At 34.9% G+C, this 62,590-nt stretch overlaps 2 protein-coding genes across 2 annotated transcripts; both read right to left on the reverse strand.

The window, feature by feature from the left end:
- Nucleotides 1-2,823: 2,823 nt before the first annotated feature.
- On the reverse strand, nt 2,824-3,285 carry LOC132039337 (uncharacterized). Its single transcript, XM_059429836.1, has one exon. The coding sequence runs from the start codon at nt 3,283-3,285 to the stop codon at nt 2,824-2,826; it is 462 nt and encodes a 153-aa protein (XP_059285819.1).
- Nucleotides 3,286-42,447: 39,162 nt separating this feature from the next.
- LOC132039976 (probable xyloglucan glycosyltransferase 12) lies at nt 42,448-47,355 on the reverse strand. Its single transcript, XM_059430548.1, has 5 exons — nt 45,542-47,355; nt 44,696-45,004; nt 43,902-44,192; nt 43,706-43,819; nt 42,448-43,619 (listed from the first exon to the last, which is right to left on the reverse strand). The coding sequence occupies exons 1-5, from the start codon at nt 46,259-46,261 to the stop codon at nt 42,990-42,992; spliced, it is 2,064 nt and encodes a 687-aa protein (XP_059286531.1). The 5' UTR covers nt 46,262-47,355; the 3' UTR covers nt 42,448-42,989.
- Between the last annotated feature and the right edge of the window lie 15,235 nt (nt 47,356-62,590).

Here is a 62,590-nt window from a genome sequence, read left to right on the forward strand (position 1 = left end):
CAGTTATTTTTAATAATCATGATAAATAATTTAATCGGAGACGGAGAGAGTACGTTACTAATAAAACCAAAAGAGACTAACATCAAAATATGTCATTGTATAATTACTTCAAAGTGGAGGGCATGTGATTAGCGCTTAGAAATATTCCTAGACGAAAAACGACATCAGAATAATCTAATTTTTTCATTTTGATGTCACACACATGATGGAATAGTTTTCCTATTTTTTCATTGATAAGGCCAGATAAAGCAAAAATAATCAGGACTCAAGTAATCCAAAGTATATTATGAGAAAATCTTTAATTTTTGATGGATGTTTCATTGGAATTTAGCATATTGGTAAGGAATTTCCGTCAGAATCTATAAGAAATATTGCTGATTCCGATAGATTCTGGAAATTAGCAATTATTTAGTAATGACAGAGAAGGTCTAATCTCAGAATCACCCACTCCTATATACCTGAACACACCACTCAACTTTTGTAAATAATTAGTTCCACAAGTAAATCATATTTTGTACCATAAAAATCACTTAACTTTCCTCTAGTATTACAAAAAGGAACTAAACTATTTTTTACGAATTTTTTTAACTTTGCCTAAGAATTATAGCAAGCCACTAGACAATTTTTTTATAACCAAAAATGTCATTCAACTTTACCGGCCTAAATATCATATAAAAAAAAGTTGAGAAAATTAGTTAAAAGGGGTCTTTAAAAAAATAAGCTTTTTTTTTTTTTGCACGGATTGCCCTTCATTTGGGGCGGTCTTTAAGTTTTGTCCTTCAAATTGGTAGTCTTTAATGTTTACCCTTCGCTAGGGACTCGGTCACGGGTTCGAACCCCCGCTCAATGAAAATTTAATTTTTTTTTTTTTTTTTTTGCAAGAAGTTGTAAAAAAATGGAGGCGTAATTGCATGGGGTAGAATTTGCAAATTATGCCTTAAGGCATAAATGGGTAGAATTTGCAATTTTACGTCCTTTCTGTCTTAAGGCAGATTTATAGAGTTATAACTCTGCCTTTTTTCTGAATTTATGCCTTGCGATTTTTTTTTTAATTTTCGCACAGGGGTTTGAACCCGTAACCAAGCAATCCCTAGCGAAGGCCAACCTTTAAAGACCACCATTTTGAAGGGCAAAACTTAAAGACCACCCCATAATAAGGGCATTCCTGCTACTGTCCAAAAATAAATAGAGGTAAATGACCCTTATATGACCCTCTGTGTACATGGGCGATTCTGACATAACATAGAGGCGATCTGTTATTTTGTAGAGGGTCATTTAATCCATCCAGCTATTACTATATTTCGATTAAAGTTATTAAATATATATTTGTAACAACAAATTTATTTAATTTATCTAGGTAACACAAAAATTACTAAATTATTTTTCTTTTAACAAAATAATCAATCAAGTATCACAAAAAGTCATTATGAGAAAAGAATTTAAACTAGTACTCACTCGACTCGGGTGAATTGATGATAACCCTCAATAAAATCAACCCCTTAAAGTACCTACTCCTTTGAAAACATCACTTTTATATTCCTCTAATACATCATAGCAACTAAACCATCAGGTGATGTTTTGTTCAAAAATTAAAGCAAAATGATAAACGCAACAAATAGTAGAAAAACCTCACACCAGCTGAAGAAAAGCTGCGGAAAAATGTCTATAACAAGTGTAATGTTTTGATTGAATTATCACTTCACTAATTACTAAAATAAATTCATAAAAAAGTACTTCCTCCTTTTCAATTTAAGTGTCTTAGTTTAATTGGGCACATAATTTAAAAAATAAAAAGATATTTTTGAATTTTGTGATCCTAATTAAGGATGTTTGTAATGTCCTTGAATTTTGTGGTTTTAAATTTGCCAAGTAGGATGTTTGAATTGTCAACTTATTAAATATAGAAAGAGACACTCTTTTGGGACAAACGACAGAGGAAGTACTATATTACAACTACTATTAATTCAATCAACAAGTTTGAGAAACGGCTACCTAATAATAAAGATAAAACTAGAAAAAAAATTACTCCATTCTTTCTTGCTTTGTTAAAGTTGGCAAGCAACATGAAAAATTTATTGTTAGTATACTGAACAAGTAAAAGGAAAGGGAGGAAATATATATTGCGACTAATAGTACTTTTCATGTAGTTTCTAAATATGAAAACTTCTTAAAAAACATGAGAAATTTATGTCCGAATTCACAATGGAAATTAAGTAATTTGACTTTTGTATGCCGAATCCCGGCGCATAAAAAGGAGGGAGTAAGATTTTAAAGTGTTGAAAGAAAGGCAGGCCAACTTTCCGAGTTCCAAAGATGAGGGAGGTCGAAAAAGGAGTTCAACTGTTCCCAAAATATAGAGTCAATGACTTTAAAGGGTTCTTCCTAGATCTAGTGAACGGTGAATCACTAAGATCAATGAATGAGCAACCATCAGGTTTAATGATTTGGTGCCTGCCTGACTATGAGATCAACTAGTTGCACGTAAACGAAAGTCGGCCATAGTGATACGGAATCTCGTGTGGAAGGCCTTTTAAACACAGATCAAAGGTATCTTAGGGGGATAACAGGTTGGTAACTCGCAAAAACTCTTATCAACGGAGTCATTTGATACCTCAATGTCGACAAATTTATACTGCTAAAGAAGCTTTTGGAAGATTGTCAAGACACAAATGTAAATATGCAATTATCTAACTTATAATTCAAAAATACAATAAGTTCAGTATACTAAAAACCTTAAACTTGAACCCATCCAAGTTTGAATTTTCGATCCACCTCATGTTCCAACACATGCTCCAATTTTAACTTAACCAAGAACCATTGAACTCAAAAGACACCATTATTTTTCTTCATAATCCCATAACTTCTACTTCTTGGATACTTCAAATCTTTCTTCAACATAGCATCTTCTTCACCCTCTCCTAAAACACAAGAATTTTCTTCATCAATTCTTGCCATTCCCACACTACAACTCCTTGTCACTAATTTCCTCGATGGCATTTGTTGCCTTATATGTTGTTGCACAAGAAAATTCAAGTCAAAATTATTATCCCTCATGCTTCTTGCAGATGCTGCTCTAACTAACTCTCTGAAATCTTCACTGTCATTATTAATAGACCTCGATAAGCTGCTAACACTTCTATTATAACTCTTTGGCAACGTTCGAGGATTCACCATTGCGTAAGTTGTCATTTTGTTCACGTAACAATCTCTTGCTTTTGTTAAAGCTTTCCATGGTAATGCAAGAATTCGCATGAATATGTTCTGTTTACTCACTTTGCTCTTCATTTTTCACCTTTTATGTGTTCTTTTTTCCCTTAGCACTAGCTAGCTAAGGACTTGAATATATTTGAGGAAGAGCAAGATTGTGAAAAATTCAAAATTTCAATGGTTTGGATAATTGGAATGTTCGAAAAAACTAAGGTGGAAAAATTGGAGGATATGATTTGTTTGTTTGCAATGATGTGAGGGATTTTTGTAGTAGAAACTTTCTACTAGAAAGTGTGAATAAATACAAATGTACAAGGACGGTGGCGTTGGTGGACTTATTCCATGGTACTCCAGATATAAGAATAAATATAGAGAGGGGATATGTGTATTATTGAAAAGGATAAGAAGGCAATTAGGATTAGTTGGGCAGCACATTTGTCGGCCAAAATTAAATATTTCTTTTGTCTCATTTTACGTGGAATCATTGGAAATTTTGAAAATCAAACTTTTAATTTGATAGTGAATTTGAATATAGAATTTTCAAGTCTTTTAAGTAAAATTTGCATATTTGAAACCTACGTAATAGGTACTATAAATCACGATAGTTGACAACTCAAAACAGTTAAAAGCCATATAAAAAATTTGCTGTAAAAAAAAAAAAAAAATCATTTGACTTTCGAAATATGAATGATGATATATAATAAGGTCAAAGAGAGTAATAATTAAGAAAATACAAAAAATGTGATGTTGACAGCAGAGATCTTTTTATTATTAAGTACTACTTCATTTTAATTAGTATTTGATTCCAAAATATAGTGATCCGCGTAATCTAAATTCATCTCGAATATGTAGTTTCATTAAGCGGAGACGTTTTCTACTGGAAGATTTTTCCATTCATAGGGTTGAAAGATTCTAAGTTCTAACAATCTCATGGCAATCTTTTAGAATAATGTCAAGTATTGACTTTCTGTGAGTCCAATTAAGTCTTGTTGTCAGTTCAACCATAATTCCCATCAATTTGAGAATTCAAATTGGTTCCAACTATCAACTGTTTTCTACTTTTTAAGAACTATTAAATGTTTGATAAAGTACTGTAACATACTAAGATAGTAATTGTATCCTATATATGCTTCAAAGTGTGGCCAATTAATGCAACACACTTTTGAAACCTAGTCATTTCTTAACTACTCCCTCCGTCCCATATTAGTTGGATCCGAACCCTATACATTTATTATCTCCATTTTTTCGAGTTAAAACTTGGATTAGGGACACATGACATACGTTAGAATTAATGACTAAAATTTAATTGACTAAAGCAAGACCCTAACTATGATTTAGATAATTAATAACTTGACCATAAATATATTAAAATCTATTCGTTCCCTTCCTAAAGATTTTTTCCCTACGCAGTAAAAATCTTTCAAACAATTGATTTAACCTTTTAACTGTATTTTTTCTTTGGATCTCAGTGTCCATCTTTCAAATAATTAAGTTAATCTTTTTCCATGTTGAGTAATCTTTTAATTGTATTTTGTCTTTGGATCTTTTTCTTTAAAATTAGCTATTCCAATTAATTTAACTACTTTTTCCTGTCCAAATAATAGAAAATTAATTTCTCCAGTATTTATCTTTTGCTTTAGTTAATTATTTCAATTTATTATATCTGAAAATCTCTACACTACTGATGTGTGAAGTAGTTAGGTTGTGTAAATGACCAATTCTATTTGTCAAATGTTAATAGTATGAATTGCCATGAGAATTTTTTAGAACTGAACGACTTCTATATTGAAATTGTTTATTTGCATTTAAATATTTATTTTTAAAATCATCCTTTTTTTAAATAAAATTTTGGGCTTTTTATTATCTAAATAATGGTTAGGGCTTGTTTTAGTCAATTAAATCTTAGCCATTAATTCTAACCTATGCCATGTGTCCCTAATCCAAGCTAGAACTTGGGAAAAATAGAGAGAAGAGAAATGGAGAGGAGCCAGATCCATATTAGTTGTCACATTTTCTTTGTTCACACTCCTTTAAAAAATCATAAACAAAAGGTACATTTTTACTGTCTTACTTTTATCTCTCTTCAATAAATTGCACTAAAATGGGATATAATAATTAATTTCATCTTGATTTTGTGAAATAACAAGTATTTTAGGACAAATATTTTTAATAACCTTAACAACTAATATGGGACGTAGGAAGTACAATATATTATCGCATGAAATAGTAGTTCGTTTAATATGTTTTTTCTCTTTTAGTTTATCAATCTCCACTTATTCTTCATTAGCAAGAATATGATTGACATTCTGTTGTCATGTCTTTAAACCACATATCATTCTCCACCTATTATCCTTAATCCTATAGATTTTTCAAAGTGCAGCCACGTGTTGTCTTGTTACACGACTATGAACAACACGATAAACAAATATTTTAAGTGGAGAATCACAATTACCCTCATAGGCTCACTCCCTTTGGACTGGTTAATATAAGATAGTCTTTTTTCATTAATCACCAAAGCAGAGTCATTCATCTATCTAGTAAAGGCGGGGCCTTCTACACAATAACTAACAAATATATTACATTATAAATAAATATTTTTATGTATAATTTTTTTTTAAAACTTGTATACATGTTATGTCGGGTTGGTTCAGCTTGATTTGACCTTTTTTAGTTAAAACCAAACAAAACCAATTATAATCGGATTTTATTTTTCAATACGAAACCAATAATCAGGTTTTTCTCGGTTTGACTCGAATTATCGGTCCTTTTGTACACCCCTACTGGCAGGGATGATGAGCAACTAGCCCACTAGGCTTGGACACCAAAAATCACTGTCTCAATTTATGTTGTGGTGTTCGCATTTCACGAGTCAGACGAGTTTGTTTATTGCGATTTTTCATATGCCTTTTAAATATTTTGAATTATTGACTTATAGTACTTCCTACGTACATAGTTTTTAAATATGTGATTTTATTTGAAAGAACGTAAAAATTCTATGTTCGAATTCCCGATCAAATTAAGAAATTTGAATCTTAAAATTCAAATTACGACACATAAAGTAATTGGAACAGAGGGGGTATGATATATTCTGTCAGTCGTAATTTTAATGTAAAGTAATACTCCCTCTATTCCAATTTATGTGACATTTTTCGCTTCCCGAGATTCAAACTGAATGAACTTTGACCAACATTTTAAGTAGTATATTTCACCAAATTGATATGAGAAAAGTTGCAACTTATACTACTTTTCATGTAGTTTCGAAATATATAAATTTTAATGTTAAAATATTGAGTTAATCTAATCCAATTTACTTTCAAAGTTTAATGAAATTGACTCTTGAAAATCGAAAAATGCCACATAAATTCGGACGGAGGGAGTAAAACATAGTAATAGTACTATTATTTAGAATACACCAAAAAGCAATTAAAAAAGGACATTTTAAAAGATCACAAGAGTATTATTTTAGATAGAAACTAATATAACTAGTAGAGTGTTGATTGAAAATGTTGGATAAGCGCAGCCGTTTGGCAGCCACTTGAAACAAAATTAAGCTATTTAGGGTGTGTTTGGTATGACAGAAAATATTTTCTGGGAAAATAAGTGGTTTTCCTACTCATTTTTTTGTGTTTGGTACGCACGTTGAAAAATATCATTTTAAGAGCATTTGCATATACTCAAAGCAAAACCAGAAGCGAATTCAGGATTTCAAGAGGATGGGTTCACCATTAGTTATGGATTTTTTTAAATTCTTTTGCCTTTGGTTCATTGCAGCTTAGCGCCTATGTGGTTTTTTGATTTCTTTTGCCTTTTGGGGCATGGGTAATTAGACATAAAGATTTTTTTTTATTAGAGGTAATATAAAATAGAAACACGGTTTTTACTTTTGGGTACTTAGAATTATAGAAGAAAAAGGATTTAGAATTGTCACGACCCGACTAGGGGGCCATGACAGGTACCCGGAGCTGACTATCAAGCACCACTCACTATGCTAATCATCATACCCCACCGGAACATATATACTCTTAAAAGCAATACATAAATATACATAAGCCCTCACGGCTGCAAAAATGATATACAAGAATATACACTGATGTATCCATGAGACAACTACTACCCACACATACGTATCTACGAGCCTCTACTGGAGTGCTAAGATATAAGGACGGGACAGGACCCCGTCGTGCCCAAATATATACACAAAATAATATCTTAAAAAAAAAAAAAGGCACCTCGGAATAGTGGAGCGCTCCCGTGTCAATGCGAGTAACTCTAGGAATGCGGGCCACCTCCCTGTCTACCTGTGGGCATGAACACAGCGTCCAAAAGAAAGGACGTCAGTACGAACAATGTACTGAGTATGTAAAGCATGAACGATAATAACATGTCAAGAGATAAGGAAACATCAAGTAAGGAAACAACATACAACTGAATGTCTCTTAAGACAGAATTATGCATGCCAACTTACATCATAAACAATATCACATCAAGTATATATATATATAAGCTGCCCGACCATATAGGTATGGTGTGATCATCATTAGTCCGCGTCCAGGCCTCCCGCGTCCGGGGTAACCATATTATGCCGCCCACTAGTGGTGTCTGCCCGACTAACTAAGCACGGAGTAATCATAAGCCGCCCACTACGCCCATTGTAGTGGTGTCTGCCCGGCCGTATAGGCACGGTGTGATCTCATTATCATATACTTATCATAAAGCATGCATTAGAACTCAAGTACAAACTATAACTCTGTCGGGGTGACGTCAGGTCGAGAACCCCCGATTCCATTATGGAGTAGTAATGATCATCACGCCTCACCTTGAAGGAACTAGCACTAAGGTGAGTCTAGAAACAATGAATAACATCAAGAAATCATTAGTTTCATAAGAATATCATATCATAAGCTTTGATATCTCTAGACTTAGACTCCTCGTCATCATTGTCATATTCTCAATGCATCTCTTATCTTTATTTCATGAAAGGCTGTTAATAATCATAGACTCATAGTTTTTGGAATATAAAAGAGCCATGGAAGGCTAAAGGAAGTCATATTGTAGGAATCATGCCTTAGAGAAGAAGGGACTAGCCTTACATACCTTTTCACCTTTTTAACTTATCGACTAAACGCTTCCTTCCAAGTTCGTTCTTCTACATTCAAGGGAATTAGTACTAAGATTAGATAATCGAAAACATACTTAAGCTTAAGCTAAAGCTAATGAAAATTGGGCAGCATCTCTTTTGTTTCTACAACTTTCTCCATATCATATAACAAATCCCAAACGTTAACAACACACCCACAATATCATAATCGATAAACTTCGTCAAGTTAGTCATTATTCAATTCTTAATATTCCCTCTCAAAGTCATTCATAATCATAGTCATAATACGACACCACATTCATCCTCATATAATGCTTCTCCAATATTCTTAATATCATTTATAACAAGATCATACTCATAACATCTCAAGAATTATGATTCATGTCAAGCTACTATTCTCATATTTGCACTCCATTTTCTACTTTCTTCCATAATCCAAGTCTTTCAACCATTCAATACTCTTAATAGCATGAAATGAACATAAAACTCACCTTTGATTGTGCAGGGATGGTCTTTGGATGGAAATACTTCACTTGGAGAAAACCCTAGCTTCACTTCCAAAGAGATTTCTAGCTTCCATCAACCCTAGTTAGCATTCTTGCACTTGATTCTACTAATTTTTGGTATTTGATCTTTGCTTTCCCTTGAATATGCGTTAGTAAGAGGTGTGAAGGGTTCTAGAGGTTTCAAGAAGTGAGGGGAAAATGAGAAATGAAGAAAATGAAACTTGGGGCCTCTTTTAAAAGAATTAAAATCTGCCCGTCGGGTATTATACGGACACATATACGGTTCGTATAACTTATACGGTCCGTATATGTGACCGTATAATACTTCCAGTGGAGGGACCTTCTCTAGACAGGTTATATGGTCCCTTATGCGGACCGTATAGATTATACAGGCCGTACAATTCCCGATTTTTGAAGTTGCTCTCGTCGTTTCGTTTGATCTCCGATCCTTATGGAACCTTCTTAGCACTTGTTTAACACTTCATTAACAATCTAAGGAGCGTCATAACTTTTCCTCAAGACATTATTGAACCAACATTAGCTCTGCCACGACCCAACTAGGGCCGTGGCCGGTGTCCGAAGCTCTTTCTTGCCAAGGCACTCATTCTCTTGTCTGCATTCATTTATTGCTCTCATCCTTCTAATCATAGAGAAACCATTTTCATTTTTAGACGTAACTACCTTTATATACATAAGCCCTTCGGCTATCAAAATAATAATAATAATATATATGTACATATATAAAATGAGGCGATCATGAGACCATACTACCCACACATACGTATCTACGAGCCTCTACTAGAGTACTAGACATAAGGTCGGGACAGGACCCCGTCTTGCGCAGATATATACACAAAACAATAAACCAAATAGCACCTCCGGAATAATGGAGTGCTCTCGTAGCTCTGTTGATCAGCACCTATAAATCCGGGTCGCCTCCCTGTCTACCTGTGGACAAGAACACAGCGTCTAAAAAGAAAGGACGTCAGTACGAACATTGTACTGAGTATGTAAGGCATGAATAGTAATGACATAATAAAGGAACAATGAAATATGAGTTGAAAGTATAACCTGCTTAACCTTTAAAGGAAACACATGTCATATATATCACATATACCATCATCGTTAACCCGCGTTCGGGTAACTATCATATGCCGCCCACTAGTGGTGTCATGTCCGGCCCTCTAGGCATGGTGTCATCATAAGCAGCCCGCATTAGTGGTGACATGTCCGGCCATCTAGGCACGGTGTAATCATCATCATCACATACTTATCATAAACTTATCATAAAACATGCATTAGAATTCAAAGATAATCTATAACTCTATCGGGGTGACATAAGGTCGAGAACCCCCGATTCCATTATGGACTAATTATAATCATCATGACTTACCTTGAAAGAACTAACATTAGAAGGTGGGTCTAGCAACAATGAATGACATCAAGGAATCGTATAATGATCATTAGCCTCGTAAGATGTCATATCATATTCATAGCATGAACATTGTGAGAATATCGTATCATAGGCTTTGGAATATCTAGACTTAGGTTCATCATTACCTTTATCGTATTCATAACATATCTCTTATCTTTATCTCATAAGAAGCTCTTTATCACATAGACTCATGGTTCATGGATCGTAAGAAAGTCATGAAGAGATAAGGGAATTCATGTCATAGGAATCATGCCTTAATTAGAAAAGAAGGGACTAGCCTCACATACCTTTACGTTTCCCTAACTTTATCACTTGAATGCTTCCCTCCAATATTCACGTTTCTACATTCAAGAGAGTTCGCACTAAAATTAGATAATCGAAGACATATTTAGGCTTAAGCTAAAACTAACGAAAATTGGGTAACATCTTCTTTATTTCGATGACTTCCTCCACATAATAAACAAATCCCAATATCAATAACAACACCCACAATATCTTAATCAAGAACTTCATCAAGCTAGACATTATTAAATCCCAAACATTCCCTAGCAATCCTTCATAACCCTAGCTATGGCACCATACCGTGTCCATCCTCATACAACGCCTCTACAACATCTTTAATACTATTCATAGCAATATTATACTCATTACATATCAAGAACTATGATTCAAGTCAAGTCATAATTCAAGAATATCATTATTTTCATATTTGCACTCCATATTCTCCTCCCTTCCCTAATCCACGTCTATCAACCCGTTAATACTCTCAATAATATGAAATAAACATAAAACTCACCTTAATCACTTGGGAATAAACCCTTGAGTCACTCTACTCCATTAGAATGAAATCCTCCACTTGCATGCCAAAGAAATTCTTACTCTTCACAAACCCTAATAGGTTTCCTTGTACATGAATCTCTTAGTCTTTGCTTTTGATCTTGGTTTCTTGGTATAGATTTGTTGTAGAAATAGAAGGAGGGTTTTGTAGAGTTCTAGAGAGATGGAGAATCTATTTTTGGGAGGATAATGAAATAAAAACGTGGGAACTTGTATTTATAATCAGGGCTGGAAAGTTCCAGGCCCGCGGGTCGACGGGCAGTATCGACGATCGTCAACGTGTCCCGTCGAACTGCCGCCTGAGACGTCTGAGTGTAGAACCTTGTCGACGGCGCTAGACGATGGCTCGTCGACGTGTCGACGGTCGTCCTTTGGGCCGTCGACACTGACTGGTGTCAACAGTTTTTCTAAACTGCTCCGTTTTGTTTCGATTCATTTCACTTCTAATTCCCTTGTAATGTCAAAAATGCATACTTATACTCCTGTACACATACAAAGTAAAATATCTGGTGACCAAAGCTGCGTGCGGACTACCGAACTGAAGGTACACACCACCAACAAGCTAAAATCTCCTTGCAATAAAACGGGAGGTGTAACAAGCTCGGTACTTTGCAAACCCCTTTTTAAAACACGACTTATACTTGACATTCTTCAATGAACTTTCTTCTCTTGCCTTAAATGTCTTTGGAATCTTAATTAGAATCGTTAAGTACCCCTTCTTACTTGTAGGGACATCATCTACCTCTTACCCTGCCTTAGTCTATCTACCACATGACGACGTGAATTTTCCGAGGTGTAACAAGAATAATATAAAAAGGAAAGTTAAAAGGCAGCTTTAATAAATAGAAACACGATTTTTACTTTTGGGTAATTAGAATTATAGAAGAAAAAAGATTTAGAATCATATAAAAAGTAAAGTTAGAAGGCTGTTTTAATAAAAGCATAGAAACGTGTAGGAGCTCGGGTTCAATCTCGAGACCTTGAGGTAATAAACACAACCTCTAACCAGTGCTCCACTCATCCTTGTTTGACCACGTGTTCCTTCAGGTAATATTAGATATATTTTTGGAATTATACACATAATATATCGAGTTTAGTCGAGTGACCATGTGTTCACGTGACCCAAAATTAATGCATAAATTCGCTACTGAGCAAAATCACTATGAAATTTTTAAATTTGGGAGTGCAACTTTTGGTGGTGGGGGTTACGAGTTGGAAAGTGGGGTAGGCTGCGGGAGGGGAGAGGGATGGGTGGTGTAAAAAAAAAAAAAAAAAAAAAAAAAAAAAAAACTAAAAAACTTTTTTTTGTTTTTAAATTTGGAGGGTATGGGGATTTTTTTTTGGGGGGGGGGGGTGGTGTGGGTGGTGGTGGAAGGTAGGGTGTGGTGTGGTTTGGGGTGGTACGTGGAGTGAGGGTGGGTCATGCCGGAATGGATTGGGGAAAGGTTTGGTGTGTTTTTCTTGATCCGGAAATTGTTTTCCCTCAAATTTTTATTGAAAATATGTTTTCCTATTTTGAGAAAAGCATTTTCCAAGATCTTAAGTGCAACCAAACACGAGAAAATAGAAAAACATTTTTCGTCGTACCTAACACACCCTTAATCTCTAGTCTTTTACTATATATCGTTCTAGAAATTGTTTTCACGTGCCTAGATTATTTTTCAATGTCCAATATCTAATGAATGATACTACATTTTTGTGTGGCAAAGGCATTTAATTTTTAATTTTTTTTTTAATTTTGTTTGTTTCAAAACGTTAATTTCAATCAAATTCCAAAAATCAAAAGTTTTTCAGCTTTTGTGAAAATCAAGAGAGTTAACTAGTCGAGTGTTGAAAAATAACAAAAAATATGGTGTTGTAGTGGATTTTCCTGGTATGAAAAAAAAAAAAAAAAAACAGTTCTAGAATTTTTTTTTTTTTTTTTTGGATTAATATGGGTGGCCACACCAGGGGTGGATCTAGGGCCCGCTGAGGGTGTCGGTAAAAAATTACACTATATATGTAAGGTATTTTTTCATTTTTTATGTACATATATAGAGTTTGAACACTCTAAAAAAAAAAAAGAGAAGAGGTTGGTTCAGTGGTCTAGGGTATTCACCTTGAGGTTCCAAGTTTGAATCCTAGTCACTACATTTTTATTTTTCGAACCCCCTCAGTGAAAATCCTAGATCCTCCAATGGAGCACACTATGTAGAATTTCCTAATAGCCATAGTATTTATCTTTAATACTAAACAAAATATGTGAAATTAACACTAAATGTGAGTAATTCTTTAAGTCATTAGTTGAGGGTACTTCTCATTAACCCAAATTTTTGATGGCTAACTTCTAATTGTTAGAACAAATGGATCCCAATTAGCTCACTGATAGTAATATTAAGTACTAATTAATTGAATTGTTGTGTAACTAATTAGGGCCTTAGCTTCTTGTTGATTCAGGCATTCAAATTTGATCTCGTGAATTGAGTTGAAATTGGTTCCAACTATCAACTGTCTTCTTCCTATTAGGAGAAGATTAATGCTAGATATAACATATTTTGTTTCAAATAATTGAATCATATATAGCACTTGTCTTTGACTTGTACAATGCGCTATATGTGAGAGAAAAGAACTACAAACATCGAACTAAAAAGGAAGTTTCACTTGTTAAATAGTTTTAAAATTTTAATATTATGTAAAAGTATAAAGTTGTGTGAGATATTGTCGTCAATATAATGGATTCGAACATTTTCTAAACAATATCCTGGAAATAAAAATAACGTGGAAAGAAGGTAGTACTTGGAATGCTTTATAATGAGAGTTTTTCGTCATAACACTTCATTTATGTGCTAAAAAAAGTTGTTATAATGATCCGATTATTTGAAGAAATAAAAGCAAAAAAAAAAAAAAAAAAAAAGGCTAGACGTGCTCAATTGAATAAAAATTTGAATTATTTTGTACTATTTTAAAATTGGATGGTATTTTTCATACAAAATGGTAATTTAAGGCCTAAAGTGGCTCTGATACTTTGATATGTGAAATCCACTTCTTCTTTACTCTATTAAGATTGTACTTGTGTTTCTTAAAGTTCAATTAAAACTCTTATTTAAAAAAGTTTCACAAAACAATTATTATTTGGTTCGTCGTTTCTATTGTTTGGAAAGTCTTGAAGAACACTACAAAATTAATATGACTAACAAGTTGGAAGACAACTGAAGAGACGAGTAAAATCATCACTATATCATAGAAATTTGTAATAAGATATAATTTAGTGCTCGTCCATGGACCACTAGTTTTGTTTTGTGATGTAGATCATTTTCTTTTAATTTTATGTAATATGCAAGAGCGCGGGGGGTGGCGAAAGAATGGCGGCGGCCCAGGCCGGGCTATCGAAGGATGGGTTGGGTTTCTCCACTTCAAAATCTATTTAAACAAATCTCCGACGAAAAACGGCACCGCTTTTTTAATTATTTAAACAAATTTTGAAGCGGCGGAGGCAGCGAAGTGGCCTAGGTTTTCAGATCAGAGAGGATGGGTTGGATTTTTCTGATTTTTTTAAATTATTTAAATAGATTTTAAAATTAATTTTTTTTGTTGACATGACTTATTTTTATTGGTCTATTTTTTCATGTCACAAAGAAGTGTAGCTCACACACCACACTGGATCTGGACTGTGTTCAAATGACACAGTTTAGCTTATGTTCGAGGGTCCAGATGGTCAACGTCTCAGTTGGGGGGTCTAAATGGAATATCAGGACAAGTTCAGGGGTCTGTCGATGACTTTAGCCACTTAAGAATAATTTACTTTTTGGCGATGCTTTGTTAATTGTTTTGCTCTTCTTCTCCGGTTTACTATTTATGTTAATGTTAAATGGACAAGCTTTGCAAAACACACGTCGTTCATGATTACAATCAAATTGCTTAACCTTAATATCTATGTGCTAAAAGAGGTTGTTATAATGATCTCATTATTGTGAAAAAAATAGACATGCTCAATTGAATAAAAATTTGAATTATTTTGTAATATTTTGAAATTTGACGGTATTTTTCATATAAAATGGTGATTTAAGGCCTAAAGTGGCTCTGATATTTGATATGTGAAAGCAACTTCTTCTTTACTCTATTAAGATTGTAGTTTTGCTTTTTTAAGTTCAATTAGAATGCTTATTTAAATTGCACAAAGCAATTATGATTTGGTTCGTCGTTTCTATTATTTAAAAAGTCTTGAGGAACAATACAAAATTAATATGGCTAACAAGTTGCAAGACAGCTGAAGAGACGAGTAAAATCATCACTATATCGTAGAAATTTGTAATAAGTTATAATTAATGCTCGCCCACGTACCACTAGTTTTGTATTTGTGATGTAGATTATTTTCTCTTAATTTTTATGTAATATGCACGAGTCCACATGCAATTCAAGAGTAATTTACTTTTTGGCAATGCTTTGTTAATTTGTTTTGCTCTTCTTCTCCGGTTTACGATGTATCTAATTGTTAATGTTAACTAGACGAACTTTACAATACACACGTCGTTTATGATTACAATCAAATTGCTTAACCTTGTTATCTATGTGCTAAAAGAGGTTGTTATAATGATCCCATTATTGTGAAAAAAAAAAAAAAGCTAGACGTTCTCAATTGAATAAAAATTTGAATTATTTTGAACTATTTTGAAATTTGATGGTATTTGTCATACAAAATGGTAAATTTGAGACCTAAAGTGGCTCTGATACTTTGATATGTGAAATTCACTTCTTCTTTACTCTGTTAAGATTGTACTTTTGTTTCTTAAAGTTCAATTAGAACTCTCATTTAAAGTTGGACAATACAATTATGATTTGGTTCGTCGTTTCTATTGTTTGAAAAATCTTGAAGAACACTACAAATCAATATGACTAACAAGTTGGAAGACAGCTGAAGAGATGAGTAGAATCGTCACTATGTAACAAGTTATAATTTATTGCTCATCCATGGACCACTAGTTTTTTATTTGTGATGTAGATCATTTTCTCTCAATTTTTATGTAATATGCAAGAGTCGGCAGGCAATTCAAGAGTAATATTCTTTTTGGCTATGCTTTGATAATTTGTTTTGCTCATCTTCTCCGATTTACAAGGTATCCACTTGTTAATGTTAGCGGGACGAACTTTACAAAACACACATCGTTGAGATTACAATCATATTGCTTAACCTTAATATAAAAGTTTATGGATTAATAATTAACAATAATTAATTTGTTTATCATAAGACAGTAATCACATGCAAATTAAACTACATACCCAAGCATATGGAAGCTAAAATAATTAGAAAATATTATTTAGCACCGTTAAAGTTTCAGGAACTCTAATTATATTGATATTTAAGATTACAACAATTTTTGATACATCATTACAAGAAATTAGCTAGAAGTAATTAGACTTGAATGTCTTATTTTAAAAATTAATAGCAATCAAAGGGGATACACATTAATAAGGTATATTTTTTTTTCCGGTCAATAAAGATATTTTGTATATACTTGATTGTGTAATGACTCATGAGTACATAAGATATCCTAGGGATATGCAACATCACTAACTATTACTGTAACTCATTTAGATACTTTTAAAATATTGTGGTTTGAAATTATTAATTATTTTTTGTATAAATTTTCTCTGTGTAGATGCAACAGGATATGAAAAAGGAATTGATTGTGATTTTGAATCTGTTCTTTCCATGACCCTCTTAATTGAGATGAGACAGGAGATCCATTGCTTGAATAAAGTACAAATCAGGGATTGATAAGGCTTACAAGTGCAATACACGTACGAAAGAGTAGTACTACATATATGTCAAATTCATATGGCCTACAGGTGCAACACACGTACGAAAGACTAGTATTACATATATGTCTAATTCATAAAACAATCCGGTTAACGTTTAATGAATCATAAGTTCTAAAAAGCTAGTTCATCTAGCCATTGGAGTAGAATATATATGACTTGACTTTGTTTATTTTTCATACAAATTCGAAAGACAAATGAAACAGTGAAATAACTTAGTAACACAGACACATATTAGGGATTTGTGGCAGACTTCATTGCGATTGGACACTAATGATTTCATTTTGGGATACCTTAACCACAAAATGATCGGTCAGTTATACCATAGGTTAAACATCTCGTAAACAACCAACCATCCCTGCAATCACTCTGAGAAGAACAACCCCTATTACAAGTGAGCCAATCATTAACTTACAGGTGCAGTCTCTTTTCGAGTTCTAAAAGATCATGATCATCAACTTCTTGTACTGCCAGTACTTGCATCTTTGAGAACTAAGATATAGTGACTGAAAATTTTCACAAAAATAATAACATTCAAAATCAAGTTATGATTGTTATATCATGAAAAATACACGTACATATGACTTTGATAGAAACATATACACATAAATATATATAAATATGCAAAATAAAATCTCGAGATAAAGAGAGACGGATACTAACTAATGACTTCCACGAGAAGAATAGTGAAAATGGATGCATGTTTAAGCAATGTCATGTATGTTATAAGAAAAAATGCTTCACAACTTCACCAAATTTTGGGTAGGCATCCATTGGTTTTTTAAATGCTCTAATTTATAAACCCCTATAAGAAATGGCTCCCTTAGAAGGGAATATAGTAATGCATTTTTTTAATTAATTAATTTTATTCTTTCACAACGTTTTTTCATGTTAACGCTTCCTTTAGCTGGCATATCCCATTTTAAAATTGATACAATCATTTATTTTAAGTCCATTTCTATTTCATACGTCCTGAAAAGTGAATTGCTTTCAAATAAATTAGGATGAGAAATTTGACCAAGAAGGAGTTCACAGTAAATTGTGCTTCTAATACCTAATTGAAAATAAGAAGATAAGCTGATTATAGATCCACTTGTTAGGAACTTGCATGTTAGAATTTAAGAAGGACTTCATACATATCAGTTTGCAATCTTTTTAAAGAAATAAATAGTTGTGAGTCAATCTTTTGAGTATATTTCTTATAGTTTGATTACACGAACATGTGACATGTTGGTAGAACAGTGCAAATGAGAGTTGAGGCAACTTATAATAATATGTATTGTAGCGTAGTACATAAGTCCATATCAATGGGTGATCTGCATAAATAGGATCAATTTTTTTTATCACGTTTAAATGAATTATGAAAAAATAGCTTTTGGGTCAGAAATTAAAATTCAATTTCTGGCAAATTGCCAGAAGATTGCATTTCGACAATTAATGGCGATCGCTGATGTGCCGTGAAATTATGGCACATTCGATGCTTTTTGGCTATAAGTTTTACTTGTTTTTGAGGAAGTCTTGGTCAATTTGATGTGTTTTTGTTGTATTTAAGGTAATTGGCATTGTAGGAGTCCAAAGATGGAGAACTTAGAAAAACTGATGAAAATTCGAAGAAGGACGAGACGTACATCAAAGTACATCCCGTACCTGTTCCCCGTGTTCCAGTGGAAAGTAACTGAAGGTTCTGTTAAAATCTCGCAAAGCACGGGTAGGAATATACGGGGCGTACATCAAAGTATGACCCGTACTTTTGTCACGTGCTTTAGTGAAGAATGGCAGAGAGTATTGAAGCTCACAGAGAAAGGACGAGATGAAAGTACGTCCCATCGGGTTGCAATTTCAAGTCGTACCTTTTCAAGAACTGAAGAAGAACAAAGACATGTACATTGCAATGTACGGCCCGTACTCTTTCCGAGTGGGTGACGAATTAGAATCCCTGAAGATGATGGATTTGGGCCCTATAAATAGCCAATAGGGTTTTAAATTTTAGAATCACTTTTCATAACTTTGAAATCTGGAGTTTTGAGACTTGTGTTGAGACAATGTTGTTCTTAGTACTTTTCAAGGATTTCGAGACAATTATAATTGTTTAATTTCTAATTTTACTCATAAGTTTCAATAAAAATTCAATTATGCAATCTTCAATCTTCTATTGTTTTCTTGTTGCCATGAGTAGCTAAACACCTTTACTGAAGTTGTGAACCCAAGGATGGGTATGTTGTGATTGGGAATTGTGAATGATATACGCATAATGGATTGTTAGGGTTTATTTGTTCTTCGTTTTCATCATATAGTTAGTGGTTGCAAACATTAGCTGACGCCATAAACTTTGGTTTATTTGGGAAAATAACTAGGGTTTGGTAAGAACAAATAACAAGAACTCAAGGCTTTTAACCTTGTTTAATAAATTCACTTTATACGAAGAGTTTACTTGGCATAATTAACCGTTCTTCATGCATACTTTCTTATTTTTGGAAAAAGCATAGAAAGAAATAATCTATTCTGATTGGGAAATAGTCTAAATTTAAATAGAGGTTAAGTGCATTCATACAACGATCCATTAGAAGTATATCAAAATCAATACCCATGATCATACACTTTATCTGACGGGGACACAACCTTGGTTCTTTTTAACCATCTATTTACAACTCTAACTTTCTAGTCACTTTAAATTAGTCCACAAACTAAAACTCTTATAAAACCCTTTTTCTGGAATACACTAGGACCGCAAGATTAGTATAATACTTGTTTAGTAAGCTTTTCACACCATATTCTCTGTGGGATTCGACCCCAACCTTGTTGGGTTACTATATTTGACATCATCCGCTTTACGCTATTAAAAAGTGTAATTTGAGCGTATCAAATTTTGGCGTCGTTGCCGGGGAATACGGTTTTGAAATTACTAAATAGTGTTTACTCTTCTTAAAGTCTTTATCCTATTCCAACACACCTTGTTTGCTACCTTGTAAACCAGGTGATCATGGACAACAACGAACTTCCAGTTGACAACGTTTTTGCTGCTGAATTAGATGTGGAGTAAGATTTTGCATCTGCAATAATCCATCCGAGGGTGACTGCTGCTACTATTAAGTTTGACTAATGCCTCTATCATATGCTCAAACAAGAGGGATAGTTTCGGAATGCAGTCGATGATGACCCTCACCTACATATAACAAACTTTCTGGAGGTCTGCTCTCATCATATGCAAAGCGGCGTGACTCAAGAAGCTGTCCGGCTGAAACTATTCAAATATTCATTAGCCGGAGAGTCAAGAAAATGGTTCACAAAGCTGCCTTAAAACTCTATTGCTACATGGGAAGAGATGGTCAAAGTGTTTCTCAGGAAGTGGCATCCCCCGAGTAAAAGAGCTGAGATTCGTGATCAAATTTACGAGTTCAAACAACGTAATGGGGAGAAATTTTTTTAAGCTTGGGAGAGGTAAAAAGAATATTTGGACAGGAGTCCGAACCATGGTTTCCCAGATCATATTCTGAAGGAGAAGTTCTATAGAGGTTTGAATCCTATGACTCAAGCAATCACCAATAATGTTGCTAGTGGGTGTTTCATGAATAAGTCCTATGCTGCTATTACTGATATACTTAATCGATTGACTACAAACAGTCAAGCATGGTACTCGAGTAGTTCGAATGATTTATCACTTGGGACACCATTAATCCAAAATATTGTGAAGGATAATTAGGAGACGCATTCGCACAACTAGCCACGAATATCTCTTTACTGACGAAGAGAATTGATGAGAGGGAGTCGACGAAGGTAAACGTTTGTGAAGATATCTCAGGCATGCCGCCTGGAATATACCAAATCCAAGAAGGTCCATATCAAGAGGGTCCCCCTCCGCCAGTTGAGAATGTTCAATATGCAGACTACATCGCGAAAGGGAAAATTCCTTGGCCAGTTCAAAGATATTAGAGACCTCAGCAGGGGCAGGTTGCATACAACAACAACCAAGGGAACTACAACAACAACTATGGTGGAGCGAACCAAGGTAGATATAACAACAATAATGGAAACTTCGGAAACAGAACTTCCAACCCTTACATTCCACCAAAAGGGTAGTCTGATGATCAAGGTAGTTCGAGGTTGGAGTCAATGCTTGAAAAAGTGTTGGCAAGTCAGACGAATACTAAAAAAACATTATCTGGGATATCAGAGACAGTGGTTTCCCACTCAGTGGCTATTCAAAACCTTGAACAAGAATGCGTGACCTTTCCAGGGAGCAACATCCTGCTAGAAAGGGACGACTTCCTAGTGATACTATTCCAAACCCGAAAAATGGTGGTGGTGTGGAGCGTATTTTGTTGTCAGCGCGAGATGCGATAAAATACTTCAAAGCGCTGACAAGAAGGTGGTTGAGCTAGATCCAGTTATTGAGGAGGAAGAGGTGCATTCTGATGTGCCTACAGTAGATGATTAGGTCCATATTGAAGAGAAAGCTGCTGATATTCCGGATGTTGTCGATACTAAGAAACAGACGATAAAAGGAGCTCTTCGCCCTTTGACTCAGATGTACAAAGCAAAACCTCCCTTTCCTCAGAGGTCGGCCAAAAAGAATGATGATGCTAAGTGTCAAAAGTTCTATGATCAGTTAAAGCAGCTAACGGTAAATTTTCCATTCTTGGATGCTGTCAAAGAGATGCCCGGATTTGCTAAGTTTGTGAAAGACCTGCTTATGAAAAAGAGGTCTGTTCAATATGAGACAGTGAATTTAACTCATCGTGTAAGTTCGATTATTGCTTCCACAACAGTTTAGACCATTCCGTGTAATATTGGGCTTCATACGTTCGCTCGTGCTCTGTGTGATAATGGGGAGAGTATCAATCTAATGCCCCTTGCTATTTTCAAGAAATCCGAATTGGGAATGCCTAGACCGACTTCTATGCGATTACAAATGGCGGACAGATCCATCAAGAAGCCAGTTGGGGTTATAGATGATATGCTGGTAAAAGAGGGTAAGTTCATGTTGCCTGCTGATTTCGTTATTCTGGATTGTGCGGTTGACAAGGATATTCCCATCATCTTGGGAAGATCCTTCCTTGCTACGGGCAGAGCGCTTATGGACTCTGAAAAGAATGAAATAAAGTTCCGAGTAAATGATGAAAATGTGACTCTCCAAGCAAGTAAGGGGATGAAGTTTCCAAGTGCTTAGGAGAGTATCTCGGTTATTGATTCGTTTGATGGGATGGATAATGCTGTCGAACACAAAATGGAAGAAGAGAGTTTAGGAGAAGCTCTTGCTGTTGTTCTGGTGAACTTTGATGCTGATGATATGGAGGGCTACGTGGAAACTATAAATGCGCTTGAGGGTCTGGGTTCTTACACTTACCACCCAAGAAAGCTTCGATCTGACCTTGCAAATAGAACGTCTCCACCAAATAAACCTTCTATTGTTGAGCCACCAAAGCTTGAGCTTAAGTAGCCTCCCATCACACTTGAGGTATGAATTCCTTGGTCCGAACAAGACATTGTGAATGATCATTTCAAAGATTACTACCGAGGAAAATTGAGTGATTAGTGAAGATTTTGAGTGAGTACAGACGTGCTATTGGTTAGACCATAGCAGACATTCGGGGTGTTTCTTCTGTTACTTGTGAGCATAAAATTCAGCTAGAGGAGGACAACAAGCCGAGTGTTGAACATCAACGGAGATTGAACCAAAACATGCAAGAAGTCGTGAAAAAAGAGATCATAAAGTGGTTAGATGCTGGGGTAGTGTATCCGATTGCAGACAACAAGTGGGTGAGTCCTGTTCAATGTGTTCCAAAGAAAGGAGGTATCACTTATCATGACCTATTTTGCCTCAGCCGTGCGGGCACTTACCTTCCCACCTCGATAAGCGAACTCTCAACCCAACAATGTATAAATACGTAAAAGAATGAAATAAAGTAGCAGAATAGTACAAATACGTAAGTCTCACGATATAGATATAGAAGTAGTAGAACAGTGCAGAATAATAACAACACCTTTAGGGTCTAGTCTGAATAACACAAGAGCATCTAAAAAGTGGAATAATACAATCCGGAATACTAATACACAAAGAGTCTATGTCTCTGAATAAAATAGGACATAAGGATAGGAAAGTCTTCAAGGCAGCGAACGACCATGCTCACCTTAGAAACTCGAGAATAGAGCTAAAGCATCTATCAGCCACGCGTCAGAAGTGGATCCAACCTGATACTCTGTATTCATAAAAGAATGCAGCAAGTGCAGGTTCGTACAAACAACAGTACTGGTAGGCATCATCGGTCGACTAAGCATAGCTAACACAACTCAGATAATAAAGTAGATAAGCAAATAAACCAAAAAGTATAAGACAATGTAATCAGTTCCAAGTATCCGTCATCGCCTATGTAGAGCGTCTAATCCCCAATGTGCCAAGTCCGAATATATCCAATCTAATCCAACATCACAATACAACACCAAACATCTCAATCAAGTCATAATGCAATGCAATGCAATAATGGTATGAATGCAATGCAATGCCATGCAAATGAGGTGTATACATGTACTCCGGACGGAAATATCGATATCTCGGTAGCACAACCCAGCGTGACTCGCGAAGTCTAAGTGTCATCGTCCCGGATCTTTGCCCAACAGATAGACGGGACCCCGGATCTTTGCCCATGGGGGGTTCTGTCACGACCCAACCCCGCAGGCCGTGACTAGTGCCCGATCTGGGCACCCAAACATACCTATCAAACACTATCTCAACACATAACGAACGAGACCAAGTATCTGACAGAAGCCGACAAGGCTATAATCCAAATTTAAATAATTTCCAGAAAAATTTCGGCAGAGTTTCCTTTGTTTTATGGGCTAACCAAAATAACCCTGCACACAGAAAATACCAACAAAGGCCACACAGGGCCAACAAAATATCATATACATGTCGGACCGGCGCCGCGCGCAACGGGATCGCCCAACACACCGTATACAAACACAATCATACGGAAGTAGGCACAACCCACAAAATATGCCCACGTACACTCTCAGACGTACGTATTAATCATATGACGGGACAGGCCCCGCCGTACCCAAATAGTCCAAATGTACATAAGGATAAACATGAGCGAAATATATACCAAAATGTACGCTCCGGATCGAAGGAGCAATCCAATATAGCAGAAGTGTGTGGCGCTACAAAAAGTGGAGGATCACCAACGTCCGTACCGCGGGTACGAACGCAACCCCCGAGGAGTGTGGGTCCGCATTTAAAGAAGTACCGAGTATGTAAAGCCTAGAGTACGAAATCCGAACCACAGACAAAATAAAGATACAGAGAGAAAATATCGGATTAATATAACAAAATCTGTACTGAAAGCATATGTACATAATGCAAATCAAAATCATGCATAACGCGCAGGAATGTGGTCACCACTCCGACACTGGCGCCACAACACAAAGATACCCGTAAGGTTTCGCATCCCGTACAAACCCCAAACATATCGTATCACACATAACATATCGCGACATACCGCGTCAACAAAACAAATCATATCATCTCATATCACAAAGATAACTCCATATACGATAACCGGCCCTATGGCGAGGTCTCGGAAACCGAAACACAACATACTGCCGAATTTATCATAAGGCGCACGATTACAAAGCCGGCCCGGGAACCGGTGAACGAAGTCATAGTAAGGCACGAGCGGAGTCGTGAGCAAACAATGCAATCTGTATGTCAAAATAGCCTTTCGAAACTTGATTACTTCATAAGTCAATTCATTAACCAAAATAGTCAAATAATTAATTAGTACGGAGGTTTATTTCACAAAATATTTCCAAAGTGGTACGTATGGCTTCCAAAACATAGCTTAGTATTTCATAGGGTTCAAAACATTATTTCATAAGGGACAACTTCAAAATCGAAGATTCTTTATCGTAGTTTATCCAAAAAGAGATCCTAGTAGGGCAAATAAGGCATCTCGAGGTTGGCGGGCCCACCTCGGGTCAAGTCGAGGTGGCAACCATAATTTATGGACGTTTAGAGTCTATAAGATCATACATAAAGATTTCAACGTATACTGATCACCTTTACATAGGTTTCGGACGTTTGATTGCTTTCTAGTCAAAATGGAGTCATTAGGATTCAATTGAATTGAATGAATAGTAGCCATTTTATAGATCGGATTTCGAGGAGCAGAAATTGTTCCGGGTTCCGATATTAACCGAACATACTAAGACATGCCAAATGAAGGAGTGGGAGCTTTACATACCTTAGATACGTCTTCTACGCCGCCCAAAACTCAAGTCCCGTTTCGCTCGAATCCGCAAATGGTCGAAGCTACCAATTAGAGGTTCAAGGCTTAAGAGTTCATTTAACTTTGTTTTTGTCCACCGGAATTTGGCAAAGCACTTCCCCTATATATATAACATCCCCGAGGCTTAACTCGGCTCAATACACATCAACAACAACAACCCAACAACATCAATAATCATTATAAACTACATTATGGCACAAATGGTCTTCCTTCTACACAATTCAACAATTTCCATCCAAACTTCACACTAGCCAACTAATATCAACATTTTCCATATTCATTAACTAATTCAATATTATTCAAACACATTCCAATAATGTTCCAAACGATATTCATAAATTCAAGCATTCCGCCAATTTCCATATTCCTTTCAAAACGTCAACCATTCCGACGAACATACTAACTTACATTATTTCCTTTCGAATTAATTTACGACATCATAAGTCATATTTAAGGCCTTAATACCATGGATATACAAGGATATACCAAAGATGTATATACTTTCCCATAGTGTTCCGAAATCATTTTCCAACACCAATTCAATTCATTAAACATTCATTCTCGTTATAAAGGTCACAACAACACAACAAACAACTAAACTAGATTAAATTCACGTAGCTTGGCACTTCTTATAGGTCACGGCTACCACACCCAACACACACACCCACGGCTTTGCACACACATCAAGACTACGGGATTCTCATCTATTCTCCTTTCTTATCATATTCATAACAATTCCATAACATTAGAATAGCAAAATTCATACCTTTACTTGAATTTCCGACTTGCCGCAAACGTGCACCTTACTCCAAACTAATTGTATCACGCAGAAGGGCGTCTTGAGTAGTCTACAAATATGGAAAGAGCAAGATTTTTGGATTGGAAACAAAGCAAGAATTTTTTTTTTTTTGTTGGGCAGTGGGGTTCGGCCGAGAGCCTCCAAATGGCTGATCTTAAATTTTTTTTTTGTTCTATGATTTTTCTTGAACATTCCATGGCCAAGCTTGCATATATATCTTAATTAAGGGTCATGTGATAATCACATGACCAATTAAAATAAGGCTTGGGCCTAGCCTTTGGCCGGCCCCAGAATTGGGCCTTAATTTTGTTCAATTTTTCTTGGCCCAATTCATTAAAATTCTCGTTTTGTAATTTCCGAAACTAATTTCTGAAATTCCAAATTTACCCCCGGCCTTCTCCGGTGTCTTACACCAATAATTTCACAAACAACATAGTCATATCAACAAAGATCAAAATATTGCCTTATAACACACAAGTCACAATTATTTCAAAATTTTCCAAATAGTGTGTGTGTGTGTGTGTGTGTGTGTGTGTGTGTGTGTGTGTGTGTGTGTGTGTGTGTGTGTGTGTGTGTGTGTGTGTGTGTGTGTGTGTGTGTGTGTGTGTGTGTGTGTGTGTGTGTGTGTGTGTGTGTGTGTGTGTGTGTGTGTGTGTGTGTGTGTGTGTGTGTGTGTGTGTGTGTGCACCGCACCACTCGAGACCGCGGAGTCCATGCACTATCAATGACTTCGGAACTAACATCGGATATCGGCCATGCAATCCACGATTCCGGGATGAACATCTGATATCGGACTCTCACGTCACTCAAGTAAAAGAGTTCTCTCAAATATCAATTTCACTCAATCAACGATTTCGGGATGAACATCGCACATCGGACTCTCACTTCACTCAAGTATAACTGAGCTCAGCTGATCAATCATCATCAATATCTCGACAATGTATCATGAAAATGAGAGTGCGTGCAATGCATGAATCACATCAATAATCATGCTCAATATCATAAGTACCAACAGTGGGTAGGCCAACAATATATCCGAATCACAAATACCGACAGTGGGTATGATAATAATATAACTGAATCACAAGTACCAACAGTAGGTATGCCAATAATATAATCGAGTGCAAATACCAACAATGGGTATGCCAACTATATCAAAATCAAGATGATAAAACAGAATCCAACATCTACCAACGGCTCATGGCATTAAGCCCTAAGACAATAGAACAATCAAATTACACATAACGGGGTGGCTAGCCCCAAACACACAACAGGGCCCAACCTAAGGCAATATCCAACCCGACTTCATACCCAAAGGTTCACATGTTGTCTCCAACAATATAATCTAAATATGCGCTTCGCTATACGAAGTCTCACCAAGGGTAAGCCATAACCTACCTAGATAGCCGAATCGCAATACTAACAACTCACTCCTTTGCCTTGCCTTTCCGTTAAACCTCAGAACCAAAGTAGTCTAAGCATAATCGAATTCTAGATTAGAAATCATGAAGAATGATACTAATGTTGCTACTATTTAAATTAGGTCAATTCTAGCCTTAGAAATTGGGGAAACAGGCCCACAAGGGCAAAACGGGAAATTCGAAAGCAAAATGCTAAATTAAGTACTAGATGGTCATAACCCAACCACTAATTGCTGATTTAGCTCAATGATTAGCCTAACTATTGACGAGTGGCATAAATGAGCCATTTTCGATAGTTCGATGGCATATTTGAGCCTTTTCCGAGCTTTAATTTGATGTTAATCATGTGTGCTATCAGGGGAATTGGTCCTTCCTCAGCTAACTATCACGGGCAATTTGCAGGAATGCCCTTATTTTGGAGTGATCTTTAATTTTTGCCCAGCAAATTGGTGGTCTTTAATTTTACCCTTCGCATAATACCATGAGGTTTGGGGTTCGAATCCCGGCATAGTTAAAAAAAAATAAAAAATCTCAAGGCGTAGTTTTGTGGCAAAGTTTGGCCTATTCGGGCAAAAGTTAGGCCTTTTGAATGCAAAACTCTACCTACAGGCGGAGTTTGCAAGCCAAAGTTAGGCCTCAGGCATAGTTTTGCAAGCTATCAGGCATAGTTTGCCTGCAAAGTCAGGCAGAGTTTGCCTTTAGGCATAAGGTAAACTATGCCCGATGGGGCAGAGTTTGCAGGACAATCTAAACTTCTGCTTTGTGAATTTTTTTTTTTTGGTCTGAGCGAGGGTTTGAACCCGAAACCCATGGGTTTTTAGGCAAAAGACAAAAACTAAAAATTTCAAATTTGAGGGGCAAAAATTAAAGACCAGTGCTTTTGAAGGGCAATCCGCACAAAAAAAAATACTTTTTAAATGGCTTGAATTGGGCAAGTCAAATTGAGTTAAGCAAATATATGAGTGGGAAGCGAGTTGGACGGGTCAAGTTTTTATGGCTGAATTTGCCACCTGAATTTGAAACTATAAGTGGACCATGTTACGTATATGATTTTCCAATGTAATAGTAATTAAAAACTATGTGGTATCAAAAGTAAATGCAGAATGATAAGGGTTATGGAGAGTTCTCATCGGCACCATATACTATTAGAAAGTGATTAGCTACAATTAGAATTCTTACGTCTTAACTGCTTAAAGTGGAGTGATGAGGTGGAATTGCATGCAAGATAATTACATGATTGAGAATTTGTTTAATATATGCCGTGTGTGTACATGAAATGGTAGTTCAAGCATAAGATCATTTAAACTGGAACTAGAGAGAGGTCTTTTCTCTGGCTTAAATTCTGGAGTCCACTTGGAGAAATCCACATTGCCATTCCATCAAATTTAAATCATACATTTGGACTACTATATTCTTCATCATCGTTATAGTACTCAACAAAGAGATTCCTACTATTTCATATACTCCCTTCCTCACAATTTATGTGACATTTTTCGTTTCTAGAGAGTTTGTTTGACTAATCTTTGAAGCTGAATTAGATTAGATCAATTCAATATATTTTAAAATTAAAATTTAGATACTCAAAAAGTATACAAAAAAAATTGTTGAAATAATAATTCAAAAATGTAGAAAACCAAAATTGGTTAGAATTTGATATTTTAATCCATGTCCAATTAGGATTTATAGTCAAATTAGTATAGGAATAAGTTTTCCTATTTTGAGTTAAAGTAGGTTTTATACTATTATAAATAGGGCTGCTGCTATTTATTTTATGTTGTGGAGATTGTAAAGAGCGTTTAGAGATTCATAAAGTTTATAAATAAAATATTTTCCTTCAAATTGGTATCAGAGCTTCTACAATCCTAGTAAAGAATTAAAGAGCTTCCGCTGCCGGCGGGTGGCTATAACCCATATATGCCGCCCGTCAGGCCAATGATTTTGTTGGCACACGCCGGGCCAATAATATGCATGTGAAAAACAGTCATGCTGAGAATGATTGAAAAAAAACGTTGTAGTTTTCAAAATATGCAAACAAATTTGCACAAGAGGAAGGAACGATCTTCTCTAAAAATTGGAGAAGTGAGTTAAAAAAAAAAAAAGTTGGTGAAAAAGTGCATCAACAAATTGGAATGTTGGAGAGAAAGTGCTCCAACGATTGAAGGTTGAAGAGAAAGTTCTTCAATAATTGCAGGTTGGTGAGAAAGTGCATCAACAAAATTGGAATGTTGTAGAGAAAGTGCTCCAACGATTGTGAAGGTTGAAGAGAAAGTACTTCAATAATTGAAGGTTGGTGAGAAAGTGCATCAACAAATTAGAATGTTAGAGAGAAAGTGCTCCAACGATTGTGAAGGTTGAATAGAAAGTGATTTAACAATTGAAGGTTGATGAGAAAGTGCATCAACAAAATTGGAATGTTGGAGAGAAAGTGCTCCAACGATTGAAGGTTGAAGAGAAAGTGCTTCAACAATTGCAGGTTTGTGAGAAAGTGCATCAACAAATTGAAATGTTGGAGAGAAAGTGCTCCAATGATTGTGAAGGTTGAAGAGAAAGTGCTTCAACAATTGAAGGTTGGTGAGAAAGTGCATCAACAAATTGGAATGTTGGAGAGAAAATGCTCCAACGATTGTGACGGCTGAAGAGAAAGTGCTTCAACAAATTGGAAGATGGGGAGTGACGATTGAAGAGAAAGTGCTTCAACAATTGATGGGCTAGAAACAAGTGCTTCAACAATTGGAAGATGGTGACAAGTGCATCAAGAATCAGATATACAATTTTGAATTGCGGGAGAATGTTGGAAATAATAATTCAAAAGTGTAAGAAACCAAAGTTGGTTAGGATTTGATATTTTAATCTATGTCCAATTAGGATTTATAGTCAAATTAGTATAGGAATAGGTTTTCCTGTTTTGAGTTAAAGTAGGTTTTATACTATTATAAATAGGGCTGCTGCTATTTATTTTATGTTGTGGAGATTGTAAAGAGCGTTTAGAGATTCATAAAGTTTATAAATAAAATATTTTCCTTCAAAAACTATAAGTTGCAACTATTCTTATGTCAATGTGATTAAAAAAACATTTTAAAATATTGATCAAAATGTATATTGTTTGAATTTTGAAAAGAAAAAATGGTATACATAAATTGGGACAGAGAAAGTACACAAATTTTGACTGTAGTTATTAGTGGAACTAGTGGCATTCGGCCTGTGCTAAGCCCGGGCCCAAAATTAAGATTATAGCTTAAATTTGTAATTAAATTTATTTTTTCCCACTCTTTGTAACATTAAGTTATTGAAAAATTAGTTCGGTATTTTCTGTCTCTTAAAAACTAAAGACTTTCCAAATATTTAAATTGCACATAAATATTTAAAACAACAACAACCCAGTGAAATCCCACAAACGTGGTCCTGGGAGAGAGAGTGTACGTCTGTGACCTTACTCCTACCAAGGTAGGACGGCTGTTTCCGAAAGATCCCTACAATAGAAAGCATAAAAAGTGGTCAGATAAGCCAAGAAATTCAAAGCGATATGGAAATGAAAATAACGAAAGCGACTAAGCCATGATGAAGCAGTTTGCAAAGGGGCAGTAGCTATCACAGATAACACATAAATATTTAAAAATTGAACAAATATTCTTTTTTTTGTCCTTAATTTAGGTTTTTTTTTTTTTTTTTTTTTTTTTTTTTTTTTTTTTTTACCTTCAAACAAATGCATGACATAATGTCTCTTATTTTTTTAACAACATCCAATATGAAATATCCAAAAAATGAAGAAAAATAGTATGGTTTTAGAGAAATCAGTTATATATGCTATATTTATTCTTTTGCTGAGATTTTAACGAGGTCACTTATAAACAAAGATAACTTTTCAATAAATAAAAATAATTTTTTATACTTTACTAATGTTTATAGATGTTAATTTCAATTAAATTATACAAAGTATATCGTAAAGATGAAGATATATTAATTACTTTTCTTAATATAATTAGACTTCCTTTTTACATTCTAAAAGTTTATGTGATGAAAAAGACATTTTTTTCTTTTGTAGTTTAAGTGAAATGTATATTTTTATTATTTTCTCAAACACAAATGATGATTCAATGCTTCATGATTCATTTAACCATTTTTTCTTATGCTAACAAACATTGCCTAACATTTTCATTAACTACATATTTTCAAAGATGTTCTCAACATTCAAACTAGTTCATCAAGTTCAGATTATAATTTCTTTTTATGTAACTTTTAAGTGTAAATATATATTAAGAAACATATTTATGAATTCATACAAAAAATTGAACTGGCTGACCGCGTAATATGCTTTGCGCTATTATTTTTTAGACGAATGGAGTATAAGCTACAACTTACATTGTTCGCTATATATAGAAAATATTATTAAGTACGCGTGCATTAAGTTTAAAAAATAAAACACCAAATAATATCCGAAGAGAAGGTTAATTTTGTTAAACATGACCAATAAAGCTAATCAACATACAAACCATTACAACATGCTGATGAAAAGATTCAAATTTCAATATTGTTAACAAATGATTTAGATAAAAATAAATAATTTAGGTAGCAATACATAATCCAAACGAAGGACAATTTTATCTGTTAAATTTTCAAAGTGTCACACCGAACCATCAAAGAGCTATTAATTAGAGAAATTTCAATTTTGTGTGCAATACATGTTTTAATTAAGGTAAGTGCAAATGCGGTGTATTCTCTCATTCAAATTATGCACAGTGACGCATCTCTTTTAGTTGACATCATCATAATTTGCAATTTCTTAAGCGTTTTAAGAGGACCTTAATTTTTTTTAAATTTACCAAAATTGGGTGTGGCACCTTAAGTAATAAAGAAATAAAGTAGGAGCAAAAATGAGAGTATGAGACATATGAAGAAGTTATAGTACATGTCACATCACCTTCAAAAGAGTTAGTTTAAAGGGTTTTATATTACCAAAAAAGGCTTGAAATTGCCTTGGTTTTTTTTATAACTCTATTGTAGATGAAACAATAAAAGACAACTATAGGGGCAAATTTGGAAGAGAAAGCATTTAGTTGGTAACCCTTAATTATAATGTAACCAAAGATTGTAACTAAGGACTAAAAAAAAGTTAGATTGGCCGTTATTACATATAGTAATATCTACCTCTAAAGAAGCTTTGATTTGCTCCATTTTTTTAGAATAGAAGAAAAGGATAACACTTGAGCAAATTTGATGACAATACCCTTTTGGAGTTACACAACAGATATTTATAGTACCTTAGATGTCTGTTAAGACATGTTTGTTAAAAAACAAACTCAACTTCTCTGAAAAGGTAGTTTATAACCACCATCTGATTTAATTGTTTAAAAATATAAACAGAACATTTAAATTAAGTAATAAATCAATAAGACGGCTTTGCCTCCAAATTTCCACAATAGATTTTTTTTCAAATTATACAAGAAGTGTTATCAATAAGATTGATTTAAGAAAATATCCCTTTTTTTTTTATCAATTAGATGATGTTCCTAGTTTTAAAGTTGTGCAAATATAGCCTTGGGATATTACCGTTCCGGACAATGTTAGATTCAGCTGTAATGTTTGCTCACACGCGCGCGCACAAGCTTATATGTGTGTGTTCTTCAACGGCGTCTAATAAATTTGCAGTAACTTACAAAATTTTAGACCGTGATCTAATGTTTTATCATAAGATTTTCAATTCATTCAAAAGAGATCTTTAGATCGTGGTCTAACAGGTTCATAAGTTACCAGAGAAATAAAAATGAAATGCTACTTACTAAACAACTGCTCTGAAAAGGGACAACGTAACTGGCGAAATCTTTTGATCAATATAAGGGACAATTTGCGTTCTTTTCTCCTCTCAATCAATAACTACTATACTAAGATATCATGCAAAAGATAAGTACTCAACTAGATTAAGAAACGAATGTAGGACAATTTGACAAGTAGAATCAAACTTTTTATATAACAACGTCGTTTGTCTCGATATTTTTTATTTGTTATAGCGAAAGACTTTTTATAGAGAACATATAATATAAAATAGAAGATGGCTGTTACTAAGCTCTGATCTGACTATATCGTGTCTCAAACTTGATATTAGGACTCGGAATTCCTCTCTTCTCCCTTATTGACCTCGAAATAGGAAAGTGTGACAAGTTGATTACACTAACACTATCTTCTTTCACACTGCATGATTGCTTACATGAGAAAACATTAGACAAATTGTTCTTATTCTTCATCATCATCCCAAACCCAAAATCATCCTTGCTTAAACCACCTAAAAACTTGCCTTTTCTTGAAGTAGTCTTTGTGCACTCTTTATATGCTATATAAAATGGATCATCATCTTGCTTCTTGAAACCCCTTCTTGATGAACTCCTCAACGGCGTTGGCCGCTCATAAAAACACGGTGGAGGAGGAATTTTCCGGCCATGAAAAGATAAATCCATTGTGTCTTCATAGTCTTTTTTTTGTATCACCTTATTGCTAGAAAATGACACATTTCTTTTGGATTGAACTTCGTTCGTGTTCATCTTTTGTACAAAAGCAAAATCAAATGAAATAAAGCTTGGGGTATAATTTTGAATATGTTGATGAAGAAATGAATAAGTTATGAACTTATATAGGGATCACTCTCAATATACTTTATGCCTTCTAACGGCAAACGCCGCAAATCTTTCCTTTTTGGAAGAAGCAAATAAAACGTGAAGGGAAAAAAGTGAGTAACTACATAAACGTTAGGTACTCCAAAACTACCTAACAGAAAAAGATGATGAAACTAAGGAAAAAGATTAACTGAAAACTTAGTTATAAAAAGCGACGAAATCAATATTTTCACTAAGGGGATTTAAAATATGATATGATATTAAATAAACTCAGAAATCAAGGGGATTCAACCTCTACTAAAGCATGCATAAAAAAAAAAAAATTTGACTGTATACATAGTTCAATATAATTTTCTAGAAAAAGGTTGAGATGAAGTGCCCCTTGGGCCCCTAGCTCCGCCCCTAGTTATAAATCTTCTTCTTCTTCTTTTTTCCCTTTTTTTTCATGTCTACATCAAGATAAGGAGCAGATTAAACGTGTGACCTAAGAAGAAGTTAGGAGAAACATGACAAAAACTTAGACGAATGCTTGACTTGGTTCATGCAAAGATATTTTAATTAGTTAAATAATATCATTTCCGTGATTGATTTGGGTAAACATACATAAAATGAGGATGTGTTGGTTTGCAGACTTATAATAAAAGAAGAGGACAATTACAGAAAATATTTGGTGGATTTTTCCTTGTTTTGTGCTTTGAGGTTAGGGCGTTAGGCGGTTAACATGTTTACATATGTTTTGTTAGTTTGGTATGTGTTTATCCTTAGACAGAACTTAAATTAATTATCCATTTGGCTATGTGTTCTAGTCGAAATTTTACTCTTAAAAAGGAAACTAGCTATAACGTATAGGTGATCACTAATTCTCTCTTTAGCTTTCATCCTTATTTCCCATTTTTTGGTTGAGAAATTCAGTCCGTATTATTTTTAGTTTAACTAATGTTAAAACTAATAAATAGGAACAAAAACACTTTTGGTAATTATTGGTAAATTTTGATTTTAGTCCTTGTGATATATGACTTAGCATATTTAACCTTCAATTAACTAAAATGCGTGTTTTTTGGTCCCTTTATGAAGAGAATATGTTTTATTTGGACTATCTAACCCAGAGTTACAGAACAAACTTAACATAAGGGTAATTAAGCGGTGGAACAATTAATAATCACCGTAAATTTGTAAATATTCACAAGTAAAGAGATCAAAATGCACATGTCAATTATCTTGAGAGTTACATGTGCTTAATCCAATATCACAAGGACAAAAAGTGTTATTAACCCTAATAAATATATCTTTTAGGCACCCATAACTACTATGGTAACAACGAACAAAATTGGGGCAACCACCTAGGAATGTGTCGGATAGTTTAAATTAGGGGTGTCAAATGGGCGGGTTGGGCTGAAATTAGCCCAATCAAAATGGGCTAAGGTGATAAATGGGTTGGGCTAATATTGACCCAAAAGTTACTTGGGCTAAAATGGGTTGGCCGGAAATGGGCTAAAAATGGGTTGGGTCATGACCCGCCCAACTTGACCCAATTTTTTTGAAGGGTCTATTTTCTAGAACAACATTTTCGTGGAAAATATTTTCTAGAAATACATTTTTCAGGAAAAACATTTTCGCGGATTTTTCGAAAATATTTTTGAGGAAAACATTTTCTGTGGTAAATATTTTCGAGCAAAACATTTTTCGTGAAAAATATTTCCCTTCATATCAAACACACTACAAACTTATAAGATACATGATACAAGAAAAGTGTATGCATAAATAAAAAATAGAGTAAACTCAAGTAATAAACCCAAATTTAAGTATCTTAAAAAGGGGCTAGAATTGAGCTAGCATTGGGCTAAGTTGGAGATCACTTTAAAATGGGTTATGTTGGGTTGGGCTAAAATCAACCCAATGTGAAATTTTCTTGAGCCCAATCCATAAAATTTTAGGCGGGTTGGGCGGGCAATCATCTTTTGGGTCAAATTTGACACCCCTAGTTTAAATCTTTCTATATGTCTCGAGCATTTGAAATGAAGAACCTTTAAGACCCTAAAATGTGCCTACTCAACGCGAATTCGGATTAGTTAGGTTAGCGCATTTCCAATACCAAAGGCTTAAAGGAGAAACCAAAAAATTAGTTGGGGCAGTTGCCCATAAAATATGGTGGAAGTTAAGACTTACTATTTTTGTATAATTTACAATTAGATAATGCGGCTATTAATATAATACTCTAGAAAAATAAATTCCTAACGGACCAGTTTGTTTATTATCTAGACATGAAGAAAAGCCAAGAAAAGAAACAGAAAAAGGTAATCAGTACAACATATGTAACCGTTTCTCATGCTCAGCAGCCAAAGCATAGAACTATTTTCATTTTTCTTTTCTGAAGGTAAGCAATCTGCTTCAATCTAGTTACATACTTTAGACGGAAAAGGGCCAAAATTACCCTGAAATTTGAGAAATAGTTCATTCATACCCTTCGTTATACTATAGGGTCAATTATACCCTTACCGTTATATTATGGAATCAATTATACCCTTATGTCTAATGGATGCCACGTGGCATCATCCTAGGCCTTCAAAATTATTTTCGCCTCAAATTATTATTTACCCACTATAATAATCCAACTCCGACCCGATTCATTTTTTTCAGCCAAAAATATACGGACCCGTTGGGTTTTGGAATGTAAAACCATTGAGAAAAATCAAAGTCCAAAAAGCTAACCAAATCATACCCAAAAAAGAACCATTCAAAATGGCAGAAGCAAAACAACAACAAGAGCCTCAAATTCCACAAAATCAATCAATAATCTCTTCTGTGTTCTTCATAAAAATCATGGGCAAAAGAAGAACATGGGTGTTCCTATTTGTCACAGTTTACACAATTTTACTATCAATTTCTTGGAATTTTCTCAAACAGCTTCTTTCTTGGTATGAATCAACTATGTCAAAAATTCCTTAAACCCCACAAACTCAGCTTTTTTCTAGTTGGCCCGCTTTATGTGCATCTCGTGTTATTAGGTTTAGCTTTTGGTGTTCTATCAATGGTTGTAGCTTTAGTCCATGCTGCAAGCATTTTCGCCTACTTTGGTGACTTGGATTACTATTTTGGTTTTGTTAACATTTCTTGTACAAAATAGAAGAGATTTGGTGTCGGAAGGAAATAAATTGACAGTGATATTATTGGATTTGTGGTTAAGGTTTTGATTAAAGAAGGAATGTTGTTGCTTCTTTTGTGCTGTTCTTGGTTATTTTGCTCTTGTTATTAGAAGGAATAAACAACAAGAAGACGTTGATTATTGATTGAATTATTAGAAATCTAAATTTTGGGAAATTAGGAAATTGTAATTTTATTTTGTTGAAATCATCCCAGGCCGTATAATAACCCAACCCGACCCGGATTCATCTTTTGCACAGTTGGGTCCGTATATTTTTGGCTAAAAAAAAATGAATCCGGGTCGGGTTGGGTTATTATAGTGGGTAAAAATAATATTTGGGGAAAATAATTTTGAAGGCGTGGGATGATGCCGCGTGGGATGGCATCCGTTAAACATAAGGGTATAATTGATCCCATAGTATAACGGTAAGAGTATAATTGGCCCTATAGTATAATGAAGGGTATGAATGAGCTATTTTCCAAATTTCAGGGGTAATTTTGACCCTTTTCCGTACTTTAGATGAGTTATTTTTTTTTATTATTATCATTATTATATTTTCCTTTGACTACCAAGTAATTCAACGAAAACATCCTAAGGAACCCCTTCAAATATATCCTTGAAAGAACAAGAAGAATATCCTAGGAGTCGTTTGGACATGATTTGAAATCATGATGATTTGAACTTGAAGTTTTGTTTGCACATGCAATTTAGATTTTTTAAGTTGTATTTTTCTTATAGACATAAAAACCCCACAAATTGTGAAAACCATCAAAGATTTCCAATTATTATACAATCTTACCAAATAAGCAAGTCATAGTTCATGAAAAAAGGGCAAAGGGTCATATATACCCCTGTACTATCCCGAGATAGTTGTGTGTATCCCCCGTTTGCTTTTTCGATGATATGTATCCCCGCCGTTAGTGTTTTGGTCACATATACCCCCGCGTCTAACGGCTCCGTTTAACAGGGACAAGTGGCACGATCTCAACGGCTCCAACCATTTTATTTTTATTTAATCTAATTTATCATTAAAAAATTATTTTAAACCAGAAAGGGGCTATTTCTTGAAAACGTGGCTATTTCTGAAATTCAGAATGTGGGTTTCTTCTTCTTCTCCAACTAATTTGCAACTACAATTCACCCAAAAACCCACTGAATTCTTCACCAAATTTTCACAAATTTCAGATATCAACTCTTCAAGATTTAATCGATCTTTTTCAATAACATTCACTCGAAACAAAGCTCATTTGAAGAAACCCAAAACTCGAACTTGAAGCTTCAAGTTTCATTAATGGTTGTCCATGGAGTTTATGTTTTTCTTCACGTTCCAGCTATTCAAGACAAGCTTTAATTACAATTTTTAGATTCAATTATCAATACACAATTTATTCCAACAAATTTTTCACCATTTTGAATTTTTTTCGGCCACCATTTTCGTATTCAAGAATCTAATTGTAGAGTTCATGAACCTTATGGGCATATTTCAAAGTGAGTTTAATTTTGGATCCATGAATATACCGTTGAAGTCATCGAATGCCGGTGGTGGAGCTTCGCTGGAGATTAGACTTTCTAATTTTCAATTTTTTTTTTGTTTTGTGTTTTTTTAATGATAAATTAGATTAAATAAAAAATAAAATGGTTGGAGCCGTTGAGATCGTGCCACGTGTCCCTGTTAAACGGAGCCGTTAGACGCGGGGGTATATGTGACCAAAACGCTAACGGCGGGGGTACATATCATCGAAAAAGCAAACGGGGGATACGCACAACTATTTCGGGATAGTACAGGGGTATATCTGACTCTTTGCCGATAAAAAAATTAATACGCTACTAGAAGGCCTTCCTAAAAAAATACAACATGAATTAATCAAACTTTAGTTCAATAAAATGGAAAATTGAACATGAGTTGTAGTGTAACTACTCTTTACTATAATCCTCCCACATGGTTGGTAAGAGTAAATTTATTATAAATATACTACCAACTTGTAGATCTTTTAATATTTGATATAATGGTTGGTAAACATGATTGGTAAATATATCTACCAACTTATGAATTTATTTTTACAAAATATAAACTTACGGGTCAGCTTTTACTTTTAAAAAATTTAAAATCATGATTTGGAATCCCAAATCATGCCTTTTTGGATGATTTGGGATTTCATCTCATAAGATGAAATTGCATATCTAAACGCTGATTTCAACTCATGAAATGAAATCGCATGTCCAGACGCCTACTTAAGGTTTTTGCACAACTTATAAAAAAAAATATAGGAGTACTTATCTCAACTGTGTACCCTTTATCTCTTTATAAACATCACAGTTAAATGATATTCTACTAATTGAAATTGTAAGAGTAGCTTTGGAAAACGAGAGTAATAAGTAACTACGTATTTTCTAAAATGTCAAATATCTTAAATGAAATTCAATTTGCCAAAAAAAAAAAAAAAAGAAGAAGAAGAAGAAGCTAATATTAGTATTTAGGACCAGAAGGAGTATTTTTTTTTTTTTTTTAGGAAAACGTACGAGTTTTAGTAGTACTGCAACACAAGTGATCATTCCTTGATAGGACTCAAAATTATAGTATTAAAGACCAACCGTGATATCAATAATTTATTCGAGGATTTGAAATTTCAAAACGTGTGCCTGAGTGATTACATTGCGTCAGTCAATTGGTAACTCTTTGTATATTCATGTCTTCTTTATTTTATTCTTAGAAAGAATATGCATAGTTATTGCTTATCAAATATGATCAACGTAAAGCCGAAAGAGCCAAGTTTGGAGTTCACTTGGGATATTATGATGGATTAACATTATTCAATACTACTAAATTAATAACATTCATATGGATTAAAAACCACATATTTTTTAAGAATTAACAAGAACACTCAAATTCCTCAAAGGCTATGGTTGTCTTCAAAAGAGGTAAGGATGCTAACTCAACTTCAATATAATGATTTGATTATGGTTAAGAGATGTGTATGAGTAGAAAAACATGATTTAAACTCACTTATAAACGAGAACCTAGAAACTAGATTATGAATTGAATTGAAAAAGAGATGTAACGTTGGATAGGTTATTAAGATGAGTTGTTTATTGATTCCAAACACTTTAATTACACGATTGGGCTATTGTATTGAGTTATTTAAACTGCGATAAGATCCAAAGAACTAGGATTGAGAATTTAGGGATTGTTGGCATAATGTTGAGTTGTGGTTGGATGTTGATGATTCCAAAATGTTGGAATTAGTGTAATATGACATGATGTGTCTTCACTAAGGTTGTTTTCTCACTAGAAGCATGCCTATAAAGTGTTTAATAAATGTTTTAGTATGTTATAAATGTGTGTTCAATTGGAGCAAGTGAGCATGTCGTATCCATGAAATATTTGTGCTATGTTTAAATGATTTAATTGCATAATAGACTCTGTTTAATTTTCAGAATATCCAACTATGTTTTCATGAATTAACTTGTTTATGATTTCGTGAGAATAGAAAGAATGTTGAGAATTTTGATGAATTTGTGTAACACTTATGTTTTCATATATAGCCAAGTGTGATATTTTAACTCATTATGTCAAGCTTCAGAATAGATATTCGGCTCAAAAGTCATAGAATGTTTCAAGAAAAGAATTTAGACCAAAGGAGATCACAGAAAGGATTTTCAGAAAAGGTTTTCCGAGTTAACCTTAGATATCTGAGAAGAGTTTCTAGCCTTTTTGTGTTTCATAGTTACCCCGAAACTACTTAGGAGATTAATGAGACTGTTGGTTCGGCCACTATGACATAATAAAAATGCCCTAGTAAGGCACAAAACGCGAGCATGCTAGAACTGAATGTGTGGCACCACAAGAATGGGGTCCAGGCGATCAGGCTGGGATCGTTCGTCATACATACTGATCATATGGGGACATATCAGAAGTAGAATTAGTCGGAATCAATGGCACTCTCCCCCGCCCCCCAAAAAAAAAAAAAAAAAAAAGTTGTAGAACTACTCGTATTGCATATGTTTCAGAACTGTTATTAAATTTTTGTACGTGAAAGATGTTTTCAAAATATTCTGTGGCATTCATACTTTTAGTTAAAGTCTAGTTCCAGCCTTATCGAGGGAGTTAATGGTACTCATTGAGTGATAAAGAAGTCGTACTCGTGTTCTCTTTTTGGAACCAACATTGATTATGCCAATGTAGATGCAGATTTTGCAGATGCTCGTATAGTAGGCGAGGGCCGAGGAGTATCTCCCTCATTCTAGCAGACTAATTGGTGAGCTCCGCTTTTGATATAGTTGAGGTTCATGATTCTATCAAGTTTGTTTCACTATTTTGTTTATTCATTTTGAGGATTAGCGTGGAAAATTCAAGTCATGTGCAGTCCGCTTATGAAATTTCCATCATTCGCGCGCATACAAGTGCTTTTATATAAATAACTTTGCTTTTACAAAAGGTTTGGAGTTATCAAAATAGACAACAACAACAACATACCCAAGAACTCTCACAAGTGGGGTCTGGGGGTAGAGAAAACAGAGAGATTTTACTCCTACCTTTGGTAGGATGTTGTTTCCGAAAGACCCTCGGCTCAAGAGAAAGCGGGACAAAAAAGTCAGACAAGAATTGATGAAAGCAAAAGAGTCATGACCAAATAGTACAAATAAGCAGTATGAAGATAAGTGACGATAAATGTAGCAATCTAATACGGTAATCAAAGTACAAGAGACAGCAGAAAGTAACAGGAAATCAAAGGGCAAGAACTACAAAGATAATACTATGCCTACTAGTACGGAAATGATACACGGGACAACAATACCTACTAACCTTCTACCCTAATCTGCGTCCTCCATAACCCCCTATCTAAGGTCATGTCCTCGGTAAGCTGCAATTGTGCCCTGTCCTGCCTAATCACTTCTCCCCAATACTTCTTGGTATTGTTTAGAATATGCTTTAGGATTCAGATTTTAAGATAAATTTTATTTCTTTTAAGTTGCATTTGAATAGCACAACATGCTAAGAATAGAACAGAGATAAAAGCTAAGAAAATTCGTTCGATCAAGTTAAGGCACTGAGTGCTGTTCATGACTTGTTCTGAAAACAGGTCATGACAAATTCCAAGAACAGGAATCCGAGAAACAGCATTACCAGGCAGTTCCTTAATAATGACAAAATTTTGGAGAATGCAGATAGAACTGGCTCTTTTGCTACATGATAGATACATTTAGCTCACATTTGCAATTTCAGAAACTAGCAAGAACAATCCAGCATATCATAGATTCTTGAATAAAAACACTATAATAAACAGCCCCAGGACACAAAAAATTTCTGTGGAAAAATATACAATCCTTTATTTACAAGATATAAGTTTTCACTACAAGTGCTACCTGAGAATTTGAATTCCCTTCATAACTTTAGAAACTATCGGAGACAATGAAAAGAGAATGATTTTTCATTGTGTAGAAGGGAAACAAAAACAGATGCATGTTGCTGTTGATATCAACTTTCATCAGGTTCCGTATAAACTTTCTACAACAAATTCTTCTTACAAAACAATGTACCAAATAAAAGAATCCAAATGTAAAGAAATTATAGGACAGAAAAGGGGGAGTAGAGCCTTAACTGTAATGATTTATGTTATCACCATTCTTGATGGTTTTCTGTACTCAACGATGCTGCGCGCTTTTCTACCACTTGATCTTCTACTTGAGTTGGTATTTGGGGTTTAACGTTCGGAGGAGAGGCAAATAGCGCCATCATCTCTCCAAAACTTCCCCGGGTTTTCAAATTTATATACCGCACCAATGCCAGGTCAGCGTCCTGTCTCGGATTTGACAGTTGAGCTGAAATAGTATATATCCGCATGAAGCCTATCCATATTCGACTAGTCAACCTGTTCACCAATCAAGTCTAGCCCGACTAAGAGGAATGATATCCCTTGAAACAGCAAGAAATAAAAGTGGATTCCTTGAGCTGATAAGAGGCTCCTTACTGCAGCTGTCAACAGCAAGAAAGCGAGAGACAATTCTTTCGTATAGATTCTGTTGTGCTTCTTCTTCCGCAAAGAAGACTTTCGAGCTTTCTGCTTAATTTCCTCCTTCAAGTCTTCCAAATTAGGCTCCGAAATACCTCTTTGATGTTTTGGTTTTTCATCAACCAACAAGGAAAGGTCACCCTCGGAAGAACGTCCTGATTTCTTAGTTACAATCCATTCGTAAGAACTTCCAAGTTGAAAGAGGCCCGAGATCATGGCATTGAACTTTGTCACAGACATGGTGTTCTCAAATAGAAGGTATGGAACGATGAAAGGGAAAGATTTAGGGGATGGAAGTATATTGAGAAATGACATGGTGGCAGGGATGTAACACACAACCCATATGGGGAGCGTAGCCTCGGGAATGAACATGGTCATTGGGAGGATTATGCAAAACAGAGTGAAAGAATAAAATGGAAGTATTAGCTTCCTTAGAAGGAAGAAAAGAAATATCAAGTTGCCCTTCTTCCAAATGCTTATCTGCATCAACAAAATTGAAAGCATAATATGTCAGACAATATATATGCTAATATATGGATATTCTTCAAGTGGAATGAGTTATATACATTTGATCCAATGATGGCAGGAAAACAAAGACGGAACAACTGCATCGGCCCCGAATGCCATCTATGTTGTTGCTTACGATACGCTTCGTATGATTCTGGTACCTCACACTGGCACTGAAAATCCAACAAAGTCTTTTAGATTAAAAAAAAAAAAACATATACTTGTGGGAATAAACAGTGCCTTGTGGTGAAATACCTCGACATCATTCAAAAAGATGAATTTCCATCCATGGAGATGAGCCCGAACAGCAATGTCCATATCCTCAACTGTTGTCCTCTCCAACCAACCACCGGAACCTTCCAATGCCTTAATCCTCCATACTCCAGCAGTCCCATTAAATCCAAAGAAATTTAGGAAAATCCCGTTCACCTGCTGTTCGACTTCAAAATGAAAGGCCAAATTGATGTTCTGCAGCCTTGTTAGAAGATTTTCTTCCTTGTTCACGAAGGACCACCTTGCTTGAACCAACCCTATATCCTCATTATCCTACAGTTCAAAGTCAAGGAGATAATTAATAAAACAAACTACATGATCATATTCTACACACAAAAATAAGGCTGAATACATTGATAGATCCTTAAACTTGTCAGTAAATTTCATTTAGACACTACCTGAACACATGATAAAGGGTTCCTATTAGACCATTCCGATTCATATTTTGAAAAAGTTTATGCATGTGTTCACAAAACGCCCATTACGTAATAAGTTATCACATAAACTTTTCGTTCTTACTTTGACTATACACATCAGCATCAAGTGGAACATGCATGAGGTTTTACTGATTATTGACGCTAATGTGTACAACTAAAGGAGTTGACATATTTTAAATAATTAACTTGTCTACGTAATGGGCTCTTGAGAACATGAAATGAGATTTACCGTCAATAGATCATACATACTGTACACCCAATGTGATTCTTCACTTGAACTATATACAAGAAATGAAGATTATCACAAGAAGAGAATCGAGCATGGAGGGTATTGAATACCTTGAAGTAAGGAACAGTTCTCTTAAGAAAATCAGGTGATGGTTGAAAATCAGCGTCGAAAATGGCAACAAATTCGTAGTCTTTGACATAACAGCAGTTCATGGCTGACTTAAGATTGCCAGCTTTGTAACCCTCTCTAATCACTCTATGACGATATACAATGTTTATACCATCCTTCTGCCATTTATGTACCTCCTCTTTAATCAACATCTGCGTCGTGGAATCGTCCGAATCATCAAGAATTTGTATCAACAATTTCGACTTAGGCCACTCCAAATTGCACATAGCTGCAATAGCTTGCTGATAAACCTGATACCAATTGCCACCAAAACAAAATTTTCAGACGAACAATAAATAGCCACCAATAAAAATAGAAATGAGATTTCACACAACGAAACAACAACTAAGCGACCATCCATACTAATCAAGGTGAATCCTTAGGGGTCGTTTGGTTGATGGTTAGGGTGAATTATTCATGTACTAAAACCAGCATAACTAGTACCATGTTTGGTAGCATTTAGTTGTTATGTATAAAATTCAGTACACCAAGTACGATGTTTGGCTACCAGATTATAACCCCGCATAACTGATACATGCATAAGTTATGGGGAATCTATCATTTTATGCAGGGTAGAAGATAAAATAACTAATACTATGAATAACTATTACATGAACAACTAAAACTCTTGATAATTAATCTCTGCAAAACTTATCCCTACATGCGCATAACTCTAACCAGCAACCAAACGAGCCCTTGATATAAATGTGGACCAGTTTTAGTGCAATACTCGATAATTTGACAAGAATAGGAAAATTAAGAAGTTCTTGAAGAATAGAAGAAATTACCTCTTTTTCATTACACATGGGAATCTGAACAAGAACCATAGGATAGTAACCACCATCACCAGCCTCAAGATCAACTTCACCCTCTTTCAAAACTGGCCTAATCTTCTTTATCCTTATCCAAAAACAACCCAAACAGAGTACCAATCTATCCAAACTCTGGATAAGAAATAGGACAATACATACATTGGCCAATAATTGAAGAAGTGGAGCAAGATACTCAACTCTAACTAAAACCCACATGGAATACATCAAATCAAACACACCCTTCATAGCTAATGGATTTTCCAATGTATACAAATCATTAGTACTAATAAAGTGCCAGCCTTTGTAATATGCAGCTATTTCAAAACCTAACAAGATTAAGGACAACCATAGGAATACTTTTATACATGAATAAAACCTGCTATTGCCCATGGAATCTGTTTTTCCAGTAGTTAAACGACGTCGAATAACTGAACCAAAACTGAATAATGCTGAGGCAATTGATGTTAAACAACCTGCTGCTTTATGTGCTTTAAGAAGAAGAACCCATGTTAGTTGTTTTGCATTCTTGTTTTTCACCTTTGAAACATTGTTGTCATTTGTTGTTAATAAGAAATCATCTTCTAATGGTGATTCTAACTCAACCATTGACCAGTTATTTGGGTTTTCCATTTTTACTACAACAGGTGTACCTCTTTGGATTTCTTTACCCCATAACCAGCTAAATAATGGTGCCATTGATGGTTTTCTTGATGACCCTTTTGGGTATTTTGGACTAAAATGTGTTAAAGATTGAAGCTTTTTGTTGGTTTTAGCTCAAAATGATGCTTTTGGGGAAGACCCTTTGGGGGATTTTGGCAAAAAATGTGTTAAAGATTGAAACTTTGGGTTGATTTTACCTCAAAATGAATACAATGTGATGAGAAGGCAGAGTTCTTGGCCAACAAATTCTATGATGATACTATTAAGGAGACAATGCATGTGTAAAAGAATGATATTTTGGAACAATATATCGAATGTGGATATATATATATATATATATATAGAGAGAGAGAGAGAGAGAGGGGACCAGAAGGAAAAAAGTTCAAAAAGACAAAGAGTATGACCTTGGATTACTCACAAATTGTAATAAGATCAAAAAGTGTTGAGGGAAAAGATAATTAGAATATTACACGTCTTTGATTTTGATTCCAATCTTGAAAAGATTGCAAAATCAAAATCAAAAACAAGAAATGATGAAAATGGGCAAAACAAAATAAAGCCCAGAAAGGATCTTTATAAAGAAGATGAAACAATAATAGAACTTTTATGGATATAATGTATTATACTACCTGTTAATATGTACATATGAACCCAGATTTCACTCGAGTTTATAGGGTAAATTTTGGAAACAAAAACAGAAATGTTAAAGAAAGATTAAAGAGTGCAATTTCAATAGTTTTTGCCTCCTGTAATGGCGTGTGAATTGGATTAAGGTAAGAAATCCATTTTTTTTTTTGTTGCAAAAGCTTTTTAGCTATGAATCAAACATGGATAATTTTAATAATTATGTATATATTGTGTATATATATGCACAGAAGGTGATAGAACAATAACGATAGTAATTTGAAACAAATAATTACGTATGCATGCGCTTTCGTTCTTATCACACAAGAAAAAGAAGTATTGAAGGAGGATGAGAATAAATGATCCTATCTATTAATCATGAACCCTCATCATTAATTGGCGAAGATACTAGACCGGAAAGGGATAAAAAAAATATCAATTAAATACAAATGTGTTTGTGGTTTTCCTTTTTTTGTTTTATTAAAATTTTTTTTGTCTTTTTTTTTTTTTTTGTCTTTTTTTTGTTTATTGATGCTGTATGGGGATAAGTTGATAGAGGAAATAGTAAACTGTGACTCAATGAATGGTTAGTGACGAATTGCCCTTGGTAAAAAGTAGTAACGTAAGAAAAAGAAAAAAGAAAAAAAAAAATATATATATATACAATTGAAAATGTGCAAAGTTTACAAGGTTTTAAGGTCCTTAGTAGAAAATACTCACACGTATGTTTACATTAAAAAAAGGCGAATTTATCATAATCAAATAATAAATCCAAAAAATATTACATATTACTTAATCATGATAAAGTAATACACAAATCTATGTAAAATCAACATTTTTCTAATGTAAAGAAGGTACAAATAATTACTTTCGTTCTTATACACTGAACGCAGCGAACAGAAAATCGTTTGTAATATCATAAATTGAGCGTAATAAGTAATCTTTTAGCCACTGGTCAGTTGAAAATTTTTGTACGGTAGTAATTAGTACAATGTTAAAACTATGTTGCCTGCCTACACTGCATGTTATTATTATTAATAAATAAAAGTAATAATTTATAATTGAATTAGAGGGAGGGAAAATGGTAAGTTCACCAAGTATCAATTTTCAATTTCGTGTTAATCGGCAGTGTTTTTGTTGGATGCATTTGACTGCTTGACGTCTTTCACGCTTGGCCAAACAATCACATGCATGAAACCAAATAAAGCTCTTCGATTTTATTTCCGCATTGTTAGACAAAGACAATTTAGAGGTTGTATCGTTAAGATTAACCTCCGCTCTATAATAACTTCTTAATTTCCTTTAGTATATTTTATGCAAAGTTCTTCGATTTAGAAAAAAACAAAAATAAAGCTCGCCATTCCATGATATGAATATTTATATGTCGGAAATTTTGTCTAATAAAAATGGTAACGAATTCTTTTGTAGGATATTTCAAAAAATACTTGAGTTGCCATGATTCATGAACATGCACCACACATAGTTACGTAGTAATTTAGAGTTGATTGGTTTGAAAAATAAAACTTTGTATTATTTGTCCAATTTCTGGTTTTCGATATAAAATTATGTATTCCTACAAATATAATCGTCCCATAATTAATACAATTTGATTTATGGTGTTAAGTGCCGCGTAAATATATGCATAGTTTAATACAGAAAAATAGGAAGACAAACGGTGATAAAATAAAAGAGAGAAATTTACTATAGTTGAGTGAAGTTAGCTGGTTTAAGGGAGAAAAGTTAGTTCATTTAGATAGCATTGTGTAACAAACGCTTGTGAGACGTTGGTTGACGTAAGCTAAGTAAATTATGTTTACATTAGTAGTGCATTTATTAGAAATTGCTGCTGATTTTTTCCCCTAGATGAGTACCATTATAAGCAGCTGTAATAGTGGTGGCATTGGTCTTATCCTTCTCTAATATTAATAATCACCTTTTAATTGACCAGATCATATCAACTTTTCAAAATTCATACCATAAAATAGATTCACTTGGGAAGAGAAATAATAATCATATGTAACGACTAAGTTGGTTGTTAAGAGTATAGCCATTAGCCTCTCGCGTCTCGCCTCTCGGGCTTAAGCAAATTGTGTTATGTGTACACACAAGTTAGTATAAGGTGAAAATAATAAGTTCAGTTGAGGGAGAAATGATTATTCAGCCCTTTACAAATTTTTTTTTAGTTTTATAATGCTTTTACAAGAGATCTTCATTTTTTTTAACATATAAGAAATCTGAAAAAACACATAAGAGATTTAAAAAAGTCATTTTCTTCTATTCAAATCAGGAAGTTATGCCAAGAGATCTTAAGCCATGGGAATAGTTAAATGATGCTAGCACGTTAATTATACCTTAGATTCTTCTTGTCATCAAGTAAGAGACGATGTTAGTAGCTTAATTAACCAGTACTCAATTAATGTAGTAATGCCTAATTAACCAGTCAGGATTTGAGTCAACTCTCAAAGACTTGAGACTAAAATAATACTCCCTTCATTTTTATTTGTCATGTATACTAAAAATAGATGTCTACTTTTATTTGTTCAGTTTGAAAACCAAGAGATAATTTACCATTCTATACCTATTTTGCTCTTATTATTAATTATTGAGTTGGAAAACTTCGAGAGATTGTTAGTGATTTTAAAGTATGTTTGGTTGATTTCACTCATTCATAACTTAGTAATAATTAGGGGTGATATTATAAAATTGTCATTTTACTTATGACTCCCAAGAGACGCCAATGCTCAATACAAAGCTTAAGAAAATGATTTATAATATACTACTGGAAGTTATCCTACTTTCTTATTTTTATCACAAAGTTTTCAAATACTTTAATATTTGCCAACTCGTGATTTAAATACTCATTATTTTAAATTAAACTCTACCATTTCCACAACGGTAGGACCTATGAGTATTCTGTTCAAGAAAACTTATTAATTAGTGGGATTTATTCATCTGTCTTTTAATTCGTCTCTGTCGAAAAAGAACGATACGATACACAGGAAAAAATTTAAAATAAAGTACAATATTATGAATCTACGTATTTTTACGATGTGCAATCTTGTGAAGTAAATTTACATGCAACACACGTTCATAACCAAATGCGAGCGCCAGCGAAGCACGGACAAATCCAACAGAGTTATTCCTCCCTCCGTCCATTTTTATTTATCATGTATTAACTTGACAAGCTTATTAAGGAGCCAAAATAGAATGACAATTTTACTATATCATCCTTTGAATATAATAAATGCTATGTTTTGTGAAATGCATTGATAAGTGATTATAGTAAATAATAAGGGTAAATTAGGAATTAAGTGTTAGATTTTGTCTTGATTTTCTAAACTGGATAAGTAAAAGTGGACATCTATTTTTAGTATAGAGGACAAGTCAAAATGAACAAAGTGAGTATTTATTTATTTATTTCTTATTTAATAATCTTATTGTACTGGCATATTTATTGACAGTGATAAAAAACAGAGTGATTCCATTAATTGAATAAGTAGACACATTCCCAACAGTTCTCCAGGACCTGATTGATTTACTCTTCTTTCAGAAATCTTGGGACATTATTGCCCAAGATATATTTGATATGGTCAAGGCTGTAATCAGTGGAATTCAACTGCCTAAATTCTTCACCAACACATGCCTTATTCTCATTCCCAAAGTTGAGTCCCCCCCAATCATTCTCCAAACTCAGAATTATTAGCCTCAGTAATGTCACTCAGAAAATTGTTTCAAAGGTTCTTAATGATAGGCTTGGTAGGATTATCTATAAGATTATTTCCCAGAATTAAAGTGGCTTTATTAAAGGCAGAGCTATAGGTGAAAATATTCTTCTGGCTCAAGAAATAATTCATGACATTAGTAAGCCTAATAAGGGGGGAATGTAACCATCAAGTTGGATATGAACAAAGCTTATGATAGGCTTTCCTGGCAATTTCTATGTGCTGTTGTGAGGAAGATGGGAGAACTTATTCACTAATATGTGGTATACTGTCATCATTAATAAAAAGAGACATGATTTTCTTAAATTACAAAGGAGTGTGAAACTGGGTGACCCAATTTCCCAATATCTCTTCATCATTGTTGCTGAAGTCCTTTCAAGAAGCCTTAATGCTCTGTATGAGAAAGAACGATTTATTGGATTTCATATGCAAAAAACTAGCCCTAAGATAAACCATCTATCCTATGCTGATGATATCATCATATTCTGGTAAATCTTATACTCTTAATCTTATCATGGATACCCTTAAAAAATATGAGGAGAATTCAGGCCAACTTATTAATTGGAATAAGATCTGATATCTAATTGATGATGCTATCTCCCCTTAAAGGAAACATATTATTGCTAAATGTCTTAACTTTCAAAAAATTGAGTTTCCTTTTACTTATTTAGGTTGTAAGATTGTGCAGAGAGTTAATTCCTGGAATAGTACTACATTATCCACTGGTGGTAAGATCATTCTTAGTAAGCATGTTCTCTCGGCCATGCCTACACATTTACTGTTTATTTGTCATCCCCTAAAACAATTTTACTACATATGGAGAAGGTCTTTGCTAATTTTTTATGGGGCAGTATTGATGGTGAGAACAAATATCACTGGTCTAAATGGAATACATTAGCTGCTCCAACCAAGGAAGGTGGTATTGGTATTAGATCTCTACATGAGATCACTGACACTTTTGGTGCTAAACTTTGGTGGACTTTTAGAACTAAAAAATGTTTATCGACTGATTTTCTTAAAGCCAAATATTGCAGGAGAGTTCATCCAATGGCAAGAAAATTTAACTATAACCAGTCACATTCATGGAGAAGATTGATGAGAATCAGAGGAAAAGTTGATCATTTTATCCAATGGAAGATCAACTTTGGAAATTGTAACTTCTGGTGAGATAGTTGGTCTGGTAAGGGCCAGTTATCCCAATATAACACTCTTGCTTCTACTTCAATTAACACATTTGTATCTTCTTTCTTAATAGATGGAAAATGGAATCTACAAAAACTCCACCGGTGGTTACCACCTGAAATTGCCCATCACATTTAAGGAGTTAAAGTCAAATCTTCACATCTACCTGATCAACCAATTTGGATTGCTTCATCAGATGGTAGATTTAGCTGTAACTCTGCTTGGAATGTTGTAAGGAAGTGGCAGACTCAATCACTAGTCAACAATATGTTATGGCAAAAGAAGGAACCTTTCAAAATATCATTCTTCACATGGAGGGTTGTTAAGAACAAATCTATTGTGGACACCAATATATACAAATTTGGGGTTGCATTACCATCAAAATGTTCATGCTGCACTATAGCCCACCAAAGAGACTGAAGATCATCTATTTCTGAAGGGTGATATTGCTCAAACTGTTTGCAATCACTTTCACAATCTAGTTGGTATTCAAAATCAAAGCTAGCTACTCTGTGAGACAAAACTTGATTAGATAGTGGACTGTTAAAGGGACTAATCCTTTAATGAAATTGGCTCTTCAAATTTTGCCTACCATCATTATCCGGCAAATTTGGAAATCTAGATGCAATGATAGATTTGAAGGGATGAGAATGAATGCAATCAACATCATTATACAGGTATATAGTCAATGCAACATTATCGCTCATAAGCAATTCCCCAAGATTCCCCTTTTTATGCTTTGGAGACGGTTCAAAGAAGTGTTATACCATGCCAAACCTTTCATCTCTGTTATATCTGTTACATGGGCTTCACCTACAATGGATTTTGTAAAGCTAAACACTGATAGTAGCTCTTGGGGAAATCCGGGACCTAGTGGTGGAGGTGGAATCATCAAAAACTCATAGGGCCATATGATAACTACTTTTGCGACTTCTTTTGGTGAAGGATCCAACAATAATGTTGAGGCCACGACTATTATGATTGGTATTGACTGATGCATCAATCATGACATTGAGAAAATTATGATTGAGAGTGACTCTTTGCTTGTGATAAACTGGATTATGAATAGAGCCCCTCCGACTTGGAATTTGGTCGACACAGTTGATGAGATCAAGACTATGCTACAATCGTTTGATGAATACAAAATCCAACACTGCTTTAGGAAAGGCAATAAGGTTGCATATAGGCTAACCAATTATGGCGTTTCTTGTTCAATCACTGAATGGTTTGAAAATACAGCTCAACTTCCCAGAGAAACCAGAGGTGAACTCAACATGGATAGGGCACAACGTCCCCCTTTCAGAAGGAGAATACTACACAATACTTTTTCTCTAGACAGGGATATAGAAAGAAAATATGACTTTGTTGTTCCCTGAACTATAAATTTTGATATTGGGGTTGATGTTTGCCCCACCTACTAGAAATTTTTTGAGAGCTTATCTGAAAATCCTACTATCTTAATTGGATTCTGGTCCAATAATGTAGGTGGAGGGTTTGAATTAACCCTTCTTCTGTAAAGTTTGCTTATCTTTAGTAATGGAAAATTCCACTCAATTGAGTTGGGTAAAATTTTATTAAAAAAATAAGTTGACACGTGTTGCTTATTTAAGAGCGTATTGTGGGAACTAGTAGAGATGTTACTGGAAGGGAGCCGAGTCCGATTCTAACTTTTCTGAAGCTCTATGCTTTAGTTCACCTTAACAGGATCAGATTTTAGAATTCATCATTTTGCAGTTTTTCGAGCCTTATTTTTAGTGAGTTTAAGTTTACACGTTGACGGTGAAAATATAGTGAAAAAAAGGACCAAAACAGTCCAGTATCTTTGAGTTTAGACTCAAAATGATCCTATTTCTTTCACATGGACCACTAATAGTCCACTTTCTTTAACAAATGGTACAGCTTTAGTCTTTAACCCTAACACCATTTGGTTTTAACAGTCACCACACGACATACCAGGCAACCATCTCCAGCAGCTGACATTGCTACCGCTGAAGTCATGGCAAGATAAATGTTAGCAAAATCACCATAATTTAGGTACCTAAAAATGCCAAGATAATTCACCTAAGGAATTTGCCGCTACTTCTCCCATGCGGTGCTTCTTATCATTTTTTTCTTTTTTTAAATTAAGGTCTTCATTGATCATTAATGTGCAAAAGTTACATTTGAATTTGACATCCCAAACTTTATACATGATCATTGAGTTGAGACTATTGGTCTTTATCCTACCAAAGGGAATGCAAAAAATGTGGGTTGCATGTGCTTCTTATCATACTTCTTTCTTTCTCTCTTTGCTTCACACTTCACTAATCTGCAGCTATTTACGGATTAAAAATTGATGCAAATCAAGCGGCAAGATCAAGAAGTTTTTTAATATAATCGGGAAAGTCGTGCCAGTTCTTAAGAAGATAGAAGTAATTAACTAATTGCAGTGGCCATGTGTTCTATAGTTTGTTTTGTTTTAACGAGTCTATAAATTGGTAAATTGAAAACTCATGATGCTCGCTTTCCTTCCATTTGAATTGCACCATACGTAGTTTATTAGTAAGTATCATGTAATTATTTAACATGTACGTCATGCAAATTGGAATAAAGCATATTTAGTGTTTTCCTTTTTTCACTAAGAGAAAAGAAACCAATCCAAAAGAATGGGTGTGCATTATCTTTTCCAACTTTATGAAAATTATATTTTTCTTGAAATGAACTGATCGAGATTTGACAGACCCAACCAGTCTCTTTTGAACGTATCATGCTCTTATATCAGGTACTACTAAAAAACGATTTTCCGACCTCAAAAAAGTCAATTATCGACCCATGAGGTCGAAGTTGCAAAAACCGGATTTCAAAACCGACCCCGCTGAAGGTCGAAAAAGAGTGGGTCGGACTATTATTACCGACCTCATGAGGTCGCAAAAAAACCGACCTCATGAGGTCGGTAATATTTTTTCAGTCGGCTATTATTTATATAAAGTACCGACCTCGTGAGGTCGGTAAATTATATTAATAATATAATGATATTAGTTATACCCCTATGAGGTCGTTATAATATGAATATATATATAATATATATATTGTAAGAGATTTCGTCGTCCTATTTTAAAACCCCGACCCTCATGAGGTCGGTAATTTAGAATTTGGGAAATTTTTTTAGAAAAACCGACTCACGAGGTCGGTAATTGCCATATGTTTAGCAAAACCGAATTTCATGAGGTCGGTAATTTGAAAATTTTTTTTTAAAACCGATCTCACGAGGTCGGTAATTTGCAATTTCCGAGAATTTTGTAGAAAAACCGACCTCATGAGGTCGGTAATTTGCAATTTCGGAAAATTTTCTGTAAAACCGACCTTTTATGAGGTCGGTATTCGAAAAAAAAAATTGTAGCACATAGCTGTTATTCCAAACCGTCAAAAATGAAAATAATTTTACTTTCAACTAAAACCAGCTCAAATAGCTGCCAACAATACACCAAACTGCTATAAATACATAAAACAATAAGCTACTATTACAACACATATATTACAACCACCAAAACATCACATTCAATTCGAAACTACTTCAAAGTTGAATAAAAACGTCAATTAAAACATTCACAAGAGACATTAATTAAGCTACTTCAACCTTCGCAAACATCAAAACAACATTAAACTACTTCAACATTAGTAAACATCCACAAAACATTAAACTAGTCTACAACATATTAGACTACTTCACCCCTCGCAAATCCACAAATCCACCACCACATTAATGCAAAAGCAGTTGATGGAAACACCTGCTGCCATAACTAGCCAAAAGGTAGCAAATGTAGCTAAATCTGTTGAGAAACCTTTTTTTTTTTTTTTTTTTTTTTTTTGCTGTTGTGTTCATCCCTGGAGAAAAGAGGCAATCACCTGTTCATAAACAATGGGTGTCAACTCTGTGATCAATTTGAAGAAGATTTAGAGGACAACAAGGAACTAGTAATGTTGAAAAATTCAAAAAGGTTGTAGTTGCTGATAATAATGCTCAAGTGGCAGTTCAAGGTAATAGTAAGCAGCAGATAAATAATCAGTGGCAAAATAACTACATCTATAGGTAACTAAAATATAAGTCAACCTCTATAGGCTTCTTAACATTAGAATCAACCAAATAAAGTATAAGCTGTAACCCAACCTAATGATTAAACTTGCTCAAAAGTGGAATGCTAGCGGCTTTAAAAAATTGAAATGAACTGATAAGATAGAAGTGGTTCAGTTGAACAAACCAAGCCAAGCATGAATTCTACTACTATCTGTATCAATACCAACTACAAGAAAATATGAAATAAATTACTCTCAGTTACTTAAATGTAACCTGGGAAAAGAAGTGAAAGAATTGAAAATTTAGGAGATAACTTAAAGTGACATCTAATTCTAAAAATTTTGGTTGATTGGTTTCCTTCAATTGTTCTTCTTCATCAGTTAACCATCTCAATATCCTTCAAAACTTCAAGAAAACAATATTATTAAGCTAATTAAATAATTATTACATGCCCTTCATATAATTGAAGTTGGAAATAGACAGCAGAACCAATTATCACCATAAAAGTGTCAAAGACATTTGTAGTTTCTGGATATTATTTTATATTCCAGTAAACAATAGTCTTACAGATAACAAAAATTCAGATGCAAGCAATTCATTCAGAAAACACACCATCCATAAATGTAAGTTGTGAGTTAAGACTCGTATATCAAGTTTCCACCTACCTGTAGCCACATATATAACAAAATATTATTGAGCTAATAATGTTACTTGTTCCCCGGGCTAGCATTCTTTATTTCACTTCAACTGGTGTTCAATGCAGCAAATATTCCTCCAATTGTTGTATCTTCTTATAAATCAAGAAATTTGTTATATTAAAACCATCAATTCCTCTCTAACCCTCCGTTATAGCCACCCTTGCTAACAAAATAACTTCTTAATAGAAAGATTTATCAAATGCCAAACATAATCCAGGTCATGTTTTGTACTTTTGCAGCAGGTAGGTCCATTGCTTTAGGCTTGAACCATATTTAAATGGATCAATCAACCATTCCTTAACACCAAACTAATTGGCATTCATACATGAATCCTCCACATCAAAGTAGAAATAGAAAGCTGCTAGTCTTATAGAATTAATGTTCTTCTTCAATCAGATCATATACAGCAGCACTATATTCACTATACTAACTACGAAAGCTAATATAAATAAACAAATGAAATAGAGTAATTGAGCATATAAATATAGGAAATGAGAATATTAACCTTCAGTAGCCTCACGAGGAGTCTTGAATCCCAAACCAATACTCTTAAAGTATCGATTCCCTCCCTTTCCTGGCCTCTTCCCCTTCCCTGTCTTCTTAGAACTGCCCAACAAAATACAACAAATACGCAAATCAAGGAATTCCACGGAAAACAAATCTAGAAGGAACGTAAGTCAAGGAACAATTTGAAGTAAACAACTTTCAAAAGAGAAAATGCATTAATCAAAGGGGCAAGGTGCGAGGTCCCAGATTTCGTTAGGGAGAGAAAACATAAGTACATAGATCACTTCAGATCCAGCTGAAGAAAACTAAATCATATGTACCTAGACATGCCACATTATTAGGATACTTCGCTCGTGATAATGCAACCAAATTTTACTTATCAGATTTGCTAAAAAGTAGAGATGGTTAATGAACTAAAAGCTTAACAGATACCTTGTAATACTCTTATGTTCTCACACCTGTCCTAAAGATAGTCAGGAAAACACATCTATTGGCTATTTATTATCAAGACTTCAAAATAAAAGGATGCATGTGGAACAAAAACTAGACAAGATCTTAAACAAAAACAAATTTTATGGAGTGATTTTCCATTAACATCTTGTACACATAATTGTATATTTCTCAACAAAACTGATTCTTCTCCATCTAGCTAGTTCTAGGGTGATGAGAAAATTGGGACACCAGTTAAGTTAGTTACACCATCGACAAAAGAAAACATAGCCGGATACATATTATGAAGAATCATGGATTAGGTAACAATTCCAAGAGTTCTCAGAGTAACATTATGGAACCATTTATGTTGAATGAGGCTCTCTGTTATCTATGGAAAATGAAATTTAACTAAGTTAATGTTGCAAAGCATGATATCTGTTTTCTACAACACTTCTCGCCAGAAATTATACCAATTCAATGCAAAGCTTAAAACTAATAAATTTGAGCTACCGTTAGCAATAATCAACTGCATACCACTATATCAAGTTCGAAAATCTTGCAATCAACCTATTCAATGATTTGGCTCAAAAACATCATAAGGAAAACCACACAGAATTAATGTAAAAGGGAGAGTAAGAACCTTTATACGACGAAATGGTTGTTTGACAACCTCATCGGGAATAATAGCAGGCCATGGCTCACTAGCTTCACAGAACCTCTGTTCTAATCGTCAAATGAACTCAAAAAAACAACAAAAATAAAAACTCAGAGTTAAGGCTACGAACAAAAACACCTGGATTGAAAAAAAATCACTGTCAGGAACAAAAAACAAATGGAAACAAAGCTGCTTCAAGCTACTAGTATTGATTCTTAATCTCAAATTTCAACAATAATTTACAAACTCCTCAAAGAAACTGTGAATCGATAGTGGAAAGCCCCAAATCAGTAGTGCAAATCTAACAATACCTGGAGAGAATTCAAACAAAATGCTTTGCCTTCATACAAATTGCTAGAAATTCTATGCCCTACAAAACCTGAAAAAGAGAATTAACTTGCTTTTGCATTAAAATGCATAGAAAATGATTTAACTATCCTCTGAAAACAAAAGGTTTTCTGGTTTCAGCTCTTAAACCCTAAATCACAACCCCACTTCCAATTCCATCAAATTCTCAAAAACTGAACACAAACAAACAAGCAAATCGACTATTGCAACATCAGGAGGTAAAATTGGTATTCAGAATCCTTATATCGACACATTTAGATGAAATCAGAAGAAACCCCAAAAATAAAAATTGCAGTAAAGACCTAGTTGTAGAAGAACAGACTTAACGAAATTGCTTGAAATAAGAATCTACCTACTATTAAAGCTGGGACGATTCTGCTGCTTCAAAGATCCATTCTCTTAGTCAAGACGATGAGAGTGATGAATTTGGGGTGGGGGTAGAGGCTTTGTTTCTTGGGTTTTCTGAAAAGAAGAATAAGAAAATCAAATAAGAATTATGAACATTATGATTAAATGGGAGGGAAATGAAAAAAAGAGATGGGGGAGTGAAATTCGAGCCCGCCTAATTTACCCACGCATTGGACTGCGTAGAGAATGTAGCATTTTTTGGTTAGTTTAGCCACGGTTTTGGAAACCGTGGGTAAACAACCATGGCTAATAGCCGCATTTTTGGTAGTGAAAGGGGAAAGATGATAAATTAAAGGATCTGTATTTTATGTTTTTTGACAAATTATACCGACCTCATATGTATATATTTTTAATTTATTTTTAATTTTAAAAAATGAATTTCACACTTTTTATTAAAAATAATTTAAAATTTATTTTTAATAAACCGACCTCGTGAGGTGCAGTATTCTTTTAAATTAAAAAATAAAATTATAATATTTTGCATCAAATGAATTCTCTCCAGTAGAGGATTAAGACTTTATTTTTTGAAACTTTGTACAATATTACCGACCTCTATTTAGGCTATTCCGTTTATTTAAAAAAATTGAAAGATAAATATTACGATTTTACCGCACTTTACGAGGTCGGTTTTTTGAGGTCGGAAAATCCAATTTTTTTAGTAGTGGTTCTTTGCGAATTCTTGATTTATTATTGTAGTCTTTAATTCGCGAAGACACTTGTATACGGCAAAACCGAGGATAGACATACTCGGTTTCCCGATGTTAAGGTTATGCTCATTACAGTGATACGACCTACTATTGGGGATAAAGCTGCCCTCGATTTGGAACGAGGCCAAAAGGTAGAAGAATATCGTTAACCACCATGAAGAGAAGACCGAAATATCCGCCCTCAGCCGATATTTCGGCACCAATCCCGGCAACAGCTGTCAATTAATTCCTTTCCTTACTTAGAATTATACTAGGGTTAGGACTCCTTTATTATAAAAAGAGGAGGCCCCCATTCATTTTAAGTGGGTTCACGACAGAGAAAGAGAGAATTCATATACTAAGAAAAGCAATAGAATCATCTAAGTTCATTCATCTTTCATAAGGTTATCTTTATTATTCATTGTTCAAGCGCCCGTCATAAGGGTTCAATCCCGTTCCTTGCATCTGAGGCTACCATCATTCATCTTTGTTCAGATCTACATATTTTATTTACTTATTCATTTATCGTGTAATCTGATCTCTTATTGAATTAAACCACATATCTTTAGCACCGCACATAAATTGTTCTCCGTTTTAAGGTTAAATAAATACTCACCGTACAGCTAGAGATAATAAAGTGGCGCTTTTTAATAAAATTCTGGTACACTCGATATTTTACATTTGTTCTTTTAAGGTTTGATTTCGGTGTTCAATGTACATATCGGACTCCCATCTCGTCAACTTTCAAGTCGAGTCAAGCCATCACGAGCATAACGATTGGGGCATACCTAATAACAACGTACTTGGCATCCCTCGTTAACTCGTTCAAGCCGTCATCGCGGGCAATGCCAAGCGGCCGGGCGGGGATAACGGAGCTTGCTGCCGCAATGTACTCTCCAAAACCGCTGACATGGCTATGGCCCAACTACAAGCCCAAGAAGAGATCATAGCACAATTGAACCGAAATCAAGTACCCGATGTCGCTTCCATCGACACCAAGGAAACTAAGAAAGGCACACTACTTGGAATAACGAGAACCATCTCTGCGAGTGAAGCAGCCGGTAAGAATGCTCAAGAATTGACGAAACAAGTCGAATCCGGAAAAGAAGATGAGGCGAACGATAACAAGACGGGAGAACTACAACTCGAGGGTCGACTGCACCCCCGGGCCCCCTTCCGTGTCGGGGGACCGGACCCCAAAAAATTCACCCAAAATCCTTTTCCCCGCCGAGCGCGGACCGTTTAAAAACCCGAAGAGATTTCGCTCCCGTTATCCCAAGATAACGGGACAAGGACCCAAACGAGAAACCCCCCAAAATACCCGTGTCTTTAAAAACCCCCCCATTCGGACGTTTTAAAGGGAATCGCCGCAAGAAATTGGGAAAAACCCCGGGCCCAAGGAGCAATGATTTTATCCAACTTGCCCGACATTCGATTGATTCATTTCCCATACTCCCCATTTTTATCAAAGCCCGGTAAAAAATTTTGTCGAAACCCCGAAAACCCGAATTTGTTCAATAAAAGGGGCCGAGAGGGTTTTAAACCCTTCGCGAGCTCAGGTTCCTGGCTTCCAAACGGAACGTACGGACTTACTCTTCGGTCACCGACGATTGGGTCGTTCGTGCTTTCACCCAAGGGCTCAACCCAAGCTCGATCACATCTATGGAGCTAAAGCAACTGCTGAATACCGCAATCGCCCCTCGATGTACATACTGATATCAATCAAAGATCGTGATCGAACGATAAGATTCGACGAGCCGCTTCAAGACAGTGACATGCGGTCTAGTGGAATGATCGATCGAAGAGAACGATGATCGAGATTCCGGCACCATCATATGACAGACGCCTTACCCACCGATCGAAAGGGGAATGGGCGCAATGTACGAATCGAGCAAGAATGATAGGAGGAATGATCGAAGGAACGCATCGAGGCTCAAGTAATCATCGACCGAAATCGTAAATATTGTCGATAGAACCTCGAGAAATAGAGAAATTCAAGGCTATCCGAGTATAATTTCGCGTCGATGTAGCAACCATAGCGCGTCGTTATCCTAATGAGAAACGAGGCACCCAAGGCCAATCCAATCTGATCTAGAGAAGCGGGATAAAATCCTTATTTGCAAAAATCATCACACTCACGGACATCGAACCGAAGATTGTCGGCAGCTAAGAGATGAGGTTGCCCGTCTGTTTAATTTGGGACACCTTTGAGAATTTCTAAGTGAATGAGCAAAAACTCACTTCAAGAACGTGGATTCCAACAAGCAAGATAGACCAAGAAAGCCTCAAGAAAGGTGCGATACACGTATCATGGGAGGAACGGACGTTCCCATAGGGCCGGTAGTGAAACGCACCAAAATTTCCATAACAAGAGAAAAACTTCTAAGGGAAAGACCGTAGCTGAGGATGTCGTTCGAGGAGCAAAGAAAATCACACACAGGGTATCTAGACGCAGAGACCGGAAGCTTCCCGCTAGACATTCGGGTCAGCTCGGTCCGAACCAGTCATATCATGGAGAACCGTCGAGAAATGCCTTTTGGTGAAACCCCGCCGACAATAGTACTCGATGAAGAAGATTTGCCGGAGTCGAGTATTCCTGGTTCATCCATTTCCGGTGAAGATTATGGGGATACCTAAACGGTGTCACGTACTGTTGTAGCATTCCACATGATAGGTCGGAGTTCTCAACCTTCGGCTTACTACGCCGGTTAAGGGTGTTGCTATTTTTCTTTCTTTTCCTTTTCAGCGTATGGCCGTAGAGTAGGGCCTTTTCCACTTTTCTGATGTACCGATGTATCTGAGAAAGTTGGGATTTTGCGAAGTGAAACAATTTTAATAGAAGTTTGCGAATCGATTTTTATCGGACTTTATTGAGTGCTCTATTTGCGTTGTTTGAACCTGCGCTCTTGTATATGTCTTTGCAATATTTGATCAATTGTCATTTTGTTCTATAAACTACCAAATGAAACACCCCGCCATCGGCCGCCATGTTTGCATGTTTTATTCTTGTACCTCGACCGAAACCGGTTCGGAACCGCATTTTTTAGGT

Source organism: Lycium ferocissimum, chromosome 12 (assembly GCF_029784015.1).
Source record: "Lycium ferocissimum isolate CSIRO_LF1 chromosome 12, AGI_CSIRO_Lferr_CH_V1, whole genome shotgun sequence".
NCBI lineage: Eukaryota > Viridiplantae > Streptophyta > Magnoliopsida > Solanales > Solanaceae > Lycium > Lycium ferocissimum.

What these genes read in the sequence shown, in the direction of transcription:
- LOC132039337 (XM_059429836.1), bottom strand. Translation starts at nt 3,285, where the DNA reads ATGAAGAGCAAAGTGAGTAAACAGAACATATTCATGCGAATTCTTGCA.
- LOC132039976 (XM_059430548.1), bottom strand. Translation starts at nt 46,261, where the DNA reads ATGGCACCATTATTTAGCTGGTTATGGGGTAAAGAAATCCAAAGAGGT. An exon ending in CCATGTGTAATGAAAAAGAG is followed by an intron (nt 45,005 to 45,541) that starts GTAATTTCTTCT and finishes AATTGGTATCAG; the next exon opens with GTTTATCAGCAAGCTATTGC. An exon ending in CTGCCATCATTGGATCAAAT is followed by an intron (nt 43,620 to 43,705) that starts GTATATAACTCA and finishes TTGTTGATGCAG; the next exon opens with ATAAGCATTTGGAAGAAGGG.